General features: G+C 35.2%; 4 protein-coding genes, 1 long non-coding RNA gene and 1 pseudogene across 6 annotated transcripts; 2 read left to right on the top strand and 4 right to left on the bottom strand.

The window, feature by feature from the left end:
* Positions 1 to 6,370: 6,370 nt before the first annotated feature.
* LOC140811261 (uncharacterized) lies at positions 6,371 to 8,488 on the bottom strand. 2 transcript variants are annotated; one of them, XR_012113442.1, is made up of 4 exons: positions 8,284 to 8,488; positions 7,832 to 8,193; positions 7,622 to 7,758; positions 6,371 to 7,531 (listed from the first exon to the last, which is right to left on the bottom strand). It is a non-coding gene; the product is annotated as an uncharacterized lncRNA (long non-coding RNA). The 2 variants fall into 2 exon arrangements; XR_012113441.1 differs by having other exon boundaries at positions 7,622 to 8,193.
* A 3,717-nt stretch (positions 8,489 to 12,205) lies between these two features.
* On the top strand, positions 12,206 to 12,825 carry LOC140803966 (GATA transcription factor 20-like). Its single transcript, XM_073159818.1, has 3 exons — positions 12,206 to 12,316; positions 12,440 to 12,601; positions 12,763 to 12,825. The coding sequence occupies exons 1-3, from the start codon at positions 12,206 to 12,208 to the stop codon at positions 12,823 to 12,825; spliced, it is 336 nt and encodes a 111-aa protein (XP_073015919.1).
* A 5,234-nt stretch (positions 12,826 to 18,059) lies between these two features.
* On the top strand, positions 18,060 to 18,680 carry LOC140803961 (GATA transcription factor 20-like). Its single transcript, XM_073159808.1, has 3 exons — positions 18,060 to 18,170; positions 18,294 to 18,455; positions 18,618 to 18,680. Exons 1-3 carry the CDS (start codon positions 18,060 to 18,062, stop codon positions 18,678 to 18,680), a joined length of 336 nt encoding a protein of 111 aa, XP_073015909.1.
* Positions 18,681 to 23,441: 4,761 nt separating this feature from the next.
* LOC140803952 (serine carboxypeptidase 1-like) lies at positions 23,442 to 40,504 on the bottom strand (annotated as a pseudogene).
* A 492-nt stretch (positions 40,505 to 40,996) lies between these two features.
* LOC140811254 (serine carboxypeptidase 1-like) lies at positions 40,997 to 43,096 on the bottom strand. Its single transcript, XM_073169123.1, has 8 exons — positions 42,728 to 43,096; positions 42,523 to 42,630; positions 42,157 to 42,428; positions 41,827 to 42,069; positions 41,626 to 41,744; positions 41,417 to 41,512; positions 41,230 to 41,335; positions 40,997 to 41,148 (listed from the first exon to the last, which is right to left on the bottom strand). The coding sequence occupies exons 1-8, from the start codon at positions 43,080 to 43,082 to the stop codon at positions 41,002 to 41,004; spliced, it is 1,446 nt and encodes a 481-aa protein (XP_073025224.1). The 5' UTR covers positions 43,083 to 43,096; the 3' UTR covers positions 40,997 to 41,001.
* Positions 43,097 to 54,769: 11,673 nt separating this feature from the next.
* Positions 54,770 to 71,197, bottom strand: LOC140827435 (chaperone protein ClpB4, mitochondrial-like). The gene is made up of 10 exons (XM_073190103.1): positions 70,866 to 71,197; positions 63,840 to 64,058; positions 63,527 to 63,764; positions 62,031 to 62,226; positions 61,136 to 61,190; positions 59,396 to 59,546; positions 58,700 to 59,008; positions 56,469 to 56,734; positions 55,462 to 56,391; positions 54,770 to 55,248 (listed from the first exon to the last, which is right to left on the bottom strand). The coding sequence occupies exons 1-10, from the start codon at positions 71,127 to 71,129 to the stop codon at positions 54,946 to 54,948; spliced, it is 2,931 nt and encodes a 976-aa protein (XP_073046204.1). The 5' UTR covers positions 71,130 to 71,197; the 3' UTR covers positions 54,770 to 54,945.
* Between the last annotated feature and the right edge of the window lie 892 nt (positions 71,198 to 72,089).

Raw genomic sequence — 72,089 nt, 5'->3', positions numbered from 1 at the left:
TTTTATGAATGTTGAGTGACGACCGTATGGATGTTTATATTTAAGAAAATTTTAATTTTTCCGCAAATTTTAAGTATGAAAATACGGGTCGTTACAGTTGGTATCAGAGCCAGGTTCTTGTAAAGGGTTATGCCTACTGCCAGTCGCAAGAAGCTCACGAAGTCACACCTCAAGTCTGTAAGTTTTAAAATTTTAAATTACTTCATGTATTAAGCATTCAAGTCATTATTTAAGCATGTGCATATTTTAATGCAACCACCTGTATGTTTACATGACATACGTTTTAGAGTACCGGTTTATCTGTCGTTATGAATTGAGATTGGATCCTTAAAACTTTATGCATGTTACGACATGAAATGAGAAATTATTTAATTTTCTTGCATGCTGGTGCTGTGGAATTGGACATGAGCAAGAATTTTGCTATTGGGCGTCTGGAAAAGTGGAAATGATTTGTCTATATTAATTTTTGGTCAGTAGTACTGATATTATACTTGGGGGTAATAAGTTAAACTTGACAAATACGAATGCTTTTGGGACTGGTAGATTTTCTAAGAAATTACTGATGGTTTGTGGTTGCTAGCTGAGTTGCTTTTTGAGAACTCCATGTAAGGATTTATTTATTTGAGACTACGACGATATTTGGAAGTATACAAGCATAGAATTTATTTAGGATGCATGCTCCCCCTAGCTGGATTTAAGGATTTAATTGCACGAATTGAGAATTTTTAGGACCTAGTGGTAATGACCAATAGTTTCAGGAGCAAAGATAAAAATCCCAAGGGACTAGTTTCGAATTTATCGTTTGAGATTAAATTCCGAGTTTCGAGGATTTTAAGGTTTTATGAGGCTAAAATCGGAAATTTTATGGGGACCTAAAATGCAGAATTAGAAGAGTTGTAGGGCCAAAATTATAATTTTTGAGGACTTTAAGGACCAAATTACAAATTTCGAAATTTTTGAGGATTAAGTTCGAACTTTTGAGGAACACTTGAGTAAGATCAGTAGCTTTTCGAGGTTATGAAATTGACTTTGGGTTTAACAAGCTTAAAATTATGAACTTTATGTTACGTAAAATCTATAAGATGGAATTAGGAACGCCAAGGACTTATGGGTAATTTTAGGATTTTCAAAATTATGGACTAGGTTGAGTAATTATCCAGAAAATTAGAAATTTATTTAGCAATTGTTAAGAGATTGGGGCAATTAATTTAGCGGTAAGTGAAAATTGAATGTTTCAAATGATATGAATTTTCGGTGATTTAGGCTAGAAGGATATTTAGAACCTTTATATATATATGGGTTATAATGTTATAAGGAATAGTAACCAATGACACTGTTGGATGAATCAATCTCGGACTTGAAAATTTAAGCATTTGTGAAATAACGTTGTGGCAAATTAAGAATTTAATGTGATGATGATTTAAGGTAAAGTTGAGCAGTTAGTTAAGTTATAAGAGTAGACATTGAGATAACAGATTGTTGGGAACTGAAGTTTGAGGTGTCATAAGTTTTAGTTATGATCTTAACAGTTAGGACTATACTTTTATTGGTATTTGATTTTTCTAGAAAGTTGACGATGATTGACGGTTAGGTTACTCGATAGATTCATGTAAGGATTGAGGTAGACACGCCTTGTCTTGAGGAAATTTTGTAATCCATTAAGCAACTTGGGAATAAGTAAACGTGTGTGTTTGGAATTATGTTATCCAAAACTATTTGGGTTGCGTAAGTTTGAATTGCAAATGTACGGATATGGGTGTTCATACGGAGGTTTTGGGTGAAATAAAAACGAAAGGGGATTAGTTGCGTTCAACATGGATTATCAATGGACGAATATTAAGGTTTTTATCGAGTAAGAAATCTAAAATCTTGACATGGGGATTCTAGAACGCCATGGTTTATAAGTGAATTTGATTTATTAGAGTTAGTCTAAAGTTACTATGGGATAACTTATTAAGTTTTATGCGCTAGAATTAATTAAGCATCGAGGATACTTAAGAATGCGACGTTTGTTTCAATGAGAAAAGTTCAATGTCATAGGCCTCAACTATATTGTAATTGGGAAGAAAATAGTTTAAACATGTAATTGAGGTTAGAAAGATTTTATATAAAAGGTAGAAGATTGGTATTGGATATCTTGGGTTTATGGATTAACACTACTCAAATATAAGACTTGCAGCAATTTTGTAATTGGGATGTACTTGTAAATAACTAAAATACTTAAGGTTGGTGTCGTAAGATAACGATTCAATTCAAGGATATTGGGCTGATATTACTATGGAGTTAGGATAAGGTGTATCTTTTAAGTGTATTGCCGAGGATAGAAGTTGATCAGTAACCTTTGGTGCTAAGAGTTCTTAAGTTGAACTGCATAAATGCTAATGTAATAGGTCGTTGACATTACAGGTATATTATAAAGAAGGTAAGATACGATAAGTTTGAACCTCCATTTCTAATATTGGGAACGAAGAGAAAAGTCAGAATTCGAGGTCGTAGTAAAGTAAACTAAGTTACCATAAGTCGTTTAAGTTGTATTTCGCAAACGAGGTTTTTGTTAGGCAATTTAATTAGGGCTGAAGAGACGTAAGGACAACATAAGACTTAATTTTATTCAGAGTAGCGCAGCGGTAGCGTGGATCGTTGGGATGCTAGAATTAAGAATCTAACTTTTGGATTATCGAGGATAAGCGAATTTCGGGGACGAAATTCAAATTAAGGGGGATAGATTGTGACGTCCCGAAAATTGAGTTCCACAAGAACCACGTGCGTGCAAGTTATTAAATTTCTCATGTATTTTATTAAATGGTTTTAATGCATGTTTATTTCATTAATTTGCGTTTTAATTCATGATCTATGAATTTGCATTATGTTAAATTATTATATGATGCACGTTAAAACGTTTTCCTCGAGTTTTATATTTCAGGCGATTATTCGAGGCGGGATCGAAGGAAAGAGACCGACGACGAATTTAGGCGATTTTAAAATGTGGTATTTTATCTTAAGTTGAGGTTGGGGTATTTTAACTAATTTATTAGGTTGGTAGTATTTTTAAAGCCTGATCTTGTATTTTGTGAATTAAGAGTTTAAAATTTTTAAAGTTAGCATTCTTGGTGTTCTATTGTTCTAATTAGAGAATTTTATAAAAATTTGTGGGGATGCATGTTAATTAGGAATTTTGTTAAAATTAATGGAAGGTTGGCATTTTAATTAGTGGCTAATTGTCATTAAGCATAATTTATTCCCTAGATATTAGAAACACACGCACACACACAATTTCATACACACACTCACGTAAAAACACACTACACCCACATACACATTTTATTTTCAGAATTGAAAAGAGAGAAACCTAGGGTTCCATAGCATTCAGCAGCCGTCCCCTTCTCTTCGAGTCTCCCAACAATTTTCGTGAGTTTTATTGCAAGAATTTAGTGCCACGTTCGTCCCGGATCAAGCCTCGCTCTGTTCCCGCATCTATATCGCCGTTTCGGTAAAGTTTATCATCAAAAGGCACGTATATTATGTTCTTTCTGCATCGATCTTGTCATAGTATGCGTTGCGTATTTTTATGCGAGAAAATTCATGTGTGACATTCGTCGTTTGAGCGGAAAATGGTTTGAATACGTTTTGAAATACTTTTTAGATCTGAAAACTCGTAACTTACTGTTCTGTTGAAAACTGCGATTTTTCCGTCGGGATTTTGAGAAAACTTTCAACTAGAAAATTGTAGAACCTTTCGATGCCTTCGATTTGATATAAAATTCGAGATTTTTGGATGAAAATTGAGTGAGTTATGACGTTTTTCGTGGGACTGCTCAAACTGCGTTTTCAGAAAATTATGTATTGATGTGTTCTTGAGATTTTATGGTTGCAGGCTTCGTTGGGGATCGAAGGGTGATCGTTGATGCGTCTAGGTATGCTTAGTATGATGTTGGGTTGTTATTTGATAGGTTGTTTAGTGTCGACAAGCACTCGACCTCATTAAAGCCGTAAGAAACGTATCGATGTCAATTGCCACGTTTTTGAATGATATGCGTCGTAAGGTGAACATTGTTGCTTTGGGAGTCTATGCGAATGTGTTTTAAGGTTATGGCAAGCTAGGATGGGTCTCGAGGTGTCCACTCATAGTCCGTAAAATCGAGTCGAGAGCGCTAAACAAAACATGTACAGAATTTTCGTGAGTTTTCTTGTCCCGCGAGTACACGGACCCTCACCCGGACCCCCACACGGGGTCCGTGCCTTTGTTCCCTCAGCAGTGCCAAGTTCCCGAGAGTACACGGACCCATGCACGGGGTCCGTGCCCCTCTCCTTTCCGAGTGTTCCCTTCACAGTATCTACACGGACCCTGACCCGGACCTATAGACGGGGTCCGTGCCTTTACTTTTCAACACACACACCAGGCAGTATCTACACGGACCCAAGCCCGGACCCGTGTCCTCCTATTTTTGGGATACATTCTTTCATCACTTAGGATTCGGTTTGAGGTTGTATGCTAAGGTTTAATAGGATGTTTTCAAGGTCGAGTCATGGGAAAACTTAGAACGTCCTAAGTATTGATTGAGCTTAGGAGTAAGTATGATTTCTACGTCTAAGTTATGCCAGTTAAGTATGCAAGTTCATGTTAGTATGTTGCAGCAACGGCCCCGATCGAAGTCCAACGAACCTCTCAACACCAAGTAAGTATGTATGACGTGCAAAGAAAATATTTGAAGTTTTTGAGGTATGCTAAATGTCTTGTGACCAAAAGTGAATGGGTTTGGAAGTCGGTGAACGTGGCCGAGGACCTCTCCACCCCGTTAAATTATGAACGGGTTTGAAGTTAGGATTGGAAAGCGTTAAATTATGAACGGGGACCAATCCGCCCGTTAAATTATGAACGGGTTAGATCGTGATTGTGAAGCGTTAAATTATGAACGTGGATCAACTGGACTGTTAAATTATGAACAGGGATCTCATGTATGTGGCAGTGGATACGTCCCTGTCAGCCCAGTACTGCGGTTTGTCTGATCAAGCGTTTATTATGTATGGGTCACTTGCTTTGAAACATCCTCTACGCAAAATGATGAAGTATGTATGTTCAAGTATGTTCAAGTATGCAGTATGTTTATGAAAGTTTATGTTGTTGGCACGTCTAGTTATGTACGTACGTATGTTCAAGTTTATTATGCAAGTTCAAGTTTCTAGTATGTATGTCATATTTTCAAGTTGCATGTGGTTTTATTACGTATTACTCGTTATTTCCAGTTTATACGTGTTGAGTTTTTAGACTCACTAGACTTGATCGATGCAGGTGAGTATGTTGATGAGGAGACAGGAGGTGGCGACCAAGGGGCAGGCTTGGACTGAGTGGGAGGCTAACCCGAGGACCGCAAAGTTTATGTTTTTACGCAAATGCTAAATTACTCTGATTTCTTGTTTCGAGGGAAATACTTTGAACAAAACTTTTGTGAGCAAAATTTTAAAATACTCTGGTTTTATGATTTGGATGTGAGACATTTTGAGACAGCTTTGCTTTTAGAAAATTTTATTTGTGATGGTTGATTTCAAAGATATTTTATGAATGTTGAGTGACGACCGTATGGATGTTTATATTTAAGAAAATTTTAATTTTTCCGCAAATTTTAAGTATGAAAATACGGGTCGTTACATTTGGCCTCCGGTAAATCTCGGTGATAAAGTAAACGTACTTTTTCAGTTCGCTGTAGTGGTGCCTCGTGCTAGGTTACTGCTAGTTGTTCCGTTATATAATGGGAAACAGACCTCCAAGTACATCCTCGAAGCATATACCGGAGGGGACGAATCTGTTTTAAGGACATTGTATTTAATGCAGGCCTCGGTTTGCTTTATTTTAAGTCTTTCTCTATTGTTTTTCTTCACTATATTTTTCGCTGGTATTCTTTGCCAAAATATTTCTGTACTATACCATTCGATATATTGTGCAACAAGATGCAATGCATTACTCATGGTTACGCTAGTACTAAACAAGGTTTGTAAAAGAAATAGGAACCGATAACCCATGACAGCAGCAACAAAGCAAGAAGGCTGACTGCAAAGCCACAGTGAGCACTTCTCTACCATATATATATATTAATACAATATCGTGTACTAGATGCCTCACCAAACTAGGATTTTCAAATCAACTGTGACTGTCAGACGACATCTGCATCCTAGGAAAATTGCAGAATCAAATGACACCGAACGCCACCTCAATCTAGCTAGAGAAGGTATGCAAAAGGTAGAGAACAACATAAAAAAGTGGGCTAATACGAGCACTTGCAATCCATGCTTACCTAGTTACCTCAATAAAATATATTGATACGAGCAAATCAACCAGAGATCTTTTGTAGTTTGTTTGGCAGGCAATACATCATCAAGTCCTTTAACCCCCCTAACAATGCACTACATATTTGGTTGCTCATCCGAATCGACTTTCAAACAATTTATAGCCAACTTATTTATTCTCATGGCAAAGTACTCGTTGACATAAAAAGAGTCATCCACAGTTGGTTTCTAGTGAATCGCCAAGCTTGCAGTTAAAAAATTCCTCTCTCGACCATGTGGGCATTTTAAACTTAGCGTACACGTTTTTGTCGATGAGCTCCAAAAGTAGAATACCATAAGCAAAAATATCATGTATCATCGACCAAGGAGGGCTTACAACAATGCCAAAAAATATTGATATTGAAACAACATGATTGTTCATAAAATATAATTTCATTACTCTAAAAAGATGCGAGAGACGCGGACAAATGTGACACAGAGATTAACGTGATTTTCCTTGTCAAGATTATTCAACTTCAGTGCGTGGAGGGAATGAAGATTACTCTAATAATCATAAAAAAATAAATCAGCAGGAAAAATGCTTCGTGCCCACCTCATCAAATTCTCTTTACATGCTTTAGTGTTGAGGCCAAATATAATTATTGGATAAGGCGAGACAAGATAGCTCGAGGTTGAAATATAGAAGAAGTCAGTTCATGATCAGTTAAGAATTTGGAATATGACAAACAAAATGTTAAGAGTTGACAATAGGGATGAATAATCGAAGACACATAACACAAAGTTTCAATTACTTATGTTTCTTTTTAAGGCTAGCTTGACCATATTTACATTCCAAAATTTCTTGGATATCCAACGGATATCAACAGAAGATAATCAGCAAGATTCATATATAACAAGCAGAGAACACAAAAATGGATATTGCATACCATCCAGATGCTTGAATGAATATGGTAAAGCTTCGCAACATATTGTTCATACTCCTCCCGATTTCGCAATATGAGAATAACCTAAAGTCAAACGCCACCATACATCACTCATACAAAAAGACAAAGCTGAGCAGGATCATAGCAAGACTCACTAAAAGAGCATTTTTATAGGAAAAAAAGATATGATAAAAGCAATACAACCTTATCCACCATGATATATTTAGAATTGACACCACCATGGACAAGTCATTTGTCATGAAATACTCCCAACATTCTTGCAATTTCGGTTGGCAACTTCATTATATCATCCCGACTAAACGTATCTGGTAGAAAGCCATGAGGAAACGAGTTATTCATAAAAAAATGAACAGATACAGAACAACAAATGTTAACTATTAGGAAGGATTAGCTACCAGACCGGTAGGAATATTTTTCCAGCGTGTCTATCCTCATATATGATCGCCATACGTCTTTCACAATGGAATCCGATCAACTTTACTACATTCGGATGTGATCTGATCTCATGATCCCTCAATAGGTTGAGTTCATCCTGTGATGAGAAGCAATATATAGTCAGAAATCAAAGACGAAAGTCGAAAAAAATTATCACATCAGAAGCCGACCATTTCATGTATGGATTCTCTGTGTATGATGACTGACTTGATAATCGGAATAGACAGGGTAAAAATATTCCCATATTTTGACAAGCACGTCCTGAGATTCCGATTCTGTCTGGATGGTCCTTTGGTGCAGGGTTACAAACTGGGTATAACATATAAGGGTAGACCGGAAACCAGGAGCCATCTGCATTAACTCATCGAAGCTGAAATGTCTGACCCAGCCATCCAAATTCGGAGTTTGAACCATCGGAAAACTACATTTGTGCTAAAAATAAATGTAAACTCTACAGTAGAGGTTATAGCAATGATCGAACTTTCTTTTTTTTAAGCAGCAAGCAATGTGATGGATCTCATTTGTTTCAGACCTGAAAAATCCATATCGCTAGAAACAATTATGCAGTGTTGTACACAGACACAGGCAAGAGAAAAGATCAATGGGTATCGACAAGTCTAACCTTTGGTTTCCGTAGGAATCGGTAAACAATATCACGACCGGCCAAAGGTGGCCGACATCGGATCATATCTTTCTGAAAGTGATAGCGCTCCCAGTCAGCGGAATGCAACTTCACCATAAACGACAACTCATCTTCATTCTTCTCGCTTTTGGTCTCGATACTGTTGCGCATCCCGCCACCACCGCTGGCCGTCAAGTCATCTGCATTAATGGTATCCATTCATGCATGTGTTTACCCTTTTCGTTTTTGACCCAAAATCAACTATGAAATTTTTCATTTTGATTCAAAAAGTTATTGATTTCATTACAAATTTTATTCTTTTTAATATTTTATTAAGTGTAATTATTTTATATTATCTGAATAAAAACAAACCTAATTATATTGATAATTAAAGGAATAAAAACAAACCTAACTATATTGATAAAAAGAATAAAAATAAAAATCTTATGAAATTAACTAATAAAATAATGTTAAATTTTTTAAAAATTAACAAAAGTTAAAACAAAAACACTTTAAAAATTCGGGACGAATAAAATTTCGATTAAAACAAATGATCAAAAATATTTGTTTAATTCGAGAATTAGGTTTGATAAATTCATAATTCTTATTTTTCTAAATTAGTTTGTTCGGTCTGATTTCAATTAATTTTATAAAATATCTGATAAATAAAAAAAAAATCGACTATCGAGTTTCTAAATAAAGTCAATTTTTTTATTCATATTTATAAGTTATTTTAAATAAAATTACACTATTTTTAATTTTTCTGAAAACTAAACATAATGTTTTTACAAAACCGACACTTGCCAAAATTTTCCATTAGAAACCAAACAAACTGAACACAATTAAAATGAATTATTTCGGTTTATAGATTGAGTTAATCGAATTTTTAGGGTTTTTTTTAAAATTAGGTTTTTTATTAAAAATATTGAATATAAAAATAAAAGTTTTTAATAAATTGATTTACTAAAATTAGCTTATTTTTCATTTAAACAAATGAAACTGAACAGTATATATACGCATATTTAAACAATACATATGCTAGTTTTGCTATGCTGCAACTTTCGGTGAGCACCGATGAGATGACACATATCTATTGAATATACAGTTCATCTCATCCAATTGGAATGTCCGAAGGCATGCTGCATAACAAAATTGATAATGGTAATAATATATAATAATCATAATAATAATTGGATGAGCAAAACTTTGGTTAAACGGAAATATATCCACTTTCTATTGAAAACACTCCATCTAAATTAAATAGAGAAGATAAAATATACATATGAGTATATAATATAATATAAAAATAGAACGTCTCACAAAAGACATACTCTTTTTATTATTAATAGATGAACCTGAAATAAGGAAGTAATATATTTTTCGAAGCTATATATCAAATGTTTTCGAAATAGAATGTTGTTCATGAATCGAACATCCATGTTTTGCTGAAGTGCCAAACATGTCAAGTTAGTGTATCTATTTCATAACTCCTAGAAAAATATTATTTACATTCTATTTTTTGTTAAATATATTTGATATTCTTTTTCTTACAAAATATATGTCGTACGTTATTATACTTAAGGCAAAAACTTGTGTGAGACGGTCTCTCAGGTCATATTTTGTGAGACGGATCTCTTATTTGGGTCATCCATGAAAAAATATTACTTTTTATGCTAAGAGTATTACTTTTTATTGTGAATATTGATAGGGTTGACCCGTCTCACAGATAAAAATTCGTGAGACCGTCTCACAATTCCTATACTTAATTAGCTTCATAATCCATGTAATCAGAGTTCATATATATATATATATATATATATATATATATATATATTATGGAATCTTTGCATTTAATTGAATGATTGACTCTAACCTAAAAATGACATGATTAGTTTTTTTCTTTATAATTTTATTATTTTTTTCAAACAAGATAAAAATGAAGAAAAATAAAGATTCTACTATTTAAAATTTTAAAATGGTATTATTTTTTTTTGTTTTTGTTCAAAAAAAAATTCAATCTAAACTTATAATTTTGTGCCAACTCAAATTTCCTTTTTTTTTTCTACACTTAATATCACAATATTTTACATATAGCATATCATCATATATTCATCCCTTGTTTATATATATATATATATATATATATATATATATATATATATATATATATATATATATATATATATATATATATATATATATATATATATATATATATATATATATATATATATATATATATATTAGATCAATAAAGTGGTGAAGTCGCATATATTGAGGCAAAATATTGCAAAGGATACTGGAAAATTTTGTTTGTATGTTTGTTTATATTCCCTAGAAACATACTAACAAGTGGTCAAAAAGCAAGGTAAGAATCACCAAACCTAATTAAATACACAGCGCGCTTTGCATTTCAAAAAATGTATCGAATACTTCACATGTTTTGTGCAATTTATCACCAAAGCCATTGCTCATCTACAAGTATATATGAGTGAGCATGAACTGTGTTTTATTATTACTCTCAAAATTAAATAAATCTATCGAGTCACAACTAAGACTGGAATCTTATATTTATTGCTCAATAAGAAAGTGAGTTGTCACATTGTGCTTTTTAGTTATAAAAACCTCAATATATACACTCACCCGCTCCTTACGTTTCACCATTGCAAGAACTCGAATCGCAACAACTTGTGTCACAGTTTTACAACTCTCTCAAGCATTATTGGTATACATTTTTTCTGTAACCTAAGTTAGAATGCATGGCATCAGTTCTTTTGTGTAAAGATTCATTTTTTAAAAGTTCATTTTCGAGTGAAAAGGATAGGAATTTTTAAGGAAATGGTGATTTTGGTTGTGTTCATAGATCATATAAAAAAATTTCAAGTGGAGTAGAAATTAATGCTTACTCCGTTCCATTTATGCTTATGATCTATAATTTTTTTTTCTTTTTTTGGATGATTAGATTGAAGTATTGATCTCTATGTTTTTTTGTTGTTGTTGTCGTCGCTTGAACCTTTATTGATCTGATATCGTCACAATTTTTTTTGTCGATTTATGTCGGCCCTTGTTTTGTTAATTTTTGTGTTTTCGTCGCTTTTCGTGTCATTATTTCTATCGTTATGCACAACATGGTTAAAAGATTCGAAAAATATTTATTATTCAATTTTTTTTTTTCAATTCCGATTTCATGATTCTTGGTTGCCATATCACTCATAGGATGTTAACATTTTTTGAAGTATTTGTTCACAAAAATAAATAAATAAATAACTTTAATTTTTTTATATATATATTCTTCAAAACTTAGTAACCATGCATGGCAATTTAAAATTCATTTATCTGAATAAATTTAATTTGTATTCTTTAATTTTAAATAAAGTACTCAACACCAGAGTTATTTGCTATTCTTTTTTTTTTTTTGTGTGTGTATTTTTTGTCTTTCCTTAATTTTTTTTGTTGACCTTCATTTGAATAATCTCTATATATGCGTTGTCTTTGCTTGTTTTTAATACTTTTCTATTTAATTTCTAGGTGGTACGATTTTGATATTCTCTCCATTAAAAAAAAATAAATTAATTATCAACTGTTGTCACTTGTTTAATTTTTTTTTTGTCAATATTTCTCGTGTTAAAGTTTATTTTTTTTAAAAAAAATTATTTCTTGTGTTATATATATGTTGCTGTGAACTGATACATCTGATTTTATGATTTGTTTTTGTTTCTGTATTATTTTATTACTTCACGTGATATTTTTACCCTTTATTTAATTTTTCTTAAAAAATTAAACTTCACATTCGATTTTCCAAGTCATTCGTCTGAAAATTATTCGATTCCAAAGAAGATCATTTGAAGTGCAACTAACGTGCAAAAATAATGCATTCTAATTTTAATGCATGCAGGCTATTTCTCGATCTTAACTGGAAGCAATGGAAAACAACAACGAGGCAAATAACAACGTTGATCTTACTTTGAGATTGGGTCTGCCTTTCTACGATCGGCTAAGAATAGAAGAAAATAATAGGAGACAACAAGGCCAGGTACTACATATATACTATTATTTCTGTTTTTTTTTTACAAACAGAAATAAGCTAAAATAATTCATGTGCTGTTTCAGTGCAATGGTCACATATTATTCTCAGTTTAAATGTTGTTTCAATCAGGGAAATTTCCCCATCCAATTCGGAGCTCCTGTTGGACCAGCAAACCTTGCTCCCAACCACGGTCCTCCGGAGGCAGCACCATTCATGGATGGGGTGAAAAGGTGCCAAGTATGTGCCCGCACGGCCACCTCGCTATGGAGAAGAGGACCAAACGGCCCACAGGTAAGTCCGAAGATGGACATTATTTGTGCATGCATGCATGCATGCATTTGAGTTATTTCATAATTTCTTGTTAGACTGATAAAAAAATGAATTTGAAATCATTTTAGAAAAAATAAATTATTTGGATTAGAACTCTGACTTGTCTTATTTTATTTTTGCAGACTTTGTGCAATGCCTGTGGGCTACGTTATGCAAGAAATATGAGGAGAAATGTACAAGGATAGAGAAGGCTCAATTCTTTGTATTTTAATATTATAAAGAACTTAGTAGTTTTATTATGCTAGCTTGTCGAAATTGAATTAAAATGAAAAATTGTTTCCTTTTAGTAAAAAAAATTGTTTAGTTTGTCGAATTTTATTTTATAAGTTTTTTGATCATAAAATTGTTTTAACAAATATTTTGTGGTAGACTTACAAAAATTAATTGAGGAAGCATTAATTCTTAAATTACCATGAATGCGAGACATAGATGATATTATTTTTCCAGTTTTTTTAATTTAGTCTAATTAATTGCACGTACCATGCACGTCACATTATCATTAATCTTGATATTTATTTATTTCTTAATTACTATTATTTTTGTCAATATTATTATTCTTAATTTAATAATAATATTATTTTTATTGTGGATAATAATATTATTTCATATTATTTTTTATTATCTTATTATTTAATTTAATTTAATTATTATCATTTTATTATTTATATAATAAAAAAATTTAAAATTGGTAACAGTGAATTCTCCAGTTCACTATTTTTTAAGAAAGGTAAGTATAATTTCTTTCGGTTATGTTTCGATAAATAAAATTAAATATAGAAGGTAAAATATACATATGATTATTTAGTATGATACAGAAAATAGACCGTCTCACAAGAGACGTACTCTTATTATTATTAATAGATAAACCTGAAAAAAGGAAGTAATATATTTTTCGAAACTATATATCAAATATTTTCGAAATAGAATGTTGTTCATGGATTGAACATCCATGTTTTGTTGAAGTGCCAAACATGTGAAGTTAGTGTATCTATTTCATAACTCAGTAGAAAAATATTATTTACATTCTATTTTTTTTAAATATATTTGATATTCTTTTTCTGACAAAATATTTGTCGTACATTATTATACTTAATTAGCTTCATAATTCATGTAATCAGAGTTCAGATATTGTTTTGGATTCTATTCTCTTTATATAAATATATGCTAATATTAAAAATAATTTATGCATGCTTTATTTTTAAAAATCGGTGGAGATAATTCTATGAAATTATGTTTAAAAGAATTGATAATAACAGGAAAAGAAAAACGAAACATCATTCGACTTAATTAATTTGAAAAACTTGGAAATACAACGTAAATAATAAATAAGAATCGAGAACTATTAATAAAGATACTAAAAAACAAATGATAAAGACTAATATTGTGGGGACCCGGACGCTAATCATCTTCTTAATCATCATTGGGACTAAATTAATTATAATAAACAGGGTCTAATTTTTTTTTTTTTTTAAATACGGAAGGTAATGGAATCAAACTACTATACATATCAGTATAAAAGTATCACTCTGATAAAATATACAATCATACATGCTCAGGTTCAACAACTACAATCAAGTGTTTAAACCCTAACTCTAGTCCAAGTCCGGTATCACCACTCTAATCTCAGTCTGTCTTCATCTCTGCGACCCTGTACCTGTCCCACTTGTTGTCATGCACACATACAAACAAGACAACAGCCGGATAACTCCGGTGAGATATGAATATCCCAGTATAAACCATGTATACATGCAATCATATAAAACATATATAAAAGCATAAACAAACATCGAAGCATATGTATCTAATCTAACTACATGAATCAATGACTCGTGATCTAATCTTATCTTATCTCAAATCTAGGGATCCCAATCTAATTTAGACTTTGGTATGCTGTATCGAGTGTGTCTGAGATAGACGTCGATCTACATCTGAAGCTCGTCGATACACCGTAAGTCTAGAGTCTTATCGGGTCTGAGAAAGACTCGGCGGTTCTGCCCTAGCTAGGCTGTCTGCCCTAGACTCGGACTCTGACTCTGTTCTAAGTCAATACATTAACATATCAATCTGATAATCTGCAAATATAAATGCAATAAAATAAAGTATGTGATTTAGGGAAACTCAAGTCAAACCTCACTTGAGTTGTGCAATCCCAACTCAACATTAATTTATACCTTTCTTGCTGTCTTTCTGAATCTGTCGAAGTTTCGAACACAAGGTCTGTCAATACTCAATCTGGCAATGACATATCAATATATTCTGTATCAATATTCTAATCAAATCACAACATCTCTGTTTTATCAAATTCTGACGGTACAACCGTACAATCTTGCGATACCGGCGATACCAAACCAGTATATACCTGTTCTAATAATTTATAATCAATCCCTGTACAAATCTGATATCACATCTCATTCAATTTCATTCTGAAAATCATAACAATTCCATATTCAGTCCGTTTCTTAATCTGACTTCGATTCTACGTTGTCTAACATGTCAAGAACAACATATATGACGTGTACTCAATTCTAACAACATCATAATTTCACAACATGTTAAAACGTAGTAAAAATTACGTCCAGTTGTAGCCTACGTTGCTAGGAACTCGGTACCGAAGTCGGATTTAAAATCTAACGGACGGATTGAAATAAAAAGGCGTAGGGATTTTCACGGAGATTTCTCGTTCCTTTTCTTTCTTCCTTATTCTGAATTCTGAGGCATAAACTTATATATATATCTACTTGCATGTAACAGCTATGTGGCTTATTTTTCTTGATCTTGTGTCGGCGCTCGGGCGGTAATAATATACCGCTCGAGCGCGGCCCTCTCGGCTCGAGCACTTTCAATTTGCTCCTTTGGCGCTCGGGCGGTAATAATCTACCGCCCGGGCGCCAACTCCTCTGCCCGCGACGTATTTTACAGCAACATTGGCGCTCGGGCGGTCGATCTTTACCGCTCGGGCGCCAACAATTCTGTCCGAGAAGTTATATACTTCATATGCTTGGTTTAATTCGATCTCGTAATGGCCCGGCTATAATCACATCAATTTAACTTCAATAATCTCGTGTTAATATAATTAAAATCTCATATTAACAGAATCAAGATCTTGGCCCTTACAAATATTGTCAATCTATACAAAAAAATAAAAAAAATAAAATGGTGTATTTAACCAAATGTATGAATAAAAATAACATTGAGGACTTACTCTTGGAGTGCAATATTATCAGTGTTGGTAGAGCGATGAAACTACGACGCTTGAGTTGCCGTACGGTTTAAAAAATTTGAGTTGCAATATTATAATCAGTTATAACTTATGATAAAGCTATAACCGCGCTTGATCCTACATAATTAAGAAAGTAAATACTATATATATATATATATATATATATATATATATATATATATATATATATGGAATCTTTGCATTTAATGGAACGATTGACTCTAACCTAAAAATGACATGATTAGTTTTTTTTTTGTTTATAATTTTATTCTTTTTTTCAAACAAGATAAAAATGAAGAAAAATAAAGATTCTACTATTTAAAATTTTAAAATGGCATTTTTTGTTTTTTTTTTTAAATCAATCTAAACTTATAATTTTGTGCCATATATATATATATATATATATATATATATATATATATATATATATATATATATATATATATATATATATATATATATATATATTGATCAATAAAGTGGTGAAGTCGCATATATTGAGGCAAAATATTGCAAAGGATACTGGAAAATTTTTGTTTGTATGTTTGTTTATATTCCCTAGAAGCATACTAACAAGTGGTCAAAAAGCAAGGTAAGAATCACCAAACCTAATTGGACTTTAATGAAAATGGTAGAGATCGATATTAAATATATAGAGCGCTTTGCATTTCAAAAACTGTATCGAATACTTCACATGTACTTTTTGCAATTTATCACCAAAGCCATTGCTCATCTACAAGTATTAGTGAGCATGAACTGTGTTTTATTATCACTCTCAAAATGAAATAAATCTATCGAGTCACAACTAAGACTGGAATCTTATATTTATTGCTCAATAAAAAGTGAGTTGTCACATTGTGCTTTTTAGTTATAAAAATCTCAATATATACACTCGCCCGCTCCTTACGTTTCACCATTGCAAGAACTCGAATCGCGACAACTTGTGTCACAGTTTTACAACTCTCTCAAGCATTATTGGTATACATTTTTTCTGTAACCTAAGTTAGAATGCATGGCATCAGTTCTTTTGTGTAAAGATTCATTTTTTAAAAGTTCATTTTCGAGTGAAAAGGATTGGAATTTTTAAGGAAATGGTGATTTTGGTTGTGTTCATAGATCATATAAAAAAATTTCAAGTGGAGTAGAAATTAATGCTTACTCCGTTCCATTTATTCTTATGATCTATGCACGATCTATAATATTTTTTTCTTTTTTTGGATGATTAGATTGAAGTATTGATCTCTATGTTTTTTTGTTGTTGTTGTTGTCGTCGCTCGAACCTTTATTGATCTGATATCGTCACCATTTTTTTGTCGATTTATGTCGGCCCTTGTTTTATCGATTTGTTTTGTTAATTTTTTGTGTTTACGTCGCTTTTTGTGTTATTATTTCTATCGTTATGCACAACGTGGTTAAAAGATTCGAAGAATATTTATTATTCTTTTTTTTTTTTCAAATCCGATTTCATGATTCTTGGTTGCCATATCACTCATAGCATGTTAACATTTTTTGAAGTATTTGTTCACAAAAATAAATAAATAAATAACTTTAATTCTTTTATATATATATTCTTCAAAACTTAGTAACCATGCATGGCAATTTAAAATTCATTTATCTGAATAAATTTAATTTGTATTCTTTATTTTTAAAAAAGTCAACACCAGAGTTATTTGCTACTCTAAATTTTTTTTTTGGGGTGTATTTTTTACCTTTCCTTATTTTTTTTTTGCCGACCTTCATTTGAATAATCTGATCTATATATGCGTTGTCTTTTCTTGTTTTTAATAATTTTCTATTTAATTTCTATGTGGTACAATTTTGATATTCTCTCCATTAAAAAAATAGATAAATTATCAACTGTTGTCACTTGTTTAATTGTTTTTGTCCATATTTCTCGTGTTATATTTTATTATTTGTTTTAAAAAAATTATTTCTTGTGTTATATATATGTTGCTGTGAACTGATACATCTGATTTATGATTTGTTTTTGTTTCTGTATTATTTTATTACTTCACGTGATATTTTTACCCTTTATTTAATTTTTCTTAAAAAATTAAACTTCACATTCGATTTTTCAAGTCATTCTTCTGAAAATTATTCGATTCCAAAGAAGATCATTTGAAGTGCAACTAACGTGCAAAAATAATGCATTCTAATTTTAATGCATGCAGGCTATTTCTCGATCTTAACTGGAATGCAATGGAAAACAACAACGAGGCAAATAACAACGTTGATCTTACTTTGAGATTGGGTCTGCCTTTCTACGATCGGCTAAGAATAGAAGAAAATAATAGGAGACAACAAGGCCAGGTACTACATATATACTATTAATTCTGTTTTTTTTTTACAAACAGAAATAAGCTAAAATAATTCATGTGCTGTTTCAGTGCAATGGTCACATATTATTCTCAGTTTAAATGTTGTTTCAATCAGGGAAATTTCCCCATCCAATTCGGAGCTCCTGTTGGACCAGCAAACCTTGCTCCCAACCACGGTCCTCCGGAGGCAGCACCATTCATGGATGGGGTGAAAAGGTGCCAAGTATGTGCCCGCACGGCCACCTCGCTATGGAGAAGAGGACCAAACGGCCCACAGGTAAGTACCGAAGATGGACATTATTTGTGCATGCATGCATGCATGCATTTGAGTTATTTCATAATTTCTTGTTAGACTGATAAAAAAATGAATTTGAAATCATTTTAGAAAAAATAAATTATTTGGATTAGAACTCTGACTTGTCTTATTTTATTTTTGCAGACTTTGTGCAATGCCTGTGGGCTACGTTATGCAAGAAATATGAGGAGAAATGTACAAGGATAGAGAAGGCTCAATTCTTTGTATTTTAATATTATAAAGAACTTAGTAGTTTTATTATGCTAGCTTGTCGAAATTGAATTAAAATGAAAAATTGTTTCCTTTTAGTAAAAAAAATTGTTTAGTTTGTCGAATTTTATTTTATAAGTTTTTTGATCATAAAATTGTTTTAACAAATATTTTGTGGTAGACTTACAAAAATTAATTGAGGAAGCATTAATTCTTAAATTACCATGAATGCGAGACATAGATGATATTATTTTTCCAGTTTTTTAATTTAGTCTAATTAATTGCACGTACCATGCACGTCACATTATCATTAATCTTGATATTTATTTATTTCTTAATTACTATTATTATTTTTATTTAATTTATATTTATGTAATAAAAAAATTTAAAAATTGGTAACAGTGTCTGCCAATTCACTATTTTTCGGTTATATTTCGATAAATGAAATTATTTATCTAATAATATTTAAAAAATAAATCTTATTTGGAAGTGATGGATAACATTAATGGACACCAAATTCCCGACAACAGTGAGGCAAATAACAACATTGATCTTACTTTTAGATTGGGTTTGTCTTTTTACATGTATAATATTAATTTTGTTTTTTATATATAATTATTACACGTATTATTATTTGATAATTTAATCAAATAAATAAAGCATTGGCCACATATTATTCTCATTTTAAATGTTATTTCATTTAGGAATTAATTTCCCCACACAGTTTAGAGCTCCTGTTGGGATGGGAAACGTTGGTGTCCACATGAACTCGACAAAGCGAACCTTGCGCCCCACCACGGTTATCCGGTGGGCGGGGTGAAAAGGTGCCAAATATGTGCACGAACGAGTAACTACCACCTTGTCGGTAAAATGAGGCGAGCTAGATGCATAGTCAAGAAAGAATATTCATGAGGCAACAAAGAAACGTGTTACATTATTTGTCAAATTTTGATGAAGGCAAATGCACCCGCTGTGGTTGGGAGGACCAAACGGTCCATGGGCAAGTATCGAATATTAATTAGGTTGTATGTATTTAGATGGATGGATTCGATTTCATGAGAACTGATTTCAGATATATACGCATTTGAATTATCATAATAATAATTACTTGTTCAACTGCTTAAGCGGATAAAGAGGGAATTTTAAACACATTTGAATTAAATTTATTCAAACAAGACAAATAAATTTGAAAATCACAATTTTAAATTCCTCTTCCTCAAACCTTTTAATTATTTTTTTTCTAATTAAAAACAAATTATTTTCCTTTTAAACTTTAAAAAAAACTAAATTTGCACTAGAATTGTGATTTCTTGTCTTTTATTAATACTATTAAAGGGTATAATTTTGATTTTTATATTATTTCTTATTTTGTATAGAATTTTATTTGTGCAGACACTGTGCAATTCATGTGGGCTACACTGTGCAAGAAACATGGGGAGAAATGTACGAGGATAAAGAAGGCCAACTTGTATTTAATTTATTATAAAGAACTTATAGTTTTAATCTATGTTTGTTTGTTAAGATCGGGTTTGAAGTTTAGAAGAAGTGAATAACTTAAAACTTTTTCCGAAATATTTAAGTTTGAGATGATTCTCGATGAAATTTCTTTTCTCGATCGGACATATATGAATGGACCACTTAAAAATGATTTTCGAGTGTGAAAATGTCCGGAAGATCTAGCTTATAATGATATAATCAAATGACTAAACTTTTAACAAAGTAAAATGGACAATAATAAATCCGGTAATGAAAGTAACACAATATATTTTTATGAAAGTTTGAAGGTTAAATATTTTATGTATCTTTTTCACTTAGAAAAGGATTCACTTTAAGACTTTAGTTTTACAATGTTTTTTTACAAACTTGCTTCAATCTTATAAGGTTCATCTCTTGCCTAAATTGAAACTTTTAGTTTTAATTAAACAACAACACAGCAACTATAAATGCAAATGAATCTTCATATTCAAACAACTCTCGACAGTGATTAAACAACGGCTTGAGAAATCCAGTTGATCCTCGATAATATGTAATAAACTTGAACGTGTGAACTTCTAATTAGCGGTTGGATAATTATTTCTGTTGAGGATCGAAGTTGAGTTTAGAGGGGGGGTGAATAAACTCTACTCGTTTTTCGTTCTGATGAGGTACTAAAATCCTATTAGGGATAGTAGTTGATCTTGTGCGTATACTTTCACCTGATTACAGTAAAACGTACGGAAACAATCTGATGAAGTAGTTGAAAAACAATAAAGCAGTAGACAGCAGTTGTTTATGGAAGTTCGAAGATAAACTCTTCTACGTCTCCCCTTCTTCTGTTTCCAGAAGGTATAACTAAAAGACTTTGGATATTACAGTACAACTCTTGTACACACCCACTTCAGAAGGACTTACACCTCAGCCTACTGAAACTCTTAGTTTCTCAACACACAAAAATGCGAAACACAAAGTTCTGAAAAGACTCTTTTCAGATTACAGACTCTTCTTGATTAAGTATTTGTGATGTAAAGATCGTGAAGAGTGTAAGAATTAGTAGCACAAGATGATCTTTTAAAAGATCAGATACAAGCTATGAAGCGTGTGCTACTTTTCTTTGTGTTGAACTTTTTAAATGCTCAAGGAATTTTTTGATATTCGTCTGATAAGCGAGTAGCTTTGTTCCTTGAAAATGATATTATGCGAAGTGTCGTGTCGAACAAGGATTTGATCCAAGTATATATAATCGACTGAGTTCAACGTTCACAATCAGAGAAGTCTTCAGATAACCGATACAATCAGCTTTATTACCGAAACAAGTTCCTGCAGAAAAGCTATAAAACAATCAGTCTTGTTTTATACTTAATTGGGTAATATGCATTAAATGACTCCGTATAGTATTTAATGCTGCAATTAATACTAGTACTAGGAACTCTTAACAGTAACAATTAAGATAACAACGTTAGAAAACGTTCTCTACTGGTTTTGTATTGTTATCCCTTTTCTACTGGTTTAGTTTTACTAGAACAGCAGCTACTGATAAGTTATTCTGTTGTACTGGTCTGCTGGTCTACTGGTTTTAGTTATCATCGCCACAATAAAATTCATGTCTAACAATTTCAATAAGTGTGATCGGAAATCTTAAGAAAATTGAGAGTTTGTAGACTTTCGAGTGACCTCAAATTAATGGAGACACTCTAATTTATTATTACTTTTTATTCCATAATTTGAATCCTTGATATGTTTGACTTTTGTTTTTCTACTGCAAAAACAACTTTATATTCATTATCTCTTGAATCATAGTATGCTGCATTTAATGATTGGTTGGCACCTTATCAGAAATGGTAACCAATAGTTCTGAGAAGTTGATACTGATAAGAGAGAATGCCGCAATAACTTTCTATATGTTTGACAGACATTCTGGTCTTCTAATGATTTTGTTTCTTGAGCATGATTGATCAAAAAAATCTTATAATATAATCGAGTTGACATGTGACATAGCTTTGGACTTCCTAAATTTGGCTCTAAGACCAAATGCACTGAAACATGCAGAGTCCCGTTGGGCTGAATAATGTCTGGTTGTAGTACTTAAGTAGTTCGGTCTGTTACAAGAAAAATCTGATTGAAGCAATGTGGTTAAACTACTTGAGATCTGGTTCCAACACATTGAAATACAATAAATGACGATTGGAAATCATATAACAAGTAAGTGTTATTTATCATCACCAAAACTAAGAGACTCTAGTTTAACATTGCTTGTCTGTCGGAATTGAAAAAGAATGGAAAGTTTATTCCCTTGAGCTAAATAAATGGTTTGTTTGTAGTTTTTCTTAAAATCAGAAAATTATTTAAAAACCTTTTTTTGGTAGATTTATAAAATAACCGAGGAATATAATATATGTTATGACGCTCAATATTCCTCAGTTATTTTTTTAAATCTACCAAAAAAAGGTTTTTAAACAATTTTCTGATTTACCAAAAAACTACAAACACACCATTTATATATAAATTAAATATTATGAAAGATGAAATTAATTTAAGAATTTTTGAAATCTAGTCTAATTTGCACGAATCATGCAAGCCACACTATCATTAATGTTATTATTTATTTAATCATACTTACTATTATTATTGTCAATATTATCATTCTAAATTTATTTTCATTTCTTAATTAAAATATTTTTAATTTTTTTGTTTGTCGGAATTGAATTAGAATAAAATTTATTCCCTTGAGTAAAAAATTATTATGTTTATCGATTATTTTTATCACAAAATTGTTTAAAAAATATATATTTTTGGTAGGTTTCAAATTATTAATTGACGAAGCATTCAATTAACATAATCCGGGGGCATATATCACGAAATTAAATATGTAATTATTTCGAGGATTTTTTTCAAAATTCAGTCTTTTTTGCACGCTAAATTAATATAAAAATAATAACTAACAATGAATACCCCAATTCATTATTATTAAGAAAGGTAAGTATAATTTATTTTGTTATATTGAAAAAATAATAATAAATTATTTTCTAAACCCTCCACCCCCACCCCGGGTTATGCCAAGTCCATGTGGCAGCTGCTATCCAAGCCACGAATATGTACACACTGTGAACCAATGGATGGTTTGTAGAAGTGAACTTGAAAGCAAAGACACTATAAAATTTTGGAAATACTGAAAATAGAATCCAAGGCACTGATTTTGTTTGTTTTCAATTTCATGGAAAAATCGAGTTTTCGTTTTATGGCCGAAACTACATTTATGTTTTGAATACGTGTTTACTTTAATCAAATAAAATTCAATTCAATATTTAATGTGTGTTTACTATGGATCTTTCCCTCCAAGAACGACGTAAAGAGAGCAAGTGCTCGCTCAGGCTGGTAGCTCGGGACAAAATTTCCATCTCCCCTCACAGTTACAAACGTCATGTTTCCTGCACCTGTGGTTGTTCAGGCTCCGATGGTTGAGCTTACGTCTTTTGTTCAGGATCCTGTGGATGATCCTCCTGCTCCTATTACAGTGCCTTCGTTTGCGGTGGATTAAGTGAGTGTGGAATGTGAGGAGGATGTTGTTCTTTCTTCTACCACCGCCTGTTTATCTTTAACGCTCCCGGGTCGTACACGCTCTCAGCAGCGACGATATTATAGGCAAAAGGCGCTTCAGGCGAGTTCGTCCTATGAGCGACCTCCAGATCCTGGTTGATTTAGTTTTTCCGCCATATGGGCGTTCACTGCAGAGTTCTCCTTGCCCATCATTGTGTTTATTTTTCTTGATGTATTCCGGGGAACCCGCTGATTTGTTGATTTTTTGTTCTGCTGTATTTCGGGTTGTGCTGTTGTAGTATGTCTTTATTTATTTTTTGATGTTATGATTGTCTAGCCTTTTTGCGGAGGCCTTGTTCTAGTCCCATCCCATTAGGTTTTATTTGTTCAGCTCTTTTGTTGTATATACTGGTAGGAGTCCGCTTAACCCCTGCTTCCGACGGTGTTTTTGCTAAAAAAAAAAAAACCTTTCATTAAAAACCTGTTAGAAATACGAAGTTTTGGGAAGAAACTAAATCGACTAGTATTAAACAAATCGACTTTCTTACTTCACCTTGAGAGTACCAAAGATGCCATGGAGTATTAACAGGTGAACCAAGTTTAGCCATTGACTACCTAGTTGCTTTCGCAGGTACAACTCTGTCTAAGTCTCCGCTGCAGTCATTTTTCTTTGATCTTAAGAAATAAATGTATGCTAAATAAAGGGATTTAAACAGTGGTGTAGTTTTAGTTACCTAAAGATCCAAATGCAAATGCCAATGGTCATCAGTTCTTTGATGAGAGGTAGTACTGTATCGGGGTTCTGCCAACGCCAATTGCTATGTACCACATTGCTGCATGAATATATAATATAGATTAGTTAATCAGAATGGATCTTGCAGCAAAAAATGGAAATATAATGTAGTGCCCAAATTCAGTACACGTATAACTCATGCATTCATTTAATTATTAAATCATTTAATTAGTTTAAATGAGTTTTATCCATGCATAATTTATGAAAGCTCATTATTTTAAATTATTCATGTCTATGTTGATGCACGTTAAAACGTTTGTCGAGTTTCATGTTTCAGGCGATTATTCGAAGCGGGATTGAGGAACAGACCCGGTGACGATTTTGGCAATTTAAAACGTGGTATTCTATTTTAAGTTGAGTTGGGGGCATTTTAAATAATTTATGGAGTTTTAGCATTTTTAAGCCTAAATTATTTATTTGGTAATTTTAAGACTTTAAAACTTTTAAAAGTTTAGCAAGTGTGCACTTTAATTTAATTAGGGGACCTTATTTAAAGATGAGTGGGAATAGTATTTTTAATTGAATTGTTATTTGAGTCAACCTTTTTATTAGCACCTTGGTTAGTAAGGTTAATTATTAATTAGCAAAAGTTAGTCTCATAATATTTTAAAACACACGCTACACACACAAATTACACACGTTTACACACACCTGAAGCGCTCAAAACACACACACAAGTCTCAATTCAAGTTTTATTATTTTGAGAGAAAGAAAAACTAGGGTTCTATACTCTTATAGCAGCCGCCCCTCCCCTAGGCTTTTCCAGCAAGATTTCGGTGAATTTGATTGCAAGAAAACGGTGCCACGTTCGTCACCGATCTAGCCTCGCTCCATCTCCGCTTCGGTGTCGTCGCTACGGTATTTTAAATATAAAAAAGGCACGTATATTCTGTTCTTGCTGTGTCGATCAAGTCATATATCGAATTGCGTTGTTTTTATGCGTAAAAGTTATGTATGATGATAGTAGTTTGAGCGGATCATGGATCGGATCAATCTCGAAGGAAAATTTTTAGATCTAAAACTCGTTTTTACTGTTCATGTCAAAACTGCGATTTTTCTGTTCATATTTTGGGAAAAATTTTAACGGCAAAAACGTAGAACTTTTCGATACCTTCGATTTGACATAAAATTCAAGATTTTTGGACGAAAAATGAGAGAGTTATGATATTTTTCGTGTGACTGCTCAAACTGAAATTTTAAGAAAAGTTTGGTACCATTGTATTTTTGAAGTTTTATGTTGCAGGCTTCGTTGGAAATCGACGGGCGATCGTCGCTGCATATGAGTATGTTAGTATTGAGGTTTGTTGTAGGTCTCAAGGTTTTGTTGGACGTCGTTAGGTGTTTGAATTAGTTTAAAGTCGTAGGAACTCGATTGATGTCAATTGCCAATTAGCGCTGTATTGGGTAGCATGGTGGACGTCGTATCTTGAAGTGTTTATATAAGTTTTATGCAATGTTATGGTGTCCTTAAGGTGTTGAATCATCGTGTTCAAGTGTCAATTTGGGTGTGTAGGCATGTGCATAAGTTTTCTCGCAGGTTTCTTCGTACAGTGTGCAGACGGACCCCCACACGGACCCGAGCACGGGGTCCGTGTCTTTGTTTTCCCTTGGTGCGTCTTTACAGTAGGTACACGGACCTGGTTCCGGACCCATACACGGGGTCCGTGTCCCTTCCCTTCCCGAGTAGTCCTTTTACAGTACCTACACGGACCCTCACCCGGACCCTGACACGGGGTCCGTGCCTTTGTTTTCCTTCGGTGTCAATGTCCAGAGCCTACACGGACCCCTACACGGATGTAGGTACGGGGTCTGTGTCCTTCATTTTTGGGGAAGGAAAATTTATTATGCTTTGAGGTTAGACGTCATGGGTTAGTACAATGATTTACAAAGTCGAGTCATGGGGAATTGTAGAACGTCCTAAGAATTTAATGAACTCGTAAGTGAGCATGATTTACCTACGTCTAAGTATGCAAGTTAAGCATGTCAATCCATGATCAGTATGTGCAGCAACGGCCCCGATCGGAGCCCAACGAATCCCTCAACGCCAAGTAAATATGTTTGACGTGCAAAGAAAATATGTTTAAGTTTTTGAGGTATGCTAATTGACTTGTGACCAAATTATGAATGGGTTTGGAAGTCGGTGAACGTGGCCGAGGACCTCTCCGCCCCGTTAAATTATGAACGGGTTAGATCGTGGTTGGAAAGCGTTAAATTATGAACGGGGACCAACCAGCCCGTTAAATTATGAACGGGGATCTCATGTATGCGACAGTGGATACGTCCCTGTCAGCCCAGTACTGTGGTGTGTCTGATCAGGCGTTTATTATGTATGGGTCACTTGCTTTGAAACATCCTCTACGCAAAATGATGAAGTTATGTATGTTCAAGTATGTTCAAGTATGCAGCATGTTTATGAAACGTTTAAGTTATGGCACGTTGAAGTATGTATGTACGTATGTTCAAGTTTTAATACGCAAGTTCAAGTTTCAAGTTATGTATGTCCTATTTTAAAGTTGCATGTGATTTTATTATGTAGTACTCGTTATTCCAGTGTATACGTGTTGAGTCTTTAGACTCACTAGACTTGATCGATGCAGGTGACTATGTCGATGGGGAGACGGGAGGTGGCGACCAAGGGGCAGGCTTGGACTGAGTAGGAGGCTAGACCCGAGGACCGCCTACGTTATTTTAAGATTTTAAGCATGAAAACTTTTATACTCTGATTTTATGTTTGGTTGTGAGACAGCTTTTCTTTTAGCAAATTTTAATTGTGATGGTTGATTTTAAAGATATGTTATGAATGATGGGTGACGACCGTGTGGATGTTTTTATTTAAGAAAATTTTTTATTTTTCCGCAAATTCCCCGTTCATAATTTAACGCTTTCCAACCACGATCTAACCCGTTCATAATTTAACGGGGATCTCATGTATGCGACAGTGGATACGTCCCTGTCAGCCCAGTACTGTGGTGTGTCTGATCAGGCGTTTATTATGTATGGGTCACTTGCTTTGAAACATCCTCTACGAAAAATGATGAAGTTATGTATGTTTACGTATGCAGTATGTTTATGAAAGTTTATGATGATGGCACGTCTAGTTTTGTATGTATGTATGTTCAAGTTCAAGTTTATTTCAAGTTGAAGTTTATGCAAGTTCAATTTAAAGTATGTATGTCCTATTTTAAAGATGCATGCGATTTTATTATGTATTACTCGTTATTTCCAGTTTATACGTGTTGAGTCTTTAGACTCACTAGACTTGATCGATGCAGGTGAGTACGATGAGCAGGAATTAGGAGGTGGCGACCAAGGGGCAGGCTTGGGCTGAGCGGCAGGCTAAACCCGAGGACCGCAAGTTTATGTTTATGCAAACTTTTAAAAATACTCTGATGTTATGATTTGAATGTGAGACGTTTTGAGACAGCGTTCTTTTAGCAAACTTTTATTTGATGATGGATTATTTTAAAGATATTTTATGAATGTTGGGTGACTACCGTACGGGTGTTTTATTTGAATGAAATTTTTATTTTTCCGCAAATTTCAAGTAGTAAAAGTACGATACGTTACAGTTGGTATCAGAGCGGTGTTCTTGTAAAGGGTTATGCCTACTGCCAGTCGCAAGAAGCTCTCGAGGTCACACCTCAAGTCTGTAAGTTTTAAAGTTTTGAGTTATGCTATGTATTATGCATTAAGTCATGATTTCAGCACGTCTATGTTTTAAATTCGATTTACGTGCATCTTATGATATTGGTATTGCATACATACATGTTGGGTTTACGTGTTGGGTAATTTGTTGGAACAGTATGCCTCCTAGACGTGTGATCGACCGTGAAACAAGAGATGAGAACAGAGAGCATCGGGAGGAGGAGAGGGCCAATCCTCCACCACCTCCACCACCAGATATGCAGGCTCAGATGCTTGCTGGTATGACACAGTTCTTCGCACAGTTTGCGGGGAACCAGGCAGCAGCAGGCGCAGGGGCGAGGCCCCAACCAGAGGCAGTATATGAGAGGTTTAGGAGGATGAGTCCGAAGGAGTTTTCGGGTACTACTGACCCGATGGTCGCTGAAGGATGGATCAAGTCCATCGAAGTAATCTTTGACTTTATGGAACTGACCGACGCAGATAGGGTCAGATGTGCCACGTTCCTTCTAACAGGGGACGCCAGATTATGGTGGGAGAGTGCATCTGTGGCAGTCAACTTGCAGGTGCTGCCTTGGAATGGTTTCAAGGAAGTTTTCTACTCCAAGTACTTCACTGAGGAAGTACGAACCAGACTCACCAACAAGTTTATGACGTTGCGGCAGGGGGACAATAGCGTGGCAGATTTTGTTAGGAAGTTTGAGAGGGGATGTCACTTCGTGCCCCTCATTGCTAATGATGTCCAGGCGAAGTTGAGGCACTTCTTAAATGGTTTGCGGCCGATCTTGCGCCGTGACGTGAGGGTAGCTGGCCCTACTTCTTATGCAGTTGCAGTCTCTAGAGCTCTGGCTGCAGAGCAAGACCAGCGGGATATTGAGGCGGACAGGCAGGGCAAGAGGCCCTATCAGGCTCCACCGCAGCCACACCATCAGCAGCAGAATCAGCGACCCCACTTTAAGAAACCGTATCAGGGGCCACCAGGAAAGAAACTTTTTCAGGGACCGCCGAAGGGCAAGGGTCCCGTTCAGCAGCAAGGGGCGCCGCAGAGGCCCGTTGTTTACCCAGTGTGCCAGAAGTGCAACCGTCAGCATCCCGGACAGTGCCTATGGGGATCCGGGAAATTTTTTAAATGTGGGGCTACAGATCACGTGCTGAAAGAGTGCCCACAGTGGAAGCAACCAACCCAAGGCAGAGTATTTGCCATGCATGCACAGGAGGCGGACCCAGACACCACCCTACTGACTGGTAAACTTTTCTACCTAAGCTCAGTATTATATTGCCTTGCATGTGGAATTTTTCTTCTTGGGATTATTAGCGTGCTATTAATACTTTGTGTACCTAAGGTTATTGAGTTCTATTGTGCTTAAGGTTTATGGTATAAATTTTGAGATATAAGTTAGTTTTGTGTTGTGCTAACGCGTCTCAGGAAACATTTTCATTAAGAGACTATCCACAACCGCGTTGATAGACTCAGGAGCCACTCACTCCTTCATATCAGAGACGTTTGCTAATCATTTGGACCTCAAGTCCATAGGCCTAGACGTGAACTTTTCGGTGACAGTCCCGTCAGGGGAAGAACTGTTGGCTACCAGTGTGATCAGAGACATTGATCTAGAACTACATGGCCACCTGGTATACGCAGATTTAATCCTATTGCCGATGCCAGAGTTTGATATCATTCTGGGAATGGATTGGTTGACCAAGAACAGAGTCTTAATCGACTTTCAGAAGAGGTCAGTTTTGGTTAGACCGCCGGGCATGGAGCAGTTTCTTTTTGAACCAGCCAGATGGAGGAGTTTCCCTCGCATGATCTCGTGCATGCAGGCAAGGAGGCTAATTTCTAAGGGGTGTCAGGCCTTCTTGGCTAGTATTATCTCAGCGCCTGACGTGTCCACTCCATCTTTATCAGAGGTACCTGTAGTCAAAGAATTTCCAGACGTCTTTCCTGATGACGTCACCGGCCTTCCACCAGAGAGAGAGGTGGAGTTTGCAATCGATCTCGTGCCAGGCACAGCGCCAATCTCTAAGGCACCGTACAGATTAGCTCCAGCTGAGATGTTAGAGCTCAAGCAGTAGATTCAGGAGCTCCTCGACAAAGGATTTATCCGCCCTAGTTTCTCACCGTGGGGCGCGCCAGTGCTTTTTGTGAAGAAGAAGGATGGGAGCATGAGACTGTGCATCGATTACCGAGAGCTGAACAAGGTAACGATCAAGAATAAGTACCCACTTCCAAGAATCGAAGACTTGTTTGATCAATTGCAGGGAGCTACAGTTTTCTCTAAGATAGATCTTCGATCAGGGTATCATCAGCTAAAAGTTAAGGATGCAGATGTTCATAAGACAGCCTTCAGGACCAGATACGGGCATTACGAGTTCTTAGTAATGCCATTCGGTTTGACGAATGCTCCAGCAATTTTCATGGACCTCATGAACCGAGTATTTCAGCCGTTCCTCGATCAATTCGTCATAGTATTTATTGACGACATTCTTATTTACTCGAAGAGCCATGAGGAGCACAACCAGCATTTGAGGACAGTTTTGCAGACCTTGCAGAGTCGCAAGTTATTTGCGAAGTTCAGTAAGTGTGAATTTTGGCTGCAGAAAGTTGCGTTTTTGGGGCATATAGTGTCTAGTAGAGGGATTGAAGTGGATCCAGCCAAAGTGGCAGCTGTTAAGGAATGGGTAGAGCCAAAGAATGCATCAGAGATCCGCAGCTTTTTGGGTTTAGCAGGTTACTACCGTAAGTTTATTCGGGGGTTTTCATCTATAGCAGTGCCACTCACTTCACTAACCAAGAAGAATGCTAAATTTGTGTGGAGTGATGAATGTCAGAAGAGCTTCGACACCTTGAAGCAAGCTCTCATTTTAGCACCGGTGTTAGCCATGCCGTCAGGGCAAGGAGATTATGTGTTATACACTGATGCATCTAAGCTTGGTTTAGGAGCAGTGTTGATGCAACAGGGTCGAGTTATAGCTTATGCTTCCAGACAGTTAAAGGTGCATGAGAAGAACTACCCGACTCACGATCTTGAGTTAGCCGCCGTTGTCTTCGCACTGAAAATTTGGAGACACTATCTATACGGCGAGAAATGTCAGATTTACACCGACCACAAGAGTCTCAAATATTTCTTCACGCAGAAAGAGCTGAATATGAGATAGAGACGGTGGTTAGAACTTGTGAAGGACTATGATTGCGAAATTAGCTACCATCCGGGAAAAGCTAACGTCGTGGCAGACGCTTTGAGCAGAAAAGTGGCAGTCATAGCACAATTGTCAGTTCAGAGGCCGCTTCAGTCTGAGATTCAGAGGTTTGGTCTAGAGATTTATCATAAGGGCAGAGCTCCTAGACTGTCTAATCTGACAGTCAAATCTGATTTACTAGACCGCATTCGAACAGGACAGCCTTCAGATGAGCAACTACAGAAATGGAGACTGAAGGATGAAGCTAAGGGCAGTGTTTTGTACACAGTGTCAGATGGTATCGTGAGATACAGAGACAGAATGTGGGTGCCTAGTAGTGATTCGATCAGACAGGATATTCTGACAGAGGCACACGCATCTCCGTATTCTATTCACCCAGGAGGTACCAAGATGTACAAGGACCTACAGTTATTGTATTGGTGGCCAGGGATGAAGAGAGACATCCGCAGATTTGTATCTGAGTGCCTCACTTGTCAGCAGGTGAAGGCAGAGCATCTGAGGCCAGCAGGTTTGCTTAAGCCACTCCCTATCCCAGAGTGGAAATGGGAGAACATCACTATGGATTTCGTCGTTGGGTTACCTAAGTCAGTCAAAGGGTCTAATTCTATTTGGGTTATCGTGGACCGACTCACTAAGTCAGCGCATTTTCTGCCAGTGAAGACGACTTTCTCCATGACGCAGTATGCAGATCTTTATATCAGGGAGATAGTCCGTTTGCATGGGTTCCCAGTCTCTATTGTGTCCGACAGGGACCCGAGGTTCACATCGTCCTTCTGGAAGAGCTTGCATGCAGCTATGGGGACGAAGTTACTGTTCAGTACAGCATTTCACCCGCAGACAGATGGCCAGTCTGAGCGAGTGATTCAGATTTTAGAGGATTTGCTAAGGGCGTGCATGATTGATTTTCAAGGAGCTTGGGAGTCTAGGCTACCCCTAGTGGAGTTCACATACAACAACAGCTTCCAAGCATCGATGGGTATGGCTCCCTATGAAGCGTTGTATGGTCGGAAGTGCAGATCGCCAGTTCATTGGGATGAAGTTGGTGAGAGAACAGATCTAGGCCCAGAGATAGTTCAGCAGACTGCAGAAGTGGTGGTCAAGATCCGTGACAGAATGAAGACCGCCCAAAGCCGTCAGAAGAGCTATGCCGATAAGAGAAGAAGAGATCTCGAGTTTGCCGTTGGGGATCACGTCTTCGTCAAGATAGCACCCATGAAGGGTGTTATGAGATTTGGGAAGAGAGGCAAGTTGAGTCCGAGGTTTATTGGACCGTTTGAGATTTTGGACAGAGTTGGGACACTAGCTTATCGTGTTGCCCTTCCGCCGAATCTGGCCGGGGTGCACAATGTGTTCCATGTCTCGATGTTGAGAAAATATTTGGCAAATCCTTTGCACATTCTGAGTTATGAGCCTTTGCAGCTTGCTCCAGATTTATCTTATGAGGAAAGACCGACTCAAATCCTCGACAGACAGGAGCGCAGACTCCGGAACAAAGTGACTAAGCTAGTCAAAGTTCGGTGGCGGAACCAATCAGTGGAAGAGGCCACATGGTAATCAGAGACAGATATGAGACTTCGCTACCCGGAGTTGTTCGGTAAGACTTAATTTCGAGGACGAAATTTTTATAAGTGGGGGAGGAACAATAGTGCCCAAATTCAGTACACGTATAACCCATGCATTCATTTAATTATTAAATCATTTAATTAGTTTAAATGAGTTTTATCCATGCATAATTTATGAAAGCTCATTATTTTAAATTATTCATGTCTATGTTGATGCACGTTAAAACGTTTGTCGAGTTTCATGTTTCAGGCGATTATTCGAAGCGGGATTGAGGAACAGACCCGGTGACGATTTTGGCAATTTAAAACGTGGTATTCTATTTTAAGTTGAGTTGGGGGCATTTTAAATAATTTATGGAGTTTTAGCATTTTTAAGCCTAAATTATTTATTTGGTAATTTTAAGACTTTAAATCTTTTAAAAGTTTAGCAAGTGTGCACTTTAATTTAATTAGGGGACCTTATTTAAAGATGAGTGGGAATAGTATTTTTAATTGAATTGTTATTTGAGTCAACCTTTTTATTAGCACCTTGGTTAGTAAGGTTAATTATTAATTAGCAAAATTTAGTCTCATAATATTTTAAAACACACGCTACACACACAAATTACACACGTTTACACACACCTGAAGCGCTCAAAACACACACACAAGTCTCAATTCAAGTTTTATTATTTTGAGAGAAAGAAAAACTAGGGTTCTATACTCTTATAGCAGCCGCCCCTCCCCTAGGCTTTTCCAGCAAGATTTCGGTGAATTTGATTGCAAGAAAACGGTGCCACGTTCGTCACCGATCTAGCCTCGCTCCATCTCCGCTTCGGTGTCGTCGCTACGGTATTTTAAATATCAAAAAGGCACGTATATTCTGTTCTTGCTGTGTCGATCAAGTCATATATCGAATTGCGTTGTTTTTATGCGTAAAAGTTATGTATAATGATAGTAGTTTGAGCGGATCATGGATCGGATCAATCTCGAAGGAAAATTTTTAGATCTAAAACTCGTTTTTACGGTTCATGTCAAAACTGCGATTTTTCTGTTCATATTTTGGGAAAACTTTCTACGGCAAAAACGTAGAACTTTTCGATACCTTCGATTTGACATAAAATTCAAGATTTTTGGACGAAAAATGAGAGAGTTATGATATTTTCCGTGTGACTGCTCAAACTGAAATTTTAAGAAAAGTTTGGTACCATTGTATTTTTGAAGTTTTATGTTGCAGGCTTCGTTGGAAATCGACGGGCGATCGTCGCTGCATATGAGTATGTTAGTATTGAGGTTTGTTGTAGGTCTCAAGGTTTTGTTGGACGTCGTTAGGTGTTTGAATTAGTTTAAAGTCGTAGGAACTCGATTGATGTCAATTGCCAATTAGCGCTGTATTGGGTAGCATGGTGGACGTCGTATCTTGAAGTGTTTATATAAGTTTTATGCAATGTTATGGTGTCCTTAAGGTGTTGAATCATCGTGTTCAAGTGTCAATTTGGGTGTGTAGGCATGTGCATAAGTTTTCTCGCAGGTTTCTTCGTACAGTGTGCAGACGGACCCCCACACGGACCCGAGCACGGGGTCCGTGTCTTTGTTTTCCCTTGGTGCGTCTTTACAGTAGGTACACGGACCTGGTTCCGGACCCATACACGGGGTCCGTGCCCCTTCCCTTCCCGAGTAGTCCTTTTACAGTACCTACACGGACCCTCACCCGGACCCTGACACGGGGTCCGTGCCTTTGTTTACCTTCGGTGTCAATGTCCAGAGCCTACACGGACCCCTACACGGATGTAGGTACGGGGTCTGTGTCCTTCATTTTTGGGGAAGGAAAATTTATTATGCTTTGAGGTTAGACGTCATGGGTTAGTACAATGATTTACAAAGTCGAGTCATGGGGAATTGTAGAACGTCCTAAGAATTTAATGAACTCGTAAGTGAGCATGATTTACCTACGTCTAAGTATGCAAGTTAAGCATGTCAATCCATGATCAGTATGTGCAGCAACGGCCCCGATCGGAGCCCAACGAATCCCTCAACGCCAAGTAAATATGTTTGATGTGCAAAGAAAATATGTTTAAGTTTTTGAGGTATGCTAATTGACTTGTGACCAAATTATGAATGGGTTTTGAAGTCGGTGAACGTGGCCGAGGACCTCTCCGCCCCGTTAAATTATGAACGGGTTAGATCGTGGTTGGCAAGCGTTAAATTATGAACGGGGACCAACCAGCCCGTTAAATTATGAACGGGGATCTCATGTATGCGACAGTGGATACGTCCCTGTCAGCCCAGTACTGTGGTGTGTCTGATCAGGCGTTTATTATGTATGGGTCACTTGCTTTGAAACATCCTCTACGCAAAATGATGAAGTTATGTATGTTCAAGTATGTTCAAGTATGCAGCATGTTTATGAAAATTTTAAGTTATGGCACGTTGAAGTATGTATGTACGTATGTTCAAGTTTTAATACGCAAGTTCAAGTTTCAAGTTATGTATGTCCTATTTTAAAGTTGCATGTGATTTTATTATGTAGTACTCGTTATTCCAGTGTATACGTGTTGAGTCTTTAGACTCACTAGACTTGATCGATGCAGGTGACTATGTCGATGGGGAGACGGGAGGTGGCGACCAAGGGGCAGGCTTGGACTGAGTAGGAGGCTAGACCCGAGGACCGCCTACGTTATTTTAAGATTTTAAGCATGAAAACTTTTATACTCTGATTTTATGTTTGGTTGTGAGACAGCTTTTCTTTTAGCAAATTTTAATTGTGATGGTTGATTTTAAAGATATATTATGAATGATGGGTGACGACCGTGTGGATGTTTTTATTTAAGAAAATTTTTAATTTTTTCGCAAATTTTAAGTATGAGAAGTACGGTACGTTACATATAATATTGTGCTAATTTGTGTGGAAATTGGAACAAAAGAACGTTTCTTGGATCATATTACCTGCAGCTTTCCCAGGGTCCAGGAGCTCTAGTGTTAAGAAATATTATTCCCAATAATTTTGGTGTATGACAAAAACAAGACAGCACGAAAACAACTGCGGTCCATATGTGTGACACATATCAGTTCAAACCACCAAACGGCTACAACTCAAAGGAGTCTCAACCGCTTATTTCAGACCGCTGATATGATCCTCCTCAGAACCGCTCAAAGACATTTTCTGACCGGTTTAATACATTCAATGTATTACACCGCCTTGAAGTTAACATAAGTATACATCAATTCCAAGAATGATCCACATTTATATCTCTATCCCAGAAAAGGAAGACTAAGTGTAGACTTCAAGTTCTGATGATAAAAACAGTTACCATAAAAGGAACTCCTCAAGAAAAACGCTTCAGAACTATGCTGAGCAAAAGGAATATTATATGCGTTCATCGAAGATCATTTAATGCTCATAAACACGACGGTGACACATCTGTTCACTGGATCAGGTTAATGTTGCTGTGCTCTTCCCGACCGTTAAGAAGATCGTGTGTATTAACAGAGGAGTTGGCTAGCTAAAGAACTCTCGATCAACAGCTAAAAATCTTGTTGCTAGCATACACAAAGATCTCAGAGCGCTATCAAAAGATTACATACTTCATCGCTCTTTTAGCACGCTTTAAACATCATTACATTCGATCTTCTAAGGATCAATTTCGTGCTAATCAAAACAAACTGATTGTTCATATCAGTAACCTTTTGGTTATTTGATTTAGTCTCAGTATCTGGTGAACGAAGTGTTCTTAAAATCCAGAAGTGTAAAGTGATCACTAAGAGTTCCAAATCAGGCAGTGTGATAAGTCCTGATTGGAGTGGGCTGTTGCAAAAAGTTTGTAGACCCAAAGTCTTATAGTGGAAACCTTCCTAAGAAGGAAGGAGGGGTGATGTAGGAGTATTCATTCTCCGAACATCCATAAAAATTCTGTGTCACTTTATTTATCGCAAGCATTCTCTTTGTTTCTAATTATTGAATAAGCTTGTTAACGTGTTCAAGTTTCTATTGGAAATTGTGAACCGTCTTCCGCACTAAATAGTGGTTTACATTTTCAACCGTTTGAGAAGAATTGTTTCAACTGTCTAAAAACGGTCGAAACCAACACTTTACACGAGAAAATTGAGAGAGTTCATTCACTCCTTCTAAACTCTTTCCCGATCCTAACATCTGGTGACATTGGTATGAAGGGGATTTTGTACTTCAGGAAAGTTCAAGTAGCTGAAGACAAATATACCAAAGCATGGATCAAAACCAAAGAACTGAATAGAACGAAACACGAGTAAAAATTTTATCCAAAAAAAGAGTATGATATGAATGTTATTGAGGTGTATATACGTACCGAGGGAGAATTTGAAGTGGAAAGGCAAAAAGAGAACATAAATTCCGTAAGGGAATATGTCACCTAAAGCTGTATATGCTTGATCAATGTATGCCTTACAAATATCTGATTCCAATGATCGTGATGAGAAGTTGCAGTTTCGGACTATGCCCTCATGTAATTCATCTGGTATGAGGGCATTTGTCCACAAATAATTATATATTCCTTTTCTTTGATCCGTGAAGTCTATATATTGGCATTTCCAATCTAGAATTTATGTAGTGATGAAGATGGCACTGCCCCACAGGATCAGGGCCGTTGATTTAAAGAATTTGGTGGACCCCGCATATTTGGTGGACCCCGCATATGTGTGGTTAAAACTTGGGGACAGTGCCCTATGAGGTAGGGTGAAATATTCTGGAATTTAAAGTTCATAAATGTTAAAAAAAATTCCGTTTGTATAGCATTTTTAACCGAATGAAAAGCAAAATAAAGAAAATGTATCACTCACGGCAATCCCTTTTAAGTTTATGACAGTTTGATTACTGATCTTGTTGTTTCCAAGGATTAGATCAGCAAGCTGAGGCGCGTATGCCCCGCGTAACTCTCTCCTACTATGTTGAAATCTCTAGTTTTGTACTCTGGAAATCTCTGCAACCAGTACAAAGGTGTAGGAATCCGCTGCAGTGCTTTTGTCACCAGTAATGTAATCTGACGTTGTGTTTGAGTATGAAAATCCAACACCAGCCGGGGATTCCAAGAAGAGGATATTCGCAACTGCATCGATTTCAAGATTCGAATTTTAGTTAATCTTGTTCTTCAAAGTAGAAATATGCTTTTTTAAGAATACTCGTTCCATTCATACTCACCAATATTCCAAGAATATTTGTTATACCAGAGAGTTTTACCGTCGGGATTCACCCGAAATGGTCCAAGTTCGGTCATTGCTCCATTGCGTACTGAAGAGCAGCCAGGCCCTGTAGTTTCAAATATGTGATGATTCCAAGTTACCTTCAAGTATACTATCTTGTAATTTCATCTTAAACTGCAAACTTTAGCGATTTTTTCGTGTAATGCGATAACACGAAAAGGGTTTGAATCACAACGGGCTGCCAAACAGTAATATTATCATAGATTTTGTCACGCCCCGAAACTCGGAGTTGACACCGGCGTCGTTTACAATCACACAATTTAAAACGACAAGCCTTCGTAGCACAGTTTAAACCGAATCCAGTTTATAAATCATAATCTCAATAAACTTGTCTTTACAATCTCGAAATAACTTAAAAGACAGAATTTAATGCGGAAACGTAAGACTGAAATAAAATAGCTTAAACATATTAAATCCTTCTCGAGCATTCACCATCCCCAAAACTGCTCGGATTCTTCCTCCTCAATCTGTTCTTCGGGCTTATCTGGGGAGGGTCGTAAGGGGGGTGAGTATTTTGGGAATAATCAGTAAATGGGGGAAAATCGAGCACAATAATTACAACATGCATAATTTCGAACATACCACATGACTTGCATAAAATTTTCGTACCACATGCATAAACATATATCAAGCACTGCAATTTATCGACCTTCTATGGTTTACTGACGTCAGTCCCTAATTTTTACTCCTCTAAGGGGGCGAGGCCGTATAGCGGTTATGTCCCCCACCGCGTAAGGGTACGTCATGGTTGGGATTCCCACCCATATACGGTTGACTCCTCACAGTACGTTTAAAATCGTATGACAATGCAAGAAGTAGAAGAAAACGAATTGTACTCGACTGGTGTTTTTATCAAAAACCGAAAATCACCTATGCATAAAATTCTAAACTTTTAACTTTAACACAAGCCCACTTACAGTATTTGATTGCTAAAACGTGGATACTTGGCTTCGGGATTTTGATCGCTACTCGTTCTTCGATCGGACAGCGCTTCGGCTTGAAGTCTTGGACGACCTTGAGACGGTTTTTGGACAGAGCTTCGGCTATGTAAAAGCTGCTGAATTTCGAGAGTTTCAGCAGGGATTTTCGAGAATTTGTGTGTAAGGAATGGCTAGGGGTGTTGGCCTATTTATAGGTGGAGGTAAGGGTGCTAATTTTGGTAATTAAATCATACTAAAAGCCATGCAAAATCTCAACAATTGACTCTCATATTTCTTGCTGAAATTCGAAAATTCAGCTACCAAGTTAGGAGATTTGTACTCTAATCCAATGGTCTTGATTCATTCAGAATTTAGGTTACCAGATCCAACGGTTGTGGTGCAAGGTTGAGGATTTCCTTCCTATTTTCTTGTGGCTTATTTTTGCATGAATCCTATCTTTAATCACCACAATATTGACACCCAATATTTAGTGAATTTCGAAATTTGCCTTGCTTTATTCATTGATTCTTCTAGCCTTGCATAGTCTCCACCAAATCTTGTAAATCCTCTTGCATATTTTCGAAATATACTTGCCTCTATATAAGAATATTGATGACTTGATAAAATATCCCACAATAATTTCCAAGGTGCATGATTTATTAATATACACCAAAATACACATATTTGATTATATGGCCTAAAGAAAATCTCGGTTCTCACAGATTTACCTCCATTTAGCCATAGCACCAGGGGCTTGCTTGAAGAATCTTCAGCCTCATTTAGCCAATAAAACAGTGCACGACCAATATTAGGATCAACTGTTACATAACCCGAATACTGATCAAAATTCACCGATGGTTGCCCTGGAAACATCAAGATTCTGTCCTTTCCCCTCAATCTATCTCGACTTTCTACATAGACAGGCAAGTACTCAATCGAGGCATCCTCCGCAACATCTTTGACAGATTCTTTTCAGCTTCATGCCTCGAGAAATTCCCCTAGACGGTTAAATCCTCTACTATCATGAGAATGTACTAAAACCACGAGGCATGAGAGAGTCAGACACAAAAACATTACACACCCCATGCAGTGCTCTGCATCAAAAGTATTGTCCCTTTTTGTAGATTTTTATTTTTTTAGTTACACTAATGTTGTCCATATGTTCTTGTTGCATTTTCAGCTGGATCCTTGGTCTTGTTAGTATTCAGTTCAGCCAGTCACGTTTTGCGACGATGCAGCTAGCTAGTTTGTCCCATGTCTTTAATGTGTTTCTTAAGCTAAGCCTGCAATTTCTCTACTTGTGGATCTATTCTAATGGACTAAAATACAAATAATTGAATTCAAAAGGATATGCTTGATTTATAATTCATTTGTCTTTTTTAGTGTTTCATTTGGAATTAATTTAAGAAGTTGTAACATGAAAAGTTTGTGAGAGAAAGAGGCACAGATGGCCTTTAAAACAGGAAGGTCCTTTTTCATGACACTAATTCAATAACATAGTTTTGGACAGATTATTCAAATTTTAATTTGGGAGCTAAAATCACGGCTACATAGAAACAAAGGATTTATGTGAAATATAATTATATTGGAATAACTTTTTCCGTGTGTGAGTTTATTTTAAGACGTTTTTGCTCAAAATACTTAGTCATGCTTATATTCTCTAATCTATAATATTAACTAAAGTTAAATCCTCTAGCGCAACTAATTTTCGTACATATAAAAAAATTTAGAAAATTTATTAACTTAGAGCTAGAAAATTATTTTATATTTATTTGTTAATCGATTTTTTAAATAGAACAAAGAAACAGAAAAAAGATATCCTCAAACAAAATAAATTCAAACACTAAGCAATTTGTGATCACTCTTTTTCTAAGAGCACATCACTACATGTAAATAGCATATAACATAACAAGTTTTTTTATCTCAAGAAAAAGAAAAAAAGACCAGGATTTCAAGATATTTTCTGGATGATCTATTTAGCTCTGACTTGGAGGAAGCTTTCCAGCTAAAAATGATGAGAAGAAGGTAAGTGCGCGTTCGGGCTGGTAACTCGGAACAAAATGACCTGCTCCTCTTATCGTTACGAAGGTCACATTTTGATATTCGACTGCATAACCTCCAACCTTAAAAATTTTAAAAAAAAAATCATTAGAAACAAATTCTCTGATCAAAACTAAGTGCTTTTTCCTAAGAATAACACGAACCTCGCCTTGTGTGTACCAGGGGTACCATGATGTTTTTACTGATGATCCAATCTTGTTCATTGAATATCTAGTGGTTGTCACTGGCACTCTTCCATCTGTGTCACCACTGTTTCATTTGAAAACAAGAAATATTTAGTAAGACCAATAGTATATCAGTGATAAGATTTAAGTAAAGAGAGTCAAAAACCTGTAAATCCAAACACTGATGCCACTAGTCATCAGCTCCTTGATCACTGGTAAAACCGTCTCCGGCTGATCGTTCCAGTTGGAAAATATGAAATCACTTCATAGAAACAGAATTGTTAATCAAAACAGTGCGTAGAAAAATAGCCTTTGCCTTGTTTTATGACAAAAAAACTAAAGATTATTTTGAAGAAAAATGGATAGCTATAGTACTTGCAACCCTCCCATGGTCCTGGAATCCCAGAAACGTTTGCGTGAAGCGCATTCTGTACTTCTGGTGAGTTTAAGTAGGCATCGACATAGTCATCGGAGCAAGGATCGAATCCAGATATCTATTTTTAATCAAGAATGAACAATAAAGATACTGGCTAATGTTTAAGGTTGTGATAAAGAAACTGAATCTTGCTTTCATACCGATGGTGCCGTGGAGTTAGAGTCGCACCAAGGTTCATAAATGCCATAGATGAAAATGTCGCGTACGTCGTTATCAGCAGCATCGGTCGATTCTTGGCACTTTTCTGTCACTGTCGCCTGCGAAGAGAAGTTGCAATTTGCCAGAACATCCTGGTGATGTTCATCAGAGACGAGGGCGTGTGACCAGAAATAATCATACGTGCCACTCATTTCATCTTCATAATCAATATATGCATTCCCAATCTGTGAATCACGAGTCCCGTAGAAAAATATATGTGAACTTTTAGACCAAATTTTCCAAGAAGTAAATGTAAGTTAGTTAATACTCACAGCAATTCCTTTCAAGTTGATGACAGTTTGATTTGTTATTTTGTTGTTTTTAAGGATCAGTTGAGCCAGCTGAGGCACATAGTGACCAGCATAACTCTCTCCTGTCATGTAGAAATCGCGGGCTTTGTATTCGGGAAATCTTTCCAACCAGTTTAGTAAAAAGGTATAAGAATCTGCTGCCGTTCTCGTGTCCCCAGTGACATAATCTGATGTTGTGTTCGAAGAAGAAAATCCAACACCAGCCGGAGATTCCAAGAACAAGATATTTGCAACTGCATCAATTTCAGAATCATAATTGAATCCATTAGTACTTTTTTTTTTTTGGTAAATGTTATTTTCTAGATTCTTAGCGGCTTTTAATGTCACCTGTATTCCAGGCATTTTTGTTGTACCATAATGTTTTTCCATCAGGATTCACCCTAAACGGCCCAAGTTCAGTCATAGCTCCACTTCCTATAGAAGAACAGCCGGGACCTGCATCTCAAATTTTTTCTACATCAAGTTTCGTGTTACAAATCGTCACATTCTGAATAAAAAACATGTAGACTTACTCGTTATAAATAATAATTACCTCCATTTAGCCAGAGGACCAGAGGCTTATCTGACGAGTCCTTGGCTTCTGTAAGCCAATAAAAGAGTGCTCGTCCCGCTTTAGGATCAACTGTAACATAGCCCGAATACTGAGAAAAGTTCACACTTGGTTGTCCAGGCAAATTCAAAATCTTGTCACAGTCCTTTAATCCATCCTGTTGTGCTATGTAAACCGGAGAATATTTAGTCGAGGCATCTTCTGTGACATAGTTTTCTGATTTTTTTGCCCTTTTGGCCTTGAGAAGTTTCCCAAGAGGGTCGTGTCCTCTCCCACCATAACATTGTACTGAAGCCACCAGGCACAAAACAGAAAGAAACACAAAAGACCCTTTCATATTCTGTAAGAAACAACCACAGGATTCAGGAGAGATCGTTTTTTCACGCATAAGAGCATTGCGTTTATATATAGGTTCATTGTGACACTTATTAAACTCGAAATCATTGTATGTATCAACATTACGCTTGTTTTTATTTATTGACTTGATCTTCATTGGCATTCTCTATGAAGATCTTGGAAAGTAGTCCTTTTACTGAGTATATGATCCCTTCAAAATTATATTTATTTATGAGAAAGTACAAAGATATATTGAGTGTTTATATTTTCATAACGGGACGAAAGAAAGATGTTGATATAAAAGAGACAAGTGAACAAGACTGAACTAGTAGACGCGCCGGCCAGTTACAATTTCCCCTTTCTCAACTGATAGTTTGTATTTGTTTGTATTGTTTCATTAAAAAAAAATGGCAACATTTCCCCGGTTCAACAAATCATAAATCATTATTATTACTTATTCTGATGGATGGTGATTGAACCATTGTATTCCACGAAATGAAATTTCATTTAACCAGAGATTCACATTCTTTTAGTCTTGTTCTTCAAACTTGGATTTTGTGGTCAAGTCTTGATTAGTTTGTGAACTTCACCAGCATTAGAGATTACCCCTCCATCAGAGCAGAATCTGTGAAGTTGAAAAGGATATCATAACTCACATCATATTTTGCTTTTGAAAATGTTCGAAGTGTATGAGTGACCAAATATGAAGGATGATAGGCACGAAAACTAGGGATAATGTGCTCTAGTCTATCTGTGAAAATCAGTCAGAATTTGAGAAGTGATTCACACTTGTTCCACGTTGATTTGCCGGGGAAGCATAATTTGATATGTTAAAAGTCTAATGTGCCAGATCATTAAAACTTTTTCGTAATTTAGACCGCGTGGAATGCTTGTTAGCTGAGAAATGATATAGCTCGTGCACCATGTCTCTTTCTTGATCCCAGTTAGTCTGAAAAATATATAGTACTTCAGCCCAGGGGCATACTTATGTTACCTTGTTTAGATGAAAGAAATATGCATTTTTTTGGTTAATATTACATAGTGAGATAGCTTACTTGATTCTGATTATAAAAGAAAATTTTATTCCTACAGATGTTAAAAGATAACACCAACCCCACACTTCTCTTACCGAGCCGATATAGCAAAGCCGATGGTTATCATATCACTGCCTAATATTTTCTAAAGTAAACATAATAGAACCACCAGCCTAAAACCCTGTCAAATGATCATTTGAAGCTATTCCTTTTAAGAAGGGATAATCATTCAGAGGCAGCTTTCCCTCCAAGAAAGACGAGAAAAAGACAAGAGCATGCTCGAGCAGGTAACTCGAAACAAAATGTCCTGATCCTCTTATGTTCACCAACATCACATTCTAATACTCAACAACTTAGCCTCCAACCTTTGGAAAGTGATTTGTAGTTCGACTAGATCCATACTCTGCATAATATAGTACTTGCAACTGTCCCATGGTCGAGCAATTCTGAAGGCATGAAGCGCTTTTTGGTACTTTAGGTGTGTTTAACTAGGTGTGTACGTAACTCTTAGAGCATGGACCAAAGCAAAACGTCTGATGTGGGGGTGGGGGGAACCGAATTAAATTTGGTTATCTTTGACAGGAAAAAATGTTGCAATACTAAGTCAAGAATAACCACTGGATGTGTACCAAGACGGATCACTTGAAGAACCACATATTGGTGCATAAATGTCGTAAATGTAGATCCCGCCTATCTCATCCGAAACCTTATCCCGGTACCAAGCGCAATCTTTTGGCACATCGCTCCTTGGTGATGAAAACTTGCAACTTTCGAAAATTCCCTAACGGGTTTCATCTGGCACAAGGGCACTAGTCCACAAATGTTCATAAAAGCAGAACAACTCGCTTTTTTATCCATACTAGTAGCAAAGCACGTGCATTGCACATGGGTAACGAATTTGAGTGCACTATGAATATTGGTCATAAATTTGTAAATCAATATAGACACATAATTCTTTCACAAATTTTTCAATAACAAATGTTATTTCACGTACAGTTTATCTATCAAACAACCATGATTTAATTTCTTCAATATTTTTCTTGTTTGATTTTTGAATCATTCAATATTTTTTTCGTCTTTTTTAAAAAAAACTCCTCCTTTGTTCGATTAAATCAACAAATACATCATCATATCTGATTTTTATGTTTTTTTCATTGTCGGATTTGATGTTGATTAATATCTTAATTTATTTTCAATTATCATTGTGTTATGTTGATGTTATTTAAAGAAACCACGTATGACTCGGATAATTTTTCTATGTTTTAACTGTTTTTTAGATTTCAAATAATATTTTTTTCTTTTTAATTTAAATAGAAATGTATACATAATGATTATCATTTATTATTATTAGAAAATTATACGATTGAGTGAAATATTGAGTTGCTAATTGATAGATTTTTAATATAATTGATTTGATAAAAAATATTGAGAAAATGTGCTATTTTTGAAAAAATAAAAATATTGTTATTTCTTAATTCTTAATTATCTTCATTCCTTCCTTTTTTTCATCTCATTTTCTTTTGAAACATGATTGTAAATCAAAGTTCATACATATGAATAATTAGACTATGACGTCGAAGTGAATGTCATTTTTTAAAATTATAAACTATCTAAGTAAAGAATTTAATTTACATTTTAGATTTGATATATGTGTGTGTGTGTGTTCATCTTTTTCACACTTTATTATTTGTATTTAGACATGATAAGATAAGATGGACTTATATCCTCTGATTCTATATAATTGATTTGTCTATTTCGAATTAATGGATGTTGTCAAAGGTAGTGGTGATACAAATATTGAAACTCGAGATGTAACTCTGGAATTAAACCGACCAACCAAAAACAAAGAAAGAATAAAATTCAAATTAAATAGACAAATGACAAAATAACCATATTAATATCTAAAAACAAACATATAGTGATACCAAAAGACAAACATAAAGTATACCAAAAGACAAACACAAGACATGAGAGTAATTTAATAAATGAACAATGATATCGACAAAAAATTGCTTGGAATGCATATTCTTATTATTATTATTCTTATAACATAGATATTCAATTATGTTTTTTTCATTGTATTATAATTTCATATAATGATTCAAGTAATTTGAATCATTTTTTTGTCAATCAATACAGATTTTTCAACGCAATATTGTATTGTTTTTCTTCATTTTTTTCCCCAAACAATTAAAATTTCTATGACATGTGTTCAAATTGTTTTCTCCCGAGATTGGATATGTAAAATTGTTTAATTTATTTTAAATTATCACGATGTTAAGTTGATATATATAAAGAAATTATATAACTCTTATGATTTCTCCATGTTTTACATTTTTTTAGATTTCAATTAAGAGGTTTTCTTTTTCATTCAAATAGAAATGTATATATAATGATTATTCTTTATTATTATTAAATAATTATACATTGGAGTGGAATATTGATTTGTCAATTGATAGATTTTTTTAATATCATTGATTCTATGAAAATGTTATCATGTATTTCAAAAAAATAAAAAAATATTTTATTTTTTGATTCTTAATTATCTTCATTCGTTCTTTTTTCCTCTCATTTTGTTTTGAAACATGATTGTAAATCAAATTTTGTACCCATGAATAATTGAACTATGACGTCAAAGTCAATTTCATTTCTTAAAAATAGACAATGTACAAGTAAAAAATTTAATTTATATTTTAGATTTGTTGTATAGATATATGTTCGTCTTTCTCAACCTTTATTATTTGTATTTATATATGATAAGATGCAATTCTATCATCCGATTTTAAATTTTATGACTCTTATGATTTCTCTATGTTAATTTTTTTTCCAGATTTCAAATCAGAGTTTTTATTTTTCATTCGAATATATATATATATATATATATATATATATATATATATATATATATATATATTATTCTTTATTATTATTAATATTGAGCTATTATATGTTCGAGTGGAATATTGAGTTTGTCAATTGATAGATTTTTTAATAAATTGATTCGATAAAAAAATGTTGAGAAAATGTGATGTATTTCATAAAATAAAAATATAATTATTTCTTAATTCTTAATTCTCTTCATCAATTCCTTTTTTATCTCATTTTGTTTTGAAACATGATTGTAAATCAAAGTTTATACCCATGAATAATTGGTGTGGGGACCCGGACGCTAATCATCTTCTTTAATCGTGATTGGGACTAATTAATCAATTATAATAAACAAGGTCTAAATTTTTTTTTTTAAAATGCGGAAGGTAATGGAATCAAACTCCTATACATATCAGTATAAAAGTATAACTCTGGTAAAATATACAATCATACATATCTCAGGTTCAACACCTAACTATCAAGTATTTAAACCTTATCTCTAGTCCAAGTCCGGAATCACCACTCTAATCTCGATCTGTCTTCATCTCTGTGACCCTGAACCTGTCCCACCTGTTGTCATGCACACATACCAACAAGACAACAGCCGGATAACTCCGGTGAGATATAAATATCCCAGTATAAACAATGTATTAAATGCAATCATATAAAACATATATAAAAGCATAACAAACATCAAAACATGTATCTAGTCTGACTACATGAATCAATGACTCGTGATCTAATCTTATCTTATCTCAAATCTAGGGATCCCAATCTAATTTAGACTTTGGTATGATGTATCGAGTGTCTGAGATAGACGTCGATCTACATCTAAGGCTCTTCGATACACCGTAAGTCTAGAGTTTTATCGGTTCTGAGAAAGACTCGGCGGTTCTGCCCTAGCTAGGCTGTCTGCCCTAGACTCGGACTCTGGCTCTGTTCTAAGTCAATACCTTAACATATCAATCTGATAATCTGCAAATATCAATGCAATAAAATAAAGTATGTGATTTAGGGAAACTCAAGTCAAACCTAACTCGAGTTGTGCAATCCCGAATCAACATTTATTTATACCTTTCTTGCTGTCGATCTGATACAATCAAAGTCTTGATTCAACGTCTGTCACTATTCAATCTGGCAATGACAATACCAATATTCTGTATCAATATTCTAATCAAATCACAACATCTCTGTTTTATCAAATTCTGACAGTACAACAGTACAATCTTGCGATACTGCTAATACTATATCAGTCTATATCAATTCCAAACGTTTACAATCAACCACCATACAAATCTGATATCACATCTCAGTCAATTTCATTATGAAAATCATAACAATTCCATCTTCAATTCGTTTCTTAACCTGACTTCGATTCTATGCTGTCTACTATGTCAAGAACACTATATATGAATCGTATCTGATTCTGGACATAGCATAATTTCAAATCTTAACAAAACGTAACAAAACTTACGTCCTGATGTAGCTGTCGTTGCTAGGAACACGGTGCCGTACTCGGATTCAAGTTTGGACAGACGGATCGAAATATAAAGGCGTAAGGATTTCACGATACTTTTTCTTAACCTTTTTCTTTTTCCTTCGTTAACTTCTGAAAGAATCCATTATATATATATATATATATATATATCACAAGTTGCATGGTTAATATACGTGTCTCTTTTTCTTGAAATTGGGTCGGCGCTCGAGCGGTGATAATATACCGCTCGGGTGCGGCCCTCTCTGCCCGAAGCATTTTCGAATGCACCCTTGACGCTCGGGCGGTCAAAAACTACCGTCCGGGCGCCAACTCTTCTGCCCGCGACAATACGTGATGAACACTGGCGCTCGAGCGGTCAAAAACTACCGCTCGGGCGCCAGACTCTCTATCCCCAAGTTAACCCATTCGTATACTTGGCTCAATTTGGCCTCGTAATGGCCCGGCCATAATCACATTAATTAAACTTCAATAATCTCGTGTTAATATAATTAAAATCTCATATTAACAGAATCAAGATCTTGGCCCTTACAATTGGACAATGACGTCGAAGTGAATTTCATTTCTTAAAAATAGAAACTATACAAGTAAAAAAAATTAATTTGTATTTTAGATTTGCTATATAAATTTATGCTCATCTAAGAGATTATACGTTGGAGTGGAATATTGAGTTGTCAATTGATAGATTTTTAAATATCATTGATTCGATAAAAACGTTGACAAAATGTGATGTATTTCGAAAAATAAAAAAATATAATTATTTATTAATTCTCTTCATTCATTTTTTTTCATCTCATTTTGTTTTAAACATGATTGTAAATCAAAGTCCCATACCCATGAATAATTGGATTATAACGTCGAAGCGAATTTCATTTCTTAAAAATAGAAACTATGCAAGTAAAAAATTTAATTTATAATTTAGATTTGTGTTCATCATTCTCACCTTTTATTTTTTCAGGGACAACTGTACACCTTCAGCGGATATTATATAACCCAGGAATCTCACATTGTCTAGCAAAAATTCATATTGAACTTAGCATGAAGTTATTTCTCTCTTAAGTTTTGGAGAGTAATCTCAAGGTGATTTTCATGGTTTTCCTTGCATGGTGAGGAGACAAATATATCGTCAATGAAGACTACTAGAAATTTGTCAAGAAATGGTTTGAACACCCTATTCATGATATCCATGAATGTTGCAGGGGAATTCGTTAAACCAAAAGACATCATTGTGAATTCATAATGCCCATATACTATTCTGAATGATTTCTTAATAATATCTTTTGCCTTACTTCAGTTGGTGGTATCCCGACCTCAATTCGAGCTTCGTAAATTGTTCTTGATTGTGATTTATTCTGCTCTCGGTAGTCGATGCACAATCTCATGGTCCTGTCTTTCTTCTTGACAAATAAGATAGGTGCTCCCCGAGGTGATGCGCTTGGTCGTATTTGCTTTTTTTCGAACAATTATTGGAGTTGGTCTTTGAATTCCTTGAGCTCAGCTAGCACCATCCGGTATGGTGCCTTTGAAATAGATGATGCCATGAGCGTCAAATTGATTTCGAATTCAATTTCTTGATATGGGGTTGCGCTAGACATATCTTCAGGAAAAACATCTGCAAACTCTTGAACCACTGGGATGTCTTCTAACCTGACTTCTGCTTCCTTCATAACCTCACTTTTCATTGCAAAATATATGTCTTCATCCTCTTTCAAAGCTTTCCACGTTTGGGAAACCAAAAGAAGAGTCTTTCGTTCTTTGTCTTGCCATGAAATAAAATCTTTTCTTGGCTCGGAGCTCTGAGATTTACTGTCTTCTCATGAAAATCTACTAAGCTATGATTCTTGACTGACCAATTCATTCTAAGGATAACATGAAATTCGACCATGTATAGTTGGATTATGTTTGCCTTGAAGTTCTGATTTCCAAAACAAAAGCATGCTCCCATGTTCCTTCGACATTCACCAATGTTATTGAACCCAGAAGTTTGACACTTGGCTCTCTCTTTGCTTGAGTGGGAGAACTGGTTTCCTTTGGTTTGGCTGCTAGTGGTCGTGCTCGAATACTTTGGGTCTTGAAATGCTGGCCTTGTGGTTGGTGCTGGCTAGGCAGAGGATGTTTGAGGTTGTTTTCACCCTCACATCCTTTGATGTCATTCTCAGCCCTGATGGCAGCTCCCATCATTTCATAAAATATGTTAGGCTCATTAATAGCGAGGGCAGACTGGATTCGGCTGTTCAATCTCTTCTTGAAGAAATGCAAATTCAAGGCTTCATCTGCCATGATTGTTGGGGAGTAAGTTCTCAATGAGTGGAACTTGGAAACATGCTACACTACTATCATGTCTGCTGCTTGGTTCAAGCTTTCAAATTCTGACAGCTTCTGGACTCGAACTATTAGAGGGAAGCTCTACTTTAAAATTGCATCACGGAACGTCTTTCAAGTTATAGGTCCAGCTCCTCGCATAGATGGTCAAACTCATTCCCACCACGTAGCAGCTTGGTCCACAAGGAAAGGTGTGACATCCACCCTAATGTCATGTGGCACCTCAATTAGTCGAATGTGGTTCTATATCTCTTTCAGCCAGTTTTGGCCGAAATTTGGGACTCTGGCATGACATAGGAACTCATATTGGTATTTGGACCCGTTCTGAGCTGGAGGTAGTGGCTGATTAGTATTAGGGTTGACAAACTCTTGGAGTGTGGTTGCCACTACAATGGCAATGCCATTAAGTCCGCCTGACTAAGGCCAAAACTTGGTGGTGGTGGTGCATCTTCATCATTGCGGCTGTGATTTTGGTTGTCGTATCACGGGTTACGATTGTTTCGAATTGGTCTTATGTCAATTTCCTACAAGTATAAGAGTTTCTAAGATGTTTACATTACAAGCAAAGACAAATGAATTAACAGTGGCTCGTAGATGAAATCAATCAATGGAGCAATAGATTAAATAAACATTTATTGATTTCAATCAGAAAGGTCTACAATCAATGATGAAAGATAATGGATTGAATATCTTTATTGCAGTCAATTACTAATGACTCAGTCTATAACTTCTCTCAATCCTAATTCCATTAGATCTTTATCGGGTCCTTCTTTGGGATCCTCTTCAGCTTCCTCTTCTGCATTGATGGAAATCACCATTTGTAGGTGTTCAACTTGATTAAGCAGAACATCATTCTGGTCGCTGAAAACCTCAACAATGTTCTGCAGTTCCTGAATTTGAGCATTAGTCTGCTCACGATACTGAGTAAGTTGGTGTATGAACAGAGCTTTTTGATTCCCAAGTGTTTGGATCTTCATAACCAAGTTGTCTTGTCTTGCATGTCGGTGAGTTCGGTGACAGCCTCTTGAGAATCTTCCAATTCTTCCTTAGTCATCTTATGCTTCTCTTCTGCCTCATGTAAGTAGTAAGTAAAGCGTTCAATGTCATCTTTGAAATGCTCATCTCTACACAGTAGTTCATCCTTGTCAAGTTCCAAACATAAGTTGTGTCCCTTTAGTTGCTTTATCTTCTTCTCTAGGCACTTAACATAGGTGGCTTGGTCAGTTATATCATACACCCAAAACATGAGAAGAAATATTCAGCATAATGTTATAAATGTCTAAGTCATGCTAATGTCAACCAATGATATAATTAAAATCAATCAAAGTAGGTAATGTTTGATGGACAAAAGAGTGAGTTTGGAAAAATAGCACAAAATTAAACTATCTAATAATTGGATGAAATTTTTCTTAAAAATTATCTCAATCACGAACATGAAGTGTACCAAATTTGATGCAAAAATATTGAGTGGTTTGAAAATGAAAATTTCTCAAAATTTTGGGAACAATGGAAAATTTTAGAAAATTCGATGATATCTTTATGAAAACGAAGGAATTTGGGCTTCGTCGGTGGTGCTGCTACAATTAAACTACTTGTTTAGGTTCATCTCGGAAAAAATATTTCGCCGGTAATTATAATAGTCAAAATTCCTCTTGGATCAAAATTTAAGGTCGTTTGAAGTTTGTGTGGAAAACACCTCAACTTCTATGGGATAAATTAGATTAGCAAGGTCTACTGGACAACGTCTCCTGGAATTCACCTTTGCCGAATTCTATTTCTGCTGAAATCAAGATCATTGTATCCAAGATCTGCTGAAACCAGGTCTACTAAATTCCAGGTCTATTGGCTACTGGTTAAGACTAGTGATTTAAAGGCTATTGGTTTCAGTATAATGTTTTATGATCAACTGGTTTCGGTATACTAAATGCAGGCTACTGATTTTGGACTACTGAATTCAGGCTACTGATTTTAGAATACTTAATTTAGGCTACTAATTTCCATCTTCAGACACCCTACGGAAATAAGCGAAGATCTACTGAATTCATTCATATACAGTTTTCCCTACTGATTTGCCCAACTTTACACTGTCTATAATTTCAGTAGTGTATAAAAACTTATAATCCTTTACAGTTTGAATTTCCTCCTGGCCAGATTATGAAACTTGGTTTTCTCTTATATCACTTCAACGTCATGCCACCGAACTGAGGTGATCAACACCGACGTTGCTCTCAAATATACTTTCAAAAAATAACAAGCCTAAGAAGTACAAATTTCTGAAACTTCAAAACCATGTATCATTTTATGCACCGAACATGTTATTAATTTCATGGCTAACTGATATCAGTCTCTTATATTTTAATCATCTAAAGGATGAGGCAAAAATAAGCAATAATAGGAATGAGGCATGTTCAAAATATATATTCATAATGTTAGTTCAAAATTTTCAGTGCTTCAGAAAAACATATTTCAAAATTCATACGTATATGCTGGTTGGTTTTAAAACGATTATCAAGAGTTAAAACAGAAAGAAAACTTACTTGAATTTGCTAAAATAATTTCGGTTTACACCTGGGAAAAATTTGTTCTTGCTAATGGTATGCTGTTCAAACTAAGGCTGATTCTTGCTTAGAATTTTAAGTGATATACTCAGGATTTGTGTAATACTTACTCAGAATTTTGTATGTAATTTATAGGCAATAATCTGACTGTTAGCCTCCTATTTAATGGTTATTATCTGTCATTATATGCCATGATTTCGAGTTAAAGTTTCAGTTACGAGTTTGGATCATAATCAACAGCGGACTGTTGAGTGGTCTGTTGGAATCTCGGCTGCTGAACTTTGACTGCTAAAATCCGCTCGCTTGAAATGATCTGCTGTTGAGTTTTGTTATCCGTTGAAAAATATGCTAGCTGGTACTGCTCAATTTTTCCCTTGATACTGAAATTTTCGGGTTCTCAAAAAAAATATTGTCGTATTTTAAAAACTAAATAATTATAAACATATATTAAAAATACCAATTATAGTTATATAGTTTTTAAAAAAACTTAAACAGTAGATTAAATAAACTCTAGTACTACTAAAATACTATTTTTAACTAAGTTCAAATTTCAAATAATCGTGTATATATATATAACTAAATATTAAATTTAAGATCTTAAAAATAAAAAATAAAAAAGTAATTTTTCAGAAAACAAAAACAAAAACCTACAGGATTACGGGTTTATAACCGCTCCGATTAGTTTTTGACTGATTTAACCCATTAAATAGTTTTTTAGAATGTTTCATAATGAACCAGTTCCCGATCGAACCGGACAGACCGATACGGTTTTGAAAACCCTAGTCCTAATACTATTTTTTTAAAAAAAAAATCGTGATGACTCAATCATCCAAATTAGTTAGTCTTTAGAAGTGTGCGACGGTCGATTTAGTTCGGTTTTAATAAATTTTAGTTCGGTATATCAAATTTTGTTTTCTCAAATTTATAAATGAACACCCTATTAGCTTTGGGACCAAACTGCGATTCAATCAGCGTCAACTTCATTCTTCCATCGAATCTCATGGGTCTTTTATACTTTGAATTAAGAAAATTTTACTTTTGTCCTTCATGCTCTAGCACATATGACGAATCTAGTGAAAAATATTTACACGAGATTAAGCAGCAACCAAAATTGAAACTGCAACTATAAAGACAGATATTTAGGCAAACATAGCTCGTTATCAAGAAATGCATCTAAAGATTTGCCTAAAAGCTCCAAAAAGCTGAGAGTACAAGCCAATAAGAAGTTTAAAAAGTTAATCGTACTCCCTTATGAATAAAATAACATCAGATTATTAATTTAATTTATAAGATTATTGCAGCAGTTGAAAGTCTGAAATGATTTCGTTTCCATGCAATATATTAATCAGTTTACAGTCTCTACGACGGCAAAAGGAATGCAACAAAATGAGAGAACTTTGTGACAATAAGAAATTTTAAGTTTCACTTGTATATTAATCAATTTACAGTCTCTAAAATCCGAACTCTTTGATGTAGTAATATACTTATCGAAAAAGGGTCACCATTAGGACGAATGTTTCGTTATTCTTCATACAAAATATGCATACATTGGTAAAAAAATTGCATTACAACCATGCAAAACAAGGTTCAATCATTCACAGCCAAGGTATGGACAGACAAGTTCTCCATCTTCTTAATGCACAATCTGTTCTCAGTTGGAATGTCTTTAGCTCCTGGGATGGCATGGAGGACAATCGAGTCTTCATCCTTAAAGTCCCCTCTTAAGACTCCCATGGCAATCTCATTCTCAACCATCTGTTGTATCACCCGTTTTACAGGCCTTGCACCGAAGTTAGGGTCAAAGCCTAATATTGCGAGAAGATTGACAGCTTCCTCTGTGTAGTTGAAGTCAATATTCTTCTGTTTAAGTCTCTCTTTTACGCGACAAAGCTGCATATGAATGGTGTCATCTGATATATTTAGATAAACTAATTGCAGAAGGTACATCTCTAATCAATTTTATAAAAGGAGAAGTATGCTACTGGCAAAAACTTGAAGTGTTTCAACAAAAAAAGATGGAGAGAAGCTCCTAAAGCAACCGAGGAGAGCATAAATTACAGGTTTTAAATAGGAATTTAATGTCTCGATGAAAGCTTTTGTTACCTGTATTTCAACAATTTTATGGATTTGTTTGGAGTCCAAAGGCTGGAAGACAATGTACTCATCAATACGATTCATGAACTCTGGTCTGAAAGTTTGTCTGGCTAATTCAATAACCTGTCTTTTCATCACATCATAAATTTCATCCTTGTTATCCTGTGTATTTCTAAGAGTTTCAAGTATATAATGGGACCCAATGTTTGATGTCATAATCACAACAGTATTGGTGAAACTAACTGTCCGTCCTTGAGCATCGGTTATTCTCCCATCATCTAACAGCTGTAGAAGGATGTTGAAAACATCATGATGTGCCTTTTCAATTTCATCAAACAAAACTATCGAGTATGGCCTTCTTCGGACTACTTCCGTCAACTGTCCGCCTTCTTCATAACCAACATAACCTGGTGGTGCACCAACCAACCGAGAAACTGCATGTTTTTCCATGTATTCACTCATATCAATCCGTACTAGCGCATTGTCAGTGTTGAAAAGGTATCGGGCAAGAGCTTTAGCGAGCTCAGTTTTACCAACACCAGTTGGCCCCATGAACATGAAGCTTGCGATCGGCCGATTTGGGTCAGAAAGGCCTGCCCTTGAACGACGTATTGCATCAGCCACTGATTTTACTGCCATATCTTGGCCAACAACTGTGTCGTGGAGGACATGCTCCAAAGAGACAAGCTTCTCCCTCTCAGTCTGCTGCAGATTAGATATTGGAATGCCAGTCCATCTGCTCACTATTTCAGTAATATCATGATCTGTGACTTCCTCTCGCAGCAGCGATTTTCCAGATTTCCGATAATCAGCTAGGTTATTCTCAGCTTCTTCAAGCTGGTGTTGTAGAGATATTAACGTCCCATATTTCAGTTCAGCCGCACGATTAAGATTGTACTCACGCTCAGCAGCTTCCATCTCTAGGTTAACCCTGTCAATCTATTCAAAGAATTTCAATAAGTACAAGGCAATATGAGTTTGAGATGATAGTCATCAAATTCTGCAGAGCTTATCACCTCTTTTTTAATTGACCGAATCCTGTTCATGAGAACTTTCTCATTTTCCCACTGCTCATTTAACTCCTTTTGTTTCTGTTTAAGAGCACCTAAATCGTGTTCCAATTTGACAAATCTCTCTTTAGAAGCTTTGTCTGTGTCATTTTTCAGAGAAAGCTTTTCCATCTCCAGCTTCAAGACAAGCCTGTCTATTTCGTCCAACTCAGTAGGCTTAGATGTGATCTCCATTTTCAGTTTGGCAGCAGCTTCATCAACGAGGTCAATGGCTAAAATAGAACAAACATTACCTTTAACGTAGTAGTATAAACGAAATTCTGGAGCAACAAATTTACATATAGAGTGTAGACCCAGGAAGACCCTTCACTTATCTTCTACAGCTCTACCCCCAGCCCTCTGGGTGGAAAGATAACATAGCACACAAACGTTTGGAAAGAAGTACATCAAAGAAGAAATAGTTGTTTCTTGGAAAACGAAATTTCCAGGGAATATTGATGATTCGAACAAACACGAGAATGTATGCCCATCTTTTCTTGGCTTTCTAGTATAGTTATTTCATTTTCAATAGAGAAGAGGAACATAATGTAGGAGAATTAATAACTTTTGTAGATTTTAAAAGTCTAGAGTTATTCAATCAAAATTTTTACATACTCTATAGAAATCTAGTTATCTTTAAAATAAACTTTCGTAAAATTTTAAAAAGTCAATTGGTATTTATCATTAACTTTTAAAAACTCAATAGAGGTATTCAAATTTTCAATGAACTTTTAATAAATCAATGGAATTCATGAACATACAAACATTAAAGCCTAAAGTACAACTATAAATTGTCAAAAATTGTTTTTGGTTCAACCCAAAGATTTGGATGGATTTTTAAAACTTGTAACTCATACACAAGCTGTTCATTTCTTTCAATGTCACTTCACATCACCTCTCTTCTCATCACCACTCTCTCTCATTTTCAAAATGTATCTATATTACATTTTCTTTTTTCCTTTTCAGATTTTTCATATTTTTCGTTGATTGCTTATTTAATAATTTTTATTTTAATATCATAAAAAATTTTGAATTCTATAATTGATTTTGTGATTTTTAATTTATGAAATGAATGTAATATTCAATAATTTCAATAATAATAAAAGATTATCCAAAAAAATAATGCCGTTTAAATCATAATTGAATAGTCTCGCAACAAGCACGATAAAAAAATGAAATAAAATTAAGATTTTAAGATATAATTTATAAAAAAAATAGGATATAACTAATAAAATAATTTTTTACCATTATTGTTTAAAAATGACATTTTACTTCTTTATTTCACGACTTCTAATTTTGAAATTCTATAAGGTTTAAAATTATAATTATGAGTTTTTTCATAAAATTATTACACAATATAAGAAAATCATAAAATTTTATTGGTTCATAGAATTGAAAGTAATAGTAATTTTGTTAACAAATAAATTAAAATTTTTATTAACTTTTTGACTGAAAATTGATTTTTAATTCTTTTTAGCATTTTCATTTAATATGTAAACTATCATATTTTTATAAAAAAGTTATATCCACACAATGATAAATAATATTATTTTCACATGAAGACATATTAATACAGTGATGCATTTTTAAAAATTTACAAACATACATACAAACTCACATATATACAACTTTTAAATAAGTATATTTAAAAAAAAAAATCAAACTGAACATGTTATCTATGTCAATTAATTATTAGTTCAAAAAAATTTAAAAAATAATATGTTATAATTAGGTACAAAATCTATATAATTCTATAAAAAAAAATTACAAAAAGTCTCTAAAAATCTTCCAAAAAAATATACAGGAATCCATAAAAAGTAAATCTGTGAGATAAATAAAAATTCATCATTTAAAAAAGTCATCAAAACTCTGGATTGAATACACCACACTAAGCGGCAATAGTCCATTATCTTCAAGCAAAAATGATTTACCACACTTGTAAATGGTTCATACAATTTTACGATTGGATTCACCAAAAAAATAAAAAAATATTTTGGAAGCATTTTCCATTTTTTGAATCATTATTGGCAAAAATACAAGGGTTAACGCTAGATCACTCTCATGTAAATGCAGGATTCGGCTGTGAAAGATTCAAATCAATTAATGATAAATCACACAACATATTATCATGATTTCGATTACATGAAAAATGATTGTAGCATAACAACTTTGATTTAAAAAAGAAATCCAAAGCATACCTTTATCTGGTAAAAAACGCTCTGTGATGTATCTATCTGAAAGAATTGCTGCTGAAACGAGAGCACTATCAGATATTTTGACCCCATGATGCAATTCATATCGTTCACGCAATCCACGCAATATAGAAATTGTGTCATCTACAGATGGCTGTCCACAGAATACTTGCTGGAACCTACGCTCCAAAGCGGGATCTTTCTCAATGTACTTTCTATACTCAGTAAGTGTGGTGGCCCCAATGCATCTGAGTTCCCCACGACCAAGCATGGGTTTCAACAAGTTTCCAGCATCCATTGCTCCTCCGGTAGCCCCTGAACATGAAATTGTAAATCACAACTCATCATCAAGGACTCATTACTAAATATAGACAAACAAAAATAACATTTGCAGATTAACTTCCTCTGGTTCTGACCAAGCTAGCTAATAACAATGTATCCATATATGTCAAGTGATTATTGGAACAGAAATAAAATAAATTGATTTTACCACACAAAAAAGTGATTAATCCAAATCACCACTTTCAGTCTCAGGGATTTCATTGCAAATAGAGAAGTTATTGTTCAATATATTTCAAGCATGTAGTAGTCAACACTTGCTGAATGTGTATATACAATGAATCATAAAGCAAACAATTGGCAAAACGATGAAAAATTTAAAGATGAGATGCCAACATCTCACAGACTAAACGATTTAAAAACCTGCACCAACTACAGTATGTATTTCATCGATAAATAATATAATCTGCCCATTCGAAGCAGTGACTTCCTTCAGCACAGCTTTTAACCTTTCCTCAAAATCTCCACGATACTTTGCACCAGCAAGCAAAGAACCCATGTCCAGAGAGATCAACTGAATGCATAAGCACAATAAATTGCACAAGTTACAACAATCACTAGTAAATGATCCAATTGAACACAAATCACGGGATAAAAAACAACATAAGAACATAAATTAATATGTCTAACGAATAACAAAGCCTCAAACTAGATATAAGAAATTTATAATGTCATATTCTTTGCCACATTTGAGGACCACCCACCCTATCCACTTGGTTGCTGATCTGCCAAATGATATTATTTCCCACTATTATATGACAAAATCTAGGGGGTTGTATTGCCCTTGCAGACTTGACGACATCTTGTCATGGGCCTTAACTATACTTTGGAGGTAATGTTTTGGATCTTTCAGACTATTGTGGATGTGGTTCTTTGGTGATATTCAATGATCGAGGACAATAAGCACACTAATTCAGAGCCGAGTCATTTTTGACTGGGTAATGCTATTGCGCTCAAAATTTATGCTATTATTGACCTCGTTTATCATGTTGGTGATGGTCCTCTAGCTATAGTATTTTCCTTTTTCTAACGGCGAGTTTGGTCGATTCTTGTTAAAGAATAGTTATGTTAGATTAAAGAATAAGTTTATGTAATCTGGGGTTTTGGAAGAAAGAAAAAGAAAACCCATAAAAGGTCAATTCCTATTTGATACCATTTTGATAAGAAAAGAAATGAATAAATTAAATTAAGCAATAGGTCATCTACCTACGTAAGGAGAGATGCCTTTAGGTTATCTTCCGCATAAGGAGATATATATATATAAAGTTAATGGGCACACAAAGTTCAAACACCTAAATCCCAAAACCTAAAACACAATAAATTTAATCTATATTCTATAACATAATAAAATCATTCTTTAACAATTAATACAAATTCCAATTGAATGGATTGATGAATTCGGAAGGGTTATGATGCAGCCTGGTTTCGAGTGGTGATGCTTTTTGTTTATGTTGATGATGGATGTTTTTAGTTAATATACTAATGTCACTTTATCCACCTCAAAGATGTTTATATACGACAAATTAAATTATTTCTATTTCTCCACACTACTCCTCAAGTTGCTAGATATCTATCGTGCCCAACTGTAGTGAAATCTTCAAATTTTGCCTAAAATGACCAATTGTCAATGCATTAGCAATGTGTTTATGTGAATGCCCACTTGCAATCCACAGTCTTTTTCCCTTCAAGCAAGTGTATTATTTCCCATACTTCATATTCTTTTCAGGGCATTTATCAACCTCAAGGACAGTCTTCTTCTGTTGGGAGTATTCAGAGCTTCTCGTATTGTCTAAAGAATATCCCCATTATGTAACTGAGAAATAAAAGTGAAGTAGGTTTAGACAGATTTTTCTAAGACACGCGATTAGAAAGATGATGTTGAGTACGTACATTGGGTTTGCATTGACAATTTTTAATTATATTACTTCCCCCCATCATTTCTCTAAGAAAAAAGTACATGAAAGAAAAGCACCTCTATCACCCGCTCAAAAAGCATAATTAAAGTCGATCAACAAAAAATTCACTAAAGATAGATTAAATTAATTTGAAAAATTGCTCAAGGAAATCCTCCATCCATCTCCTAATATGTAAGGATGAGATAACCTTTCGATTGAAAAGAGGTTCTGGGACATCGCCGCGAACAATTCTCTGAGCCAACCTGAAAATTCCATGTTATCAAGTCATTTGCATTTCAAAGTTGAACATTCCAAAATGACTAGATGACTGGTTTGATATATTCATTATTACTTCACAATTAATCAAAAAGTAAATGTTTTTAAACATGACATTTACTTCTTCCATGGCAAAAACATTTGCATCCATCATTCAGAAAATTTAAAGCAATTAACACGAAACATGATATTCACACAACAATACTCTCCAAGACAAAAGAAACCACTCAAAGACATACATGAAAAATACTTAATAAGTCATGTTTTACAATGTACTTAACTTGTTAGTCATCTGGCACCAAACATGAGGATAACCTACAAGCTTCCTCAAGAAGTTATTGTCAGATGGTTTATCTCATCGTCTTGCAAGACTAATCAATGCAACAAATGATGCAAAGTAAGCTAAAGAAATATAGCCTCTCATTTGCAAGTTATATTTGGATTTCAAAACCAACACAAAGTTACAAGGAAATTAATATAGTCAAAGTCAAAAAATTATCTTCGATTTCTTTGATCAAGCAACTTATTCAGGTGATTTACATACAGTCATGAACCATTATCCCAACATTAAATGACTTCTCTGGAAGTGCCACTTAATGGTAATCTTGTAATGCTTGTTTTATATTCTTTATGATGATAAAAATAATTTTAATATTGAAATCCTAGCTCGCAAAAGATGTAAACATATATACTAATAATTCAACACAAGTGTGACCATAAACAATTTAATCAATCATATAGGAAAATTAAACGGAAATTCTCATGCATTTTTTTGAAGATCGCATACAAGTGGATAGAAATCTGGTGAAAAAATATTTATGTGGTACCCTTCAGCAATTGCTGTTTTTCCCACTCCAGGTTCACCAATTATCACAGGATTGTTCTTTGTCCTGCGCGATAAAATTTGAATGCATCGCCGTATTTCATCATCACGCCCAATAACCGGGTCAAGTTTTCCACGTCTGGCGAATTCAGTTAAGTCATTCCCATATTTTTCGAGTGCCTCGTATTTACCTTCCGGATCTATATAGAATTACAGAAACATGAAGTTATCAGACAAAGAAAATAACTGCAAAAATGTGTCCTCTAAGAACAAAGAATCCCAGCAGAAAAAGACAAAGAAAATAACTGCAAAAATGTGTCCTCTAAGAACAAAGAATCCCAGCAGAAAAAGACAAATATGAGCAAGATCGCATCATATAAAATATTGATAAAACTGTTCCTCTCTAGCTGTCACATATATTTCATCATGACTCAGTTGTTTCTTTGAGAAAACTATCAAGAAAATTTATTTTATGAACCTAACCAAAGTTTGAGTTTTACTAAAGAGAAGCTGCAGAAGTATTCATACTGATGCTTTTGAGACTAGAAGAACGAAGGATCAACAGCATTCCAAATGATTTAGCACAAAAAAAAACACAAATCATTTCCTTCTGGTTATTGAGTATGCTTAAAAAATTAAATATCCAACTGTAGTAGGTAGAAATTTATTTGAATTGAACTTGAAACAGAACCTGGTCAGATAGTTCTGTATAGTAGTCAAACTAATAATTTGAATATTAGCAATAGCCTACCACTACATTTTCTGATTACAAAAGATGCACGACATATTATTTGATTCTTTCCACCTAGTTCACATCATGGACGAACCGTTCAGCCCTGGCTAGCCCCATTCATTTTGGCCATAGGATAGCTCTATCATTTTACCTCTAAAAGGGAGCTTCAACCAAAAAACCTTTTTATCCCTTTGCTTATGTCGGCTTCAACCAAATAATTCAACTTAGCCTTTCATCTTCTATAAAAAAAAAATTGTCCATTTTAGTTTTTATTTTCATTACAAGCTTCTATTCCAGGGCTCATTTTCTTTATCCTCTTCTTATCCATTATTGGTTATGGTATTCTTCTTTGATTTAAAGAAATCAACTGAACTATTTTTATGAAATGTCAGTCTTTCAACTCTTTAAATAAAATAAAATAAATATTATCATCTTAGTTTAATATCTATTTCAAATATTTTTATATATGAATTTGATGAGAATACGAGTAAAAATAGTATCACTCAAATTATTTCATTTCATTGTATTTACACGTATTTATTTTTTTTGACATTTTACCTTATTCGGTTATATACTGGGTTAAATATTTTATATTATAACATGTTACATTTATATATCTTGAAGCACTAATTTTTCACTAATGATTTTTTAACTGACAAAATTTTGATTTATATTTATTTTAGCCCACCCAAACATAACTCGTTTCACACGTTTTTCAGGTATGGGTAAAGTTTTCAAACATTAACCTACAGTATGTGTAAACATACTCTGATCGGTAACTCTTTGACTGCCACGGACAGATTGAACAGCATCTTTCAAAGCATTCTCACTTAGTTGGAGATTTTTGAACAATTGAAATCCAAATCTCTTATCCAAAGGAAAAGCCAACACTAGATGCTCAACAGACAGAAATGAATCACCCATTTCTTTCTTAAACTTTCTCGCAATGTCCAACATAGCACTTAAATGTGAGCCCATGATAGGTCCAGAAGTATCTCCCATCACCTGCAAGAAAAATTTGCAAGGAGTATTTTAGACAATTTTCGTGAGAGTAAGTTCATCTGCTCCCATATCTCATACCTTTGGTTGTTGTGATATGAAGCTGTCTATAGACTGCAGAAGTGAGGTGTTGTCAACCCCAGCTTTGGTGAATATTCTTCGTGCCAGCCCATCCTTTTGTTCCAAAAGTGCTTTCATTAGATGCTCAGTTTCTACAACTTGTTGTTTGCTTTCTCTTGCTGCATCCACAGCACCGATAACTCCATCCCATGCCATCTCAGTAAACTCAGAGTTACTGATCTGTCAAGCAACTAAATAGTCATGTGTGCTCTTAACTTCAAAAATGCCATTAGAAGGAAGAAGAAATCATAGGAGACAAAAATGAGATTATAGAGAGGAAGTTAAGCTCAATCGTGATACTTCCTTGTCCCCCAATATACTCTTCAATACATCATCTACATTGGATTTAAAATTGCTCAGCCAACTGAAAAACCAAAATATACAAGAACTAATTGACACAAGATAGAATAAAATAGAGTACATATGTCACGCCCCAGGCCCGGGCCTGCACCTACGTGACTGCACACAATATAGCAACTATTTCGCATTCGTCGTCGCTATACGAAAATGATTAACCCAAATTGTTATAGAAATTCATTGTAAGCTCGTTATAAACTCATTTTAAATATATAATTTTTAAGATGTGGGACAAGAAGTATCACAATCATCCCTCCTTCAGAACGTGACGTTCTCGTCGTAGCCTGACCCCTCGATCCACCAGCGGAGAAACTATTTGCCCCGCGGTTTCAAGTGGTGGCTCTCATGCACATAGCACTTTGTCCCGCATAGCACTTATTTCCCGGTGTTCCTCGTCGGTGACCGTCTCTGATACCCCTTATCATACATCTTAAAAATTAAATATTTAAAATGAGTTTATAATGGACTTACAATGAACTTCTATAACAACATGGGTTAATCATTTTTTTTCGTAAAACGAGGACGAATACGAAGTAGTTGCTATAGGGGCCCATTGTGTGCACTCATGTAGGCGCGGGCCCGGGCTCGGGGCGTGACAACATACTCATCTTATGTATTATGTCATCAATTATGATCTCTAGTGCTAAACTAGAGTCGCTATTCAACTTCTAGCCCTTTAACACAACTTCCACCATGTATCATTCTCTCATTCAAAACTAACTTGTTCTCAAGGTGAAGTGAGGAATAAAGACAGCATAAAATGTGATAACACTCCTAGGCATCCACTTCAGGTGGAAATTCCTACCAATAAAATGTATATGTGTCACTTCGTCAATGCGAGAAGCACAAATGGCAAACGGACATTGCAATGGTCAAAATATTTTGTGCCAAAAGGACCAATACCTTTGAAAATATGCAACGAAATGTCAATTGCACCCTATCACCACAGAAGGCAAAATCAATTTTAAAGCAAGATAAAAATCTAATCGAATGGATCTGTGGTAACTAAAAGGCTAAAACAGCTACCGTGTGTATAAAATGTTCACCATAGATCATCTCGGAAAAGCTGGAAGGTGGTAAAATGGTATAGAATAAGATCCTCTATGCATATCAATTGAAAATCTTGAATAAAATAAATATGATATTCATTCAGAATATAATAAATATTAGATCTAAGGGATATTCAGTTATTGCTCTTGCTTATATATTTCAGTATGTAATTTGTACGCTAATCAATGAAGAAGGAGATTTATTTTCCCTTATATAGATCCTATACCAAACTACATGGTATCAGGCGTTCAAGTTAAATCCTAGTCATAGCCATGACCAAATACGGCCACATGGCTTCCTCCTCTGATTCCGATAAACAAACACCAACCAACCCGCTTGCACCCACACCTGATGTCACCCCAATTTCGTCCGTTACTTGTCACAAACTCAATGGCCAGAATTATCTTCAATGGTCTCAGTTTGTCATGATGGTCATCTGCGACAAAGGCAAAGAAGATCTCTTATCTGGTTCCTCCAAACATTCAGCTTCTATTGATGGCAACTTCGATAACGTCTTTATTTCCTTGCTTATCAATTCCATGGTCCCAGATATCGGGGAGAACTTCCTGCTATACCAATCTGCCGAAGAGATGGGATGTAGTCCGTGATACACATTATGCCCTTGACTACACTTGGAATTATTCGGCGTGCAAGGATTGCTTCATGACATCCGCACCAGAGTGAGGACACTTTCACGGCATACTTCAATGCCCTCACCAAACACTGGTTGTAACTAGATCTATTCGAATCCCACAATTGGAAGTGTCTGATTGATAAATCACAGTTCCGGGAGATTGTGGAAACCAAATGGGTGTTCAAATTCTTTCCCGGTCTCAATCCAACCCATCAAGGTGAATTTCCCCTTGCATTTTTCTCGAAACGGGATTTGTATTCTACATGGATTGTTAACTCAGGCTCATCTGATCATATGATAGGCAATCTTTCCCTCTTTAGTTCATGCAAGCCTTGTAACGACTCTCGATCCGTGTGCCAATGGTTCTACTTCAAAAATCTTTGGCGTTGGTTCTTTACAACTCTCACGTGATATTTGCTCACAATATATGCCCTTCGTCCCCGACCTTGCGGTTAATTTATTATTTGTTAGCAAGATCAATGTCGATCTCCACGTCTTTTCAAGAACTACCATCGAGGAAGACGATTAGAAGTGCTGATCTGCGTGCTAACTTGTTTCTCAACTGGATGGAGCCTCACTTCAAGAATGGACCACGGAGTATTCCAAGACCAATTTTTCTTAATTCTTGTTATCTTATCAATTCCGATAAAGACATCGATATTTTTTTATGGCATTATAATTAGGTCATCCGAACTTTTCTAGTTTGGTAATAAACACCATGTTTACTTCAGTGTGATATTTGCCAATTTTCCAAACACATACGTAGCACCTTCAAACCACAACCGTAAAAACCATCGACCCCCTTCTCAGTCATCCACAGTGACATCTGGGGGCCATTAAAAATAAAAAATGTGACGGGTACTCGTTGGTTCTTTTTATTTGTGGAAAATCATACTCGAATATCGTGAGTATTCCTCATGAAAGATAAGTCCGAAACAACTTTCTTCTTCCAACATTTTCATTCCAAGATTCAGACTCACTTTTCCACCAAAATCCAAGTCCTCCGCACTGATCGAGCCCGTGATTATTTTAATTCTGTGTTGGGTACATATCTGGTCAGCCATGGAATTGTACACCATAGTTCTTGTATCGACACCCCTCAACAAAATAGGCTATCTGAATGCAAAAATAGTCTCTTTGAGGTTACCCGTTCTCTTTTGTTCACATACAAAGTCCCTAGCCATTAGGGTGATGCGGTGATTACTGCCACTTGCATCATAAACTGAATGTCTTCTCGTGTCCTCAACTATAAAGCGCCTATCGAGTCACTATTTGAATACTTTCCCCAAACACATCTCCTTAACTCTATTCCCCTCAAAATCTTTGGGTGTTCCGTCTTCGTCCATATTTATTCCCAACACCGTGGGAAACTCGATCCCCAGGCCATCAAATGCATTTTTCTAGGGTACTTCCCTAACCAGAAGCGCTACAAATGTTACTCCCCGATCACCAAAAGATTTTATCACTCTCTTGATGTCACCTTCTTCGAAAATGAACATTTCCACCCCAATTTTCTCCAAAAGATAAAGAGTAACACCGACGAATATCGAAATTGGGATCACACGTCATTTGTCGACCCAATCCATGTCACTACAGAACCAAACCATGTACCAAAACCTAATCACCTACCAACATCCCCAAATACAACACTCAAAGTTTATTCAAGAAGAAAGGTCATCCAAACGGAGAGACAACAAGAACCAGTACAAAGTCGATCAGTATAAAACACTTCTACGTGGGCAGTTCCCAATTAAAAAGACCAAGGTACTACTGAAATTGACAGCTATCTCCCATACTAGATCATTGCGACATTGATTATAGACCTATTACTTTAAGAAATGAAAGTAGGACATGTACACAATACCCAATATGTAAGTTTGTTTCGTTTGACTTTTTATCACTTGTATATCGTTCTTTTGTGTACAATTTAGATCAAGTACAGGTTCCACGTACTATCGAGGATGCCCTCAAAGATCCGAAGTGGAAAGCTGCTGCCTTTGATGAGAACAAAGCATTAGAAAAGAATAACACATGGCAAATTACAGAACTCCCCCCAGAAAACAGACAGTTGAGTGCAAATGGATTTTCACATTGAAATACAAGGCTAATGGGAAGCACGACTCATTGCAAAAAAATACACTCAGTCGTATGGAATTGATTACCAAGACGTTTGTCATGTTGCGAGACTCAACATCGTCAGGGTACTCCTATCAATTTCCATCAATCTTGACTGGCCACTATTCCAACTAGATGTTAAAAATATGTTCCTCAATGGGGAGCTGGAATAAAAAGTCTACATGGATATTCCTTCAAAATTTGTGACAGAAGCGGTGAAACACAAAGTGTGCAGGTTGAAAAAGTCTCTATACGGTCTTAAACAGCCACCTCGGGAGTGCTTTCATCGGTTTACAAATGAGTTGACAAAAGAAATATACCTACAGTCATAGTTGTCAATCACGCATAGCGCCCCGTAGCGCAAAGATTGCACATGACTATAACGCATGGCGAATAGCGTAGCGAGGATTATTTGAAAGTAAAACACCACAACTATATAAATATATAATATATAGCATATGCTAACATCAATTCAATTGCTCATACTTAAATAATAAATATATAAGTTGAAAGCATGTAAAACCTCAATTCTAAAACTAGAAAAACATAATCTAAAATTCATCTTCATCTTCTTCGTCAAGATCGAGACTATCTTCTTCATTTGAAATTGCATAGCGCTCAACATCATTCTCTTCTTCACTTTCTTCATCAAAGTGGAATTCATCCTCTTCATCTACAAGATTAAATGTAGTAGATGTTTCTATCGGCCTTTTCCGTCTAGACTTAGATGTGGTCGCCTTCGAGCTTCCTGTACGTGTAGATGTATAGATTTACCGACGATGATGTGAGGTAAGTCCGGCAGCCGACAGCCCGATGTCCGGCGAGCCACGAGCAACAAAAGAGGAGAAGCGGTGGAGAATGGTAGGATTTATGTAAGGGTTGATTGGGAGAAATGGATAAGATTGAATTTGAAAAGGACAATAAGTGTTGATTTCATATATTATTGGGCCCAAAAATTGTGCAAAATGAACCTAAAAAATTTCTGCATTATTTAAAAAAAAATTGTCCTGCGGCTTTTCTTTCCTGTAGCAACGCTATCGCGTTGATAGCGACGATAGCGCTCGCTATCCCGAAGTGTAGTGCGAGTAGCGCCCTGTAGCCGCGGGGCTTTGCTTCGGCTCGCTACGCTCGCTATTGACAACCATGCCTACAGTGCCAGTCAGATCACACGTTATTTCTGAAGCACATTGAGGGAATGATCGTTGCTCTCATTGTCTACGTTGATGACATCGTTCTCACAGGAAATCATGAAACATAAATGACTCGTATAAAAGGTGTCCTTTGGAGTTTGAAATGAAATATCTAAGAAATCTTAAATATTTTTGGGTCTGGTAGTGGCTATATCATTTCATAAGATTTCAATTTCACAAAGAAAGTATGTTCTAGATCTACTAAGAGAGACTGGAACGAAAGGGTGCAAACTAGTCGACACTCCAATGGATCCAAATGAAAATATGGATCAGGATCGAGCACTTGTTGACAAAGGAAGATAACAGCGATTGGTTAGTAAATTGATCTATCTATCACACACTCAACTTGACATTGGATACATCGTAAGTGTTGTCAGTCAGTACATGACTAAACCTGCTGAAGAACACATGGAAGCCATATATCGAGTGTTGAGATACTTAAAAAGGAACACCTCTTTAGAAAGGCTACAATCAGAAATATTAGTCGGCGCTCTACATCTTATATTGTTCATTTCTATAGGGTAATCTACCCACATGGATAAACAAAGAAACAACCAGTCGTAGCCAAAAGTCATGCGGAAGCTGAATTCTGTTCTTTGTCCAATGGAATTCATGAAGGCGTGTAGCTTAAAATGTTGCTCAATGAATTGAAGATTGGAGATGACAATTGAGATGATGTGTGACAACCAAACGGCTTTAAAGATTGTTAAGAATCATGTGCACTATAGCATAACCAAGCATGTGGAAATAAACAGACATTTCATAAGTGAAAAAGATCGATAAGAGAGTAGTTGATCTCCACTATGTTCTCTCACACGTGCAACTGGCAGATATCTTGACAAAAAGCCCTCCAGTCGACCACACTTTAAAGAATTAGAGACCAAGCTTGGCACGACAAACATATAATATCAAGCTCGAGGGGAGAATGTTGAAGATCTTGGATAAGATAAATAAGATAATCTTTCAAAGTTTAAATAAGGATTAGAAATTTAGATTTGTAGGAATATTCAGTTATTGCTCTTGCTTATATATTTCAATATGTAATTTGTGCGCTAATCAATTAAGAAGGAGATTTCTTTTCCCTTATACAGATCGTTTTACCAAACTACAATATCACTTTGCAAAGTAACTGGTTGTCCTCTCCAAAGGAGTTCAATCCAAAGAAACAGTAAATAAAATAATGAAAAGAAATGTCTTCTGCAACTAATTAAAACCTAAAATAACGTCATGTCCTTCATGAGTATAACAAGCAGACTCCTGACCATGTCATAAATTGTTCTGTTGGACCACTTGTTATGACCCTCAAACTGCCTTTACAAATCTTGGACAGCTACCGTAAGTTTTGCGATTCATGGCAGCTCTCAATAAAACCATCATTAGTACGATCTGCCTTCTTATCATAGAACGCAAATATGTTGGTCCCAGGAACATTCATCAGACGAGAGAAAGGATGGGAGATCAGATTTTTAGTGCATTATATGTACGGATTTTGTAAAGGGCGAAAATGCAAACCCGGAATGCAAAGGTACTGACTGACAACCCTGGTGATTGGTAATAGCAACTCAGCTTCAACCCCGTACCAAAATCAACAAAAACTTGAAATAATTTTACTGTAGATACGAAGTACAGAGTGACAAGAACCTGGCCTGTGGCAGCAGCAGATGCAGAATACGACCGTGCAAGGGCAGAGCGGTGTGCGATATGGCTGAGGCACGATTCAAAGAACGGCTTGGGGGCCTTGGTAGAAGAGAATCCATACCCATTAGCAGCAACACGGAAGTGAAAAGAAGCCGCCAAGGTGCACAGCGGATTGAAAGCAGGTGACCCAGCACGTGACCACATTAGCGCCGTCGCCACCGACCTGCTCAGCCGTGCGGCCGATGAGATTCGAGAAGTCGCCAACATCCCCACGATCGCCTATGTGAAACACTTTGGTACTCGAAGCTTCTGCTTGTGCCAGGGGAAACAGAAATTATGATTTTATTTTTATTTTTACTGATTTAAAATTAAAATATAAATGGTCTTAACAAATTATTATTATTCTTACTATAAGATAGGCCTAAACTTCCAAATGTTGCTTCAGATATTTTGAGTTTGGACAAAAATCGTTCAATAAATTAAATTTTTTTTACATATAATAAATGTTGAAATTTAATGCTTTCAAAATTTATTTAAATTTCCGAATCAAGTGAATTCAAAATAAAATTCATATTATTTATATTTCATTCGTTCGGAAAAAAAAAAAAAAAAAAACTCATTGTCTAAAAAATACGAATAAGATAATGATTGATTCATAAATTGAACTTTAATGGTAATAAATTAACTTATTCTACTTAATTAACATTTTATAATTTGATTATGAGTGGGTATCATGTGAGACCGTCTCACGGAACTTAATCTGTAAGACGGGTCAATACTACTTATATTCACAATAAAAAGTAGAGTAGGTCTCATGTGAGACCGTCTCACGGATGCCAATTTGTGAGACGGGTCAACCCTACCCATATTCACAATAAAAAGTAATACTTTTAGCATAAAAAGTAATACTTTCTCATGGATTATCCAAATAAAGATCTGTCTCACAAAATACGACCCGTGAGACCGTCTCACACAAGTTTTTGCCTAAAAAGTAATATTTTTTCATAGATAACTCAAATAAAAGATCCGTCTCACAAATACGACCCGTGAGACCGTCTCACACAAGTTTTTGCCTTTGATTATTTTTTTTCAAAATTGTTATAAAAAAATTCGAGTAAAAATTATTTTAGTACATGAATTATTGATAAACTGACAAATTTGTATATGATCTTTTGTAAATGGATTAATTCATATGTGATCCAACTCAAAAATCAGTTATATCATTTA

Source organism: Primulina eburnea, chromosome 1 (genome assembly GCF_022965805.1).
Source record: "Primulina eburnea isolate SZY01 chromosome 1, ASM2296580v1, whole genome shotgun sequence".
NCBI lineage: Eukaryota > Viridiplantae > Streptophyta > Magnoliopsida > Lamiales > Gesneriaceae > Primulina > Primulina eburnea.
Note: the sequence above shows the minus strand (reverse complement) of the source record. Positions and strands in the feature narration are given on the sequence as shown.

What these genes read in the sequence shown, in the direction of transcription:
- LOC140803966 (XM_073159818.1), top strand. Translation starts at nt 12,206, where the DNA reads ATGGAAAACAACAACGAGGCAAATAACAACGTTGATCTTACTTTGAGA. An exon ending in ATAGGAGACAACAAGGCCAG is followed by an intron (nt 12,317 to 12,439) that starts GTACTACATATA and finishes TGTTTCAATCAG; the next exon opens with GGAAATTTCCCCATCCAATT. An exon ending in GAGGACCAAACGGCCCACAG is followed by an intron (nt 12,602 to 12,762) that starts GTAAGTCCGAAG and finishes TTATTTTTGCAG; the next exon opens with ACTTTGTGCAATGCCTGTGG.
- LOC140803961 (XM_073159808.1), top strand. Translation starts at nt 18,060, where the DNA reads ATGGAAAACAACAACGAGGCAAATAACAACGTTGATCTTACTTTGAGA. An exon ending in ATAGGAGACAACAAGGCCAG is followed by an intron (nt 18,171 to 18,293) that starts GTACTACATATA and finishes TGTTTCAATCAG; the next exon opens with GGAAATTTCCCCATCCAATT. An exon ending in GAGGACCAAACGGCCCACAG is followed by an intron (nt 18,456 to 18,617) that starts GTAAGTACCGAA and finishes TTATTTTTGCAG; the next exon opens with ACTTTGTGCAATGCCTGTGG.
- LOC140811254 (XM_073169123.1), bottom strand. Translation starts at nt 43,082, where the DNA reads ATGAAAGGGTCTTTTGTGTTTCTTTCTGTTTTGTGCCTGGTGGCTTCA. An exon ending in CTAACTCCACGGCACCATCG is followed by an intron (nt 41,745 to 41,826) that starts GTATGAAAGCAA and finishes GATTAAAAATAG; the next exon opens with ATATCTGGATTCGATCCTTG. An exon ending in GGACCATGGGAGGGTTGCAA is followed by an intron (nt 41,513 to 41,625) that starts GTACTATAGCTA and finishes GTTTCTATGAAG; the next exon opens with TGATTTCATATTTTCCAACT.
- LOC140827435 (XM_073190103.1), bottom strand. Translation starts at nt 71,129, where the DNA reads ATGTTGGCGACTTCTCGAATCTCATCGGCCGCACGGCTGAGCAGGTCG. An exon ending in CTGCTGCTGCCACAGGCCAG is followed by an intron (nt 64,059 to 70,865) that starts GTTCTTGTCACT and finishes GTTGCTTGACAG; the next exon opens with ATCAGTAACTCTGAGTTTAC. An exon ending in ACATACTGTAGTTGGTGCAG is followed by an intron (nt 59,009 to 59,395) that starts GTTTTTAAATCG and finishes TTTCATGTTCAG; the next exon opens with GGGCTACCGGAGGAGCAATG.